The sequence below is a fragment of the Phaseolus vulgaris genome, chromosome 2 (assembly GCF_051622355.1).
Source record: "Phaseolus vulgaris cultivar YP4 chromosome 2, ASM5162235v1, whole genome shotgun sequence".
NCBI classification, from domain to species: Eukaryota; Viridiplantae; Streptophyta; class Magnoliopsida; order Fabales; family Fabaceae; genus Phaseolus; species Phaseolus vulgaris.
In genome coordinates this window covers 18,223,898-18,295,986 of record NC_143499.1, presented here as the reverse complement: position 1 = coordinate 18,295,986, position 72,089 = coordinate 18,223,898, and the positions used below count along the sequence as shown (strand labels likewise).

Here is a 72,089-nt window from a genome sequence, read left to right as displayed (position 1 = left end):
AAGGGTTGTCAAATACAAATGAATGCATACGAAACCTCTTGAATAAATGATTGTGAAATTCATAAACCATATCATCATTTTGTTCTTTTTTAATACTTCTTTTATTTTTGTAAATTCTATGATTCTTTTGATGATAGTATTTTTTTTATATTGCATATAATTGTATATTATATGCATATGTACTCTATTAATCAGGTTACGGGGTCAAACTTTGTGGACTTCTTGCAATAATTTAGGAAAATCTTCTAAAGAATGCCTATTAACATTCTAAAAAGAAAGAAATAAGGATATAAATGATCAATAAGAAATACTATTAAGTTTTCCTATATGAATAATATAACTATTTTGTCAGTTTATAACTTTCATGTTCAATATTTTAAATTCCAAATTAATTTAAAGAGACATTATGTATACAGATTTTTTTTATGCTTGAAAATTATGAATCTCATAAATTATAAATTTTAGATTTAATTACCTTATTCGTCCCTACATTTAGGGCTATTATTCAATTTAGTATCGTGGTTTTAAAAAAAATCAATTTGGTTCCTATGTTTAAAATGGTCCTTTCTATTAAGTCCCACGAAACGACATTAAATGATGCTGATGTGGCAGAGGCGTGTCAAGTGACGTGGATGGTTACATTAGTTTAATAAAAAAAATGAATTGGGGGTTAGGGTTACAGTAATTTGATTGGGATTACGAATTTTTAATTGTAAGTACAATTAGGGTTTCTGGGATACGAGGTGTGATTGTGAACAAGGATCTTGAGGTGCGATCCCGATGTCCGATCGTGAGGTTTAATTGTGTGGTTCGATTGTGTAGTGTGTTCCCGTAGTGCGATCCCGAGTCAATTCTGACGTGCAATCCTGTGGTGTGATCCAGAGCTCGTGAAGGGGCAGCGATTGAAGAACCCGAAGGCATTGTCGAGCGTGGTGTCGTTTTGGTCGTTTATAAGGTTATGAGTTTTTGACTTACTTTCAGAGTGAATTTGTTTGTGATTACTTTTATAGAAAATATAAGAGTAGTTTATGATGTAGGGTCTACCATGTGCAAGATTATTCTATGTGTGGTCCAACATTTGGTCTCTGACATAACTAAGTTAAGGATTGCTTTGTAATTTGTTTGTTATTTGTGGTCATATGTATATTTATATTTCACAGGAATACCTTTTATAAAGTACATATCATGGAATAAGCTTATTTTTAGCTTGTGGTGATGAGAATCAAATAAAGGAGGCTTTTATTAATGGAGGAAGAGGACATCCACCCTCACATTTGAAGTTCTTCCTTCTAGTCTTCTCAAAATTAAAAGAAGACATAAAATAAAGATGAGGCCCAAGCCCAAAGCCCAAGCCCAAGCCCAAGCCCAAGAAGACCAAAGCCCAAAGAGCCCAAGTCCATCCCATGAGGGGCAAGGCCAAGCTTTGAAATACTCTTGTATAGTTTTTGGAGGTGTGGTTATTAAATAAAGGAGTGTGAAAATGTAAAATAAAGTCACATTGTCCATGTGACTTAGGAGAGTGGTGTAGGTGTAGTTTTAGGAGGTGTCATAGTAGAAAAAGGTCACACCTCCCATGTGACTTGTTTTTTGTGGGAATTTCAAATGAGTTTATTTGAATTTTCCCACCTATTTTTCAGCACCTCTAGGCTATAAATAAAGGTGCTTAGCTTGTACAATTCAGATTTGAATTTTGATTAGAGAAACTATACTCAATTTTTGAGAGAGCAATTGGAGAGCTTTGTGCCTTCCTCACTTAGTCTTATCTTGAGAATTCTATGGTTACCTCAAGTGGCGGCTTGCACACTCATCTTGGAGTCACCATCCTCTAAGTGGCGTGATCATCCAACCATTCCTCCATCTTCATGAGCTTTCTCTTCTCCTTCCTTCCTTCTCTTTTAATGTTCATGTCTTAGTTTGCTTCTTTTGATTTTCAGTTCGGCATTTTCCGTTCTTAGGAGTTTTGCTTCGGTTCTTTTGCTTCTTTGCTGTTCTTCATTGTTTCTTCTTCATTCCTAGTCTTTTTGTTCGGTGCAATTCTGTTTTTGTGCTATTTGTTTGGTGCCTTTGCCTTTTCTTCCATTTTGTTCGGTCCAATTTGACAATACATGGAACTTCCATATGAGTTTGGGTTTTGGTACTAGTTTTGGTGAGTTCTTGATTATAGAACCTTGATCCAATTCTATCTTAAAGTGCCTATCTCATATCCAACTCAAGATGATTCCTAAGAATGTCAAGAATCATTCATATTGTGCTATTGGAATCACATCATGTGGTATCAAGAGTTTAGGTGTGTTCTTGTTTAATTTTTGAGTTGTGTTGCACTTTAATTTCAAGAGCTCTTTAATTTCTTGCAATTTACGGTTCTGTTTTAGGTTTATTTGAGTTTTCTTGCTGTTTTCTTTCTTTTGCCTATCATATGTTTGAGTATTTTCCTTTTTGAATCCATACAAGTTTTGTCTTAGTCTTGTTTTTCCATAATTGTCATCACTTCTTGTAGTACTTTTATTGAATTTGTTGTTTCTTGCTTTGGTGTCATATAATTTTTTCTAAGTTTGATATTTGATCCTTTGTGCATTTTCTGTTTTAGATTTAGTTCATGCTTGTATTCTAGACCTATACAAGTTCCTATACATCATTTTCCATTATGTCTTTGCTAGTTCATAATTCTATTTTCATTCCTATTAGGATTCCTATGTTTTCTGAAAACGTGCTTACTGTTTTTCCTTATTGCAATTGATTTACTCACTGGAAAATTCTAAAATTCTGGATTTGTGATCTTTAAAGTGTTAGAAAATAGTAGAAAAAATAATTACTCAAAAATTCAAAGTACACAAAAAATGATAAATAAAATACAAAAAGTGTACAATTCTGCCGAAAAAAATACGGTAATCTGGCAGCGATTTTGAAAAATTTATCTCAATTAATTGGCTTACTGTTTTTGCGTGATTCCAGTGCCATTTTTGAGCTAAGATCTTCAAGTTGATGTGGTTAAAATTTCATAATCCAGTTCGCTTTATATCATTCCAGTTAAATCAGTGAACATCAAGCACAGTTTGCATAAAAAATATTTTCCAGTAGCTAATTTTTGTTTTCTTCATCTACTCTAGTGCTTTTCTTTAAGTATTCTTTTGTGTGCCTACTTTCTCATTGAGTTCCTTATCATGGAAGAAGCTTATTTTTAGCTTGTGGTCCACCATAGTGGGACATTCTGTGATGCGAGATATGTTGGTGGTGATACATCAACATGGTCATGTGACGGTGATAGATGGAGTTACTTTGAAAGTGTTGGCATCCTAAAAGAGATGGGGTTTTTTAACTATACAAGAGGTGTGGTATTCACATGGAGATTGTGAAGAGTTGGAAAATAGATTGGAGGTTCTGGTTGATGATGGTGGTGCAATACATATGATTCAATTATTAGCAAAAATAATATTAATCTATTTGTAGGAATGATATTTAGTTTGTTTTTAAATTATTATTAATATCTTACAAAAATAAATAATTAATATTATAGTCACTTACCCATTTAGTTTTATGATGTGCAAAATTTTGTTCTTTATACATATCATTCAATTATTAACAAAAATAATACTAATGTATTTGTACGAATGATATTTAGTTTGTTTTTAAATTATTATTAATGTCTTTCATAAATAAATAATTAATATTATAGTCACTTACACATTTATATATATATATATATATATGGTATTTTCTGTTACTAATTAGGTGAAATATGAATAACAAACTAAAATTACTTAATTTTAAAGATATAAAAAGATTTATACTTAAAGAAACTACTGGTAGTTTACCCTAGCTCCTCTTTGGTAAATTAAGAAGGTGATTGGTCCCTATTGGTAGAGTGACGAGGTGAGAAAATCTCGAGCTAGTTTTTCAACTTTTCCTCTGTGCTCAAAGTAATGAGATGGTGGTATCCCTGGTTTTATGTGTTACCAGGATAAAGATTTTGAACATTATGTTTTGGTGTGTAGTTTGTTAGATTGTGTGACTACACAATGTTATGTTTAAATTTTCACTGTCTTTTAGACTGTTTAATTTTTGTTGGGTTTAAAAGAAAATTTACTTGGCCAATTTAATTTTTTTTAAAATAACAATTTTTTAAAAGTAAGTGGTTATGATAATGGTTAAATACATGTTTAAGAATGTTACAATTTCTTTGAGGTTTTATAAGATTAATTGATAGGAATGCAAGAGTTGCTTTTCTAATATAACACTAACAAAATTAATCTTAGGTTTCTTAATATGAAGTCATTTATATTAAGTTGACTAATTTCTGAAATCATTTATGCACACCAATTCTTAGATTCTGAAATCATTTTTTTTCATGTACTAGGTTTTGGTCTAGATCAAGGTTCACATTCACTCCAAAATGTGACTCACTTGTGAACAGTAATTTTGAAGGTTTTAATAGTGTGTTTGTACCTGCACGTGCAAAACCTATCATTACCATGCTAGAAGACATCAGGACTTATATAATGCATAGATGGGCAAAGAATAGATTGAAAATTGTCTCATTTCAAGGATCAGTATGTCCAAAGATTTTAAGCGGGTTAGAAAAGGAAGCAAATCAAACTCAATATTGGATACCCAAGTTAGATGACAACATTGATACATATTTTAAAAACTTGTTGTGTTACTTGTTAAATATGTCTAACCAATTCCATCATCACAACTCTTCTATAGATCACCTATTTGAAGTGAGACATACATCTAACATTGGAGAAAAGTTTGTGGTTAACTTGGACATACATGAGTGCAGTTGCCAAAAATGGATGTTAACGAGAATACCATGTTGTCATGCACTTTCTGCAACAAAATTTGTCAATGTCGTTCCATGTCAACTTCATTTCATTTTGGTACAAGAAGGAAGCATATGCAGAGGTGTACAACTCAATTATCTATCCAGTGAATGGTGAACAAGTATGGGAAAAAACTGAAATTCTAGATGTTATGCCATCTCCCACAAAGAAGATGCCTGGAATACCAAAACTGAAGAGAAGGTTGGAGGCATGGGAGCTAATGAAGAACAAGACTCATTTTGGCCAAACTGGATTAAAGAAAAAATGTGGGATCTATCATAAGGTTGGCCACAATAGAAAGTTTTGCATTGAAAAATCATCTGAACAAGGTCCAAGTCCACCACGACCATCTTATTGAAGATGGATGTTGCCCCTTCAAGGCAAAGTGTTTGATGAAGCCAAATGTATTTTTCCTTAGTGTTTGTATTTGCTTTAAGGATGTATTAGGTATAGATTAGATGTTGTTTAAAGTAGGCTTTTTGCTGGGTAACTCACCTCTTAACCCCTGACCATGTGATAAAAGCAAGCACAAGCCTTATGAACATGTTTTCACATGTTTTGCAAAAATATCCTTTACTGCATAAAAAAAATGAATTTGTTCTTCTCTAAATGAATAAATTCTTTTCTTAAACTGATGCCTTGAATAAGTGTTCATTGAAAATCATGTTTTATGCATCAAGTATTTTGACTAAGTCTTCATTCAATTAAAACGACTGTGTTTCATTTGTTAAAGAGTTCTTATTATCGTTTTGGAAAATGAATTTGTTCTTCTGTATATGCATAGATTTTTTTTTTGGTCTGGTGCCATGTTTTCTTAAAAGTTTTTTTCACAGCTTTATCCTTGCACCAGGGTGTTTGACTAAGTCTCCTACATCTAACAAAATCTCTCACTACCTTTGAAAATAAATTTGTTCATTTTATTTTCAATCTGTTTTTTTTTTTGTAACAGCTTTAACTGTTTTTTGAAAGTTTGTTATAAAATGTTTCCTATAAAAAGAGAGTTTGTTCTGGCTTTAAAACGTTGTTGAAAAAGTTGGGAAAACGGGATTTTAGAATTGCGACAAAAGAGATTTCAGAGGATTGGCACGGGTTCTTAAAAGATTTTTCAAATTACAAAGTGTGCTTGTTCTTGGTTGGTTCTAAGACTTGGTTAGAGGTGTTGTCACTGTGTGAGCAAATTGTTCTACATTCTCTATCAGGTGTATTCGTTTCATATCTCAATTACTTGTAAAGTGTGATTGTAAAACTTTTCTTGATAGGGTTTCTTGAAGAGTTGTGTGTGTTGGAATAGTATTTTTCAGCAAAGTGTGCCAAGTTCTTGTAGGATTCAAGAACAGTGGTTGTGTAAGTGTTTTGAATTGTGTTTTAGTGGATTTCACCTTGGATTAGGTGGGACTGGATGTAGCTCAGTTGAGTGAACCAGTATAATCTCGTTGTGTTCAAATCTCTATTAATCTCTGCACTCTTTTACTGCTTTATTTGTTAATTTGTCAGGAATTGAATCTGTTCAATTAGAAATAAATTTGTTCTGTCAGGAATCTCTGCACTCTTTTATGTTCTTGATTTCTGGAAAATCTGTTTGGTTCTTTTAAAAAGTATATGAACTGTTGAATACAACTGGAACCATTTGATTTGTGAAAGTTTACCCATTTAATTGTCAAGCTTGTAATCGAACGTTTATCACTGGATTTAAAAGTTGAAGATCATTGATTCTGTTTTCATTGTTCCTCTCTAAAAACAATGTGAATGTAGCTTGCGAATCAATCTGCTTAAAATCAAAAATCACTTAACTGATATAATCTTTTGAATACATAAACAATATAAAAAATAAATATGTTCATTGTTAAATAAATCGATTTATTTCTCTCTTACCTATGATAAATCTGAATATGTGCGAAATTTTTAAAAGCTCAATTCACCCCCCGCCCCCCTCCCTCTTGAACTTTGACACTATTGAACCCAACAATTGGTATCAAGAGCTAGGACTTGTATTTGACTCAAGTTTGTTTGCAATAATATCTGAGTTTAAAGTGCTTTTTGCTGAGGGATCGTCTATCAATAGACCTCCAATGTTCAATGGGATGAATTATGCTTTTTGGAAAAATAGAATGAAAATTTTCATGGAATCTATTGACTTGTGTATTTGGGAGGTTGTGGTCCATGGACCTTATGTGCCAATGCAAGTTGTCAAGGATGAAGAAGTGGCGAAACCAATATCTGAATGGAGAGAGAGTGAAAAGAAGAAGGCTCAATATGATCTTGTAGCCAAGAACATCATAACTTCGTCATTAACAATGGATGAATTCTTCAGAATATCTCAATGCAGTTCAGTGAAGGAGATGTGGGAAGTCTTGGAAGTTACTCATGAAGGCACTGAGGATGTGAAGAGATCAAGAAAACATTCTCTCATCCAAGAGTATGAACTTTTCATAATGCAACCTAAAGAGAACATTGTTGATGTGCAGAAAAGGTTCATTCACATTGTGAATCATCTTACTGGACTGGGAAAGGTATTTAACAAAGAGGAACTTAACATAAAAGTGTTGAAGTGCCTTGATAGAAGCTGACAACCCAAAGTGACTGCCACATCAGAAAGTCGTGATCTATCAAAGCTGTCCACTGCTGCACTATTTGGGAAATTAATGGAGCATGAGCTGGAGCTCAAAAGGCTCAAAGAGCAAGAAACAGTGGAAAGAAAACCCAAGGGACTTGCACTGAAAGCAAGTGCACAGAGTGACATCAATGAGGAGAAATAAGATGTTGAACATGATGAAACAATCACCCTAATCACAAAAAGGTTCAGTAGATTCCTAAAGAAGAAAAGCAGAGATACGAACCAATAGAAAAGAAGGTATCATAAACCGAATGAATCCAATTCCTTTAACTACACTTACTTTGGTTGTGGTAAAACCGGGCATATCAAGATGGACTGTCCAAACAATCAATCAAAGGACAAATCAGCCAGCAAGAAGGTTAAAAGGAGCAAGGGGAGGAGAGCTTACATCTCTTGGGAAGATAATGAAGTGTCTTCAACAAGTAGCTCTTCAACTGAAAGTGAGGAAACCAATATGTGTTTCATGACGAAAGATGAAGGATCAATCTCTGATTTGGTGAGTGAATTCTCTATGAAATCTGACAATTATGATCAATTGCTTGCTGCTTTCAAAGAAACACATGATGAGGCAAATAGATTGGTTGTAATATGTAGTAAGTTGCAAAATGTAAATACTGTGCTTGCACCTAAAGTAAAATCACTTGAGGAAGAACTGCATAAGGCTAAAACTGATCTTGTAAGTCTTGAATTAACATGCTTGCATGCTTCTATTAAAACCTGTGAAAATTGTAAAAAGTTGGAAAAACAAGTGGAGTATTTGCTGAAAACCCTATCTAATTTCACTAAGGGAAGAGAGAATCTTGAGTCTATTCTAGGTTCACAGAATGTTGTTTTTAACAAAAATGGAATTGTTATAACCCTGAAAATGGTTGTTGTATTAAATCCATTCGTAGTGATCATGGAGGTGAGTTTCAAAATGCTAAATATGAAAGGTTTTGTGAAAAACATGGGATATCACATAGCTTTCCAGCCCCTAGGACTCCCCAACAGAATGGTGTAGTTGAAAGGAAAAACAGATCATTAGAGGAACTTGCTAGAACTATGTTAAACGAATCTAAGCTTCCTAAGTATTTTTGGGCAGATGCAGTCTATACTGCAACTTATGTGTTAAACAGAACCTTAATTAGACCTATCCTTAAGAAAACACCATATAAATTGTATAAGGGTAGAAAACCTAGTGTGAGTCACCTTAGAGTGTTTGGATGTAAATGCTTTGTATTGAATAATGGCAAAGAGAATTTGGGTAAATTTGATGCAAAATTTGATGAAGGTATTCATATTGGCTATGTTTTGAATGGTCATGCAGATAGAGTCTTCAATAAAAGATTGCTCACAGTAGAAGAATCAATGCATGTTGTATTTGATGAAACTGATCATAGCATGCCTAAAACTGTTATAGATGACCTGGAATGTGATGATTTAAAATCCATTTTAAATAAAAATGAATTTATTCATATTGATACTATTGACTCACATGCTATCCAAGAATCTACTGGTTCTGCAGGTTTGCCAAAAGAATGGAAAACTCCAAGAGATCTAACCCTTGATAATGTCATCCGGAATATTGAGAAAGGAGCTTCAACTAGGAAGTCTCTGAGTAATTTCTGTGAGACAATGGCCTTTGTATCTCAAGTGGAGCCTAAAAATCTGAATGAAGCACTCAAGGAGAGTAACTGGATTCTGGCTATGCAAGAGGAACTGAATCAATTTGCTCTGAATGAGGTAAGGACTCTTGTTCCTAGAATACCTGAAATGAACATCATTGGAACAAAGTGGGTATTCAGAAACAAGATGGATGAGCATGGGGTGATTACCAGAAATAAGGCTAGACTAGTGGCTAAAGGGTATAATCAAGAAGAGGGAATAGACTATGATGAAACATATGCACCAGTGGCTCGGCTTGAAGCTGTCAGATTGCTCCTTGCCTTCTCCTGCATCAAAGGATTCAAGCTATTCCAAATGGATGTGAAGAGTGCCTTCTTGAATGGTTATATAAATGAAGAGGTATTTGTTTCACAACCACCAGGATTTGAAGACCATCAACATCCAGGACATGTGTTCAAACTCAAGAAAGCTCTCTATGGACTTAAGCAAGCTCCTAGGCAATGGTATAAGAGGCTAAGTGATTTCCTTACCTCACAAGGATATGACAGAGGCACATCAGATAAGACCTTGTTCATTAAGAAGAAAGAGGATGACACAATTCTAGTGCAAGTTTGTGTGGATGATATCATATTTGGATCAAACAATGGAGAATTGTGTGAAACTTTTATGGGAATCATGAAGAGTGAGTTTGAAATGTCTATGATGGGTGAGTTGAATTATTTTCTAGGTTTGCAGGTCAAACAACTCAAGGATGGCATATTCTTAAATCAAGCTAAGTATTGCAAGGATCTACTGAGAAAATTTGAAATGGACAAGTGCAAATCAATCAGCACACCCTTCTCAACTAGTTGTCACTTGGATCCCTATTGTATCGCACTGCCAGCAGACCTGACATAATGTTTGCAGTGTGCATGTGTGCTCGTTTCCAATCTGCTCCTAAAGAATCACAATTCAATGATGCTAAAAGGATTCTGAAATATTTGCAATGAACAAAAGAAGTTGGTTTGTGGTATCCAGGTAACATTTCATTAAGTTTGATTGGCTACTCTGATTCAGACTTTGCATGTTGCAAAATTGATAGGAAGAGCACCAGTGGTACCTGTCACTTACTTGGATCAAGCTTGATCTCATGGTAATGCAAAAAGCAGGCGTGTGTTGCTCTCTCTACTGCTGAAGCAGAGTACATTGCAACAGAGAGTTGTTGTGCTCAAATCATATGGCTAAGGCAGCAATTGAATGACTTTAGTATCTTTCTTAACAATATACCTTTGTTGTGTCATAACACGAGTGCCATCAATTTAACTAAAAATCCTATTATGCATTCAAGGACGAAACACATTGAAATTAGGCATCACTTTCTAAGAGAACACATATCAAATGGAACATGTGAGATTAAGTTCATTGGTACTGATTTACAGCTTGCAGATTTGTTTACAAAACCTTTGGCCAAAGATAGGTTTAATTTCCTGCTGAATGAATTGGGTATTATAAATGTTAATTGTGCTCTGCAGTGAAAAATTAAATTTTTTTATTCGCAATTAAACGTGTTTATTTTTTTCCTGGTACTGGTATACATTGATGATTAGGAAAGAGAAAATTTAATATCTAATCTTTGACTGATTGACTGACTTAGTGGGTATTAACCACTAAATCTTTGACGGTTTTGGTCATGGTCTTGTAACTGATTTGATGCATTGGCTGCTTAAATTTGTTAGAGTTAAATAGTGTCTAAGTTCAAGAGGGGAGGGGTGAATTGAGCTTATCAAATTTTCGCAAAAGAAACTGATTTACAGTGTAGCAGAGGTGAAAAGAACAGATTGATTTTGAATGTAACAGATTGTTTTTACAGATGACTTTAGCACAAACTAAACTTGATAAACAAGGTTTAGATCAACCAGTAGGAATAGCATAAACAAATTGATTAACTTTTACAGCTTATAAAGTTGCAGATTGTATCACAAGATTAATCAATTTTACTTAACACAAAGCATCTAGAGGAATGAACAAATTTCACAGTTCAGTCAAGGAAAACAATTCACACTTTAGCCATATTACAGATTCACACAGCAGCTTGATTTATGTTTAGAAAATTGATTAACAAGCTAGAATGGCAGATTTAATCAGGTCCAGAGTTAACAGATTTAGATTCAAAAGAACAGATTCCTTTCTTGACAGATTATGTGAGAACTCAGAAATAAGTGCAGGGATGAGAAGAGAAACACAAGAGAATTTTTATATTTTTTCACTCATCAAGTGCTATGTCCAGTTCACCTTACTCCAAGGTGGAATCCACTAAAACAAATACAATCAATTACAGCATACACAACAGTTCTTGAACCCTTCAAGAACTTCAACAAACAAGGCTGAAAAACACTATTTCAGCATGCCTTGCACTCCAAGAAACCCTATCAAAGAGTGACTAACACTTATACCTATTACAAGAATGAATAAGGGAAAGATTACACCTGAAATTTTGTTGCAAGAACATAAACCAGCTGTTCTATTTGCTCCAAGACAGTACCAACACCTTCATCCAGCACAAGGTTCTTTAAGAACAAGCACACATCTATTTTCTATTGAAAAACCTTTGCAAAACCTTTCCAATTCTCTTTCTCACACAAGAAATGTTTTATCTCTGTTAAAACTGTGATTACTCAGCGTATCTTCATGTGAGAAAAGCATTTTATTTTATAGAGAACAATTCTTAACCACTTTTCAAAAAACAGTTTCATAGCAGTTATAAGAACAACAGATTGATTCTAAAAATAACAGATTAAATGTTAACAAAACTGCCAGCTCAACTTAACTGAAATAACAGACTGAGCTTTACCTTTGGTGCCCTAACAGAATTTCGAAAAGCCTTTTAACAAAGCAAAAATAAACCTATTGTTTCTCAAGTAAACAGATTTATTTTTGTACTGAATCAAACCTTTTAAGAAAACTTTAAAAAACTTTTCCAAAACCATTTAACCTCATTATGTGCTTGATCTTACTACCTTGATTTGGCATCTAGGATGGGTCATGCAACAAAAGGCAACCTTGAATACACATAAACCTAAAGTACAAGATCATCTAAGACACATTGCGACCTTCAAAGCAAACTTAGCTAAAAACTACATCAAACACACTAAGGCAAGGTAGAGATGAGCTTCATCCATCTTCAACAATTTCCCCTTGTTTGATGGAGACAAAAACCTCTTTGCTTTGCATACTTTGATGATCAAAACCTGCACTGCACTAGCTTCCAAAAAAATACACAACAACATTTAGAAATAAAACAAGAATATAGCAGTATATGAGTTTTGTACTACCTCCCTGCAACTTGAACCAAATCATCAACTTATGTGAGCAATCTTTCATCTGTCCTTCTCCCCCTTTGGGTTCATCAAACAGAGTAGAACATGGAATAAAAGAAGAACACCATAGACATGCATAACAATTCAAACTAAAACCAGTTTATAGGTTCATTACAAACCAAAACAGAATGAAACCAGTGCAGAAAAGAAAAAAAATAGAAAACCCAATTTTTCAACAAGACATAAAGGATAAAGACTTTGAAAATATCACTTGTTATAGTGGTAGGTGATGTGATTCCAATAGCCACTTAGAACAAGATTCGAAAATAAATGTCCTCTAGCTCCCAAGGCTTTGAACATGCTTCTTGTAATCCTTTGAGGTGGACTTTGACCTCCATGGGCGTCCTCTATTTGTGCCTCCACCTCTTCTTGAGCTTGATGAGTGGCCTCCATGTTCTCTTGGGCTTGATCTCCATCAGTAGGGCTCAGCTAGCTGCTCCTGAACTCCTTCAATTTGGTCATCCAAATGTTGAAACCTGGCTTGAGTAATTTCATAGTATTCCTTTTTGTCATATGTGAGTGTATCCAGCCTGCTTAGAACTTGCCTTTCGAACATGGATAGAGGTTCACCTCTATACACAGGTTCCTAATATGCAACCAATGCATTATGGCTTGTAGCAGCAACATCCTCATTTACGAAAGAGTGAACTGGTGACTCATCCATGTGTTGCACACCATCAACATTTTCTTCTTCTTCATCTCCTGGATTAACTGCTTCATTCTCAACTCTATTTGCAGCATTCCTTCTAAAAATTCAGTTGTCTTCCTTCTTTTGGAACCCCATTTTCATGAGAGTGGAGTTGCATATTTCACTTGCTGCCTTAATGGTGTCATTTCTTTCATTTGCAGTATCCACTTCAAAATAGTCAATTAGTTTGGATACAAAAATTGCATATGGAAAGCGATAATCAGGAAGCCTTGTGGATTTGAGCATATGCTCTACCATTGTACTTACCCAATTTACCTTGAGTTGATTTATTATACAGTATAGCAGAATCAAATCTTCTTCATGAAGAACAGCATGGTTACTTCCTCTAGGAGTAAGTTGCCAAGCAATCATGTAAGCTAGGAGTCTTGGAATTAAAGTCAGATTTCCTGCATGAAATCTAGCTACTGGTTCAGTAGGATTTCTTACACAACTTCTGTAAAACTGCATCTTATTGAATCCTTGAATCCCAACAGTGTTTCATTTGCTCACTTTCAATCCTGAATATTTGATCCCACCTACAATGCTCCATATTTCCCTAGTAATTTTCAGTTTCACTCCTTTCACATGGGAAACAAGATTCTTGCCATCTTGAATAAGGTTGTTGTAGAACACCTTCACTAGGTCTGGATAGACATTTCCAGTCATTTCCAAGAAGCTTTTCAGTTTTTGATGCTTGAGCAGAGTTTTTGCTTCAGTCAGATTTTCTTCTCTTAACCATGAGAATTCCAACACCTTGGGCACATTGACTTGCTTTCTGCTTGTCTCATGTATGAACCTTGTCATAACTTCAGAATCTCCACCAAACCAATTTTCCAGAATTCCTTGGGTACTGTTAGGTTGCTCTTTGGACTTCTTCTTTCTGTGTGATGAGGATGCCATGCTTTATCTGTTGTTACCTGCACCTGTTTATCAAGAGACAATCCCAGCTAGAGAGAGAATCAGTAACAATTCACATGATCAAGGAAAACAGAAATTAATACTGTAAATGTTTTGAACCTGGACAGCTTGTAGTAGGAATGAGAGAGTGTGAAAAAACAATTGATCAATACCAGATTTATATAGGACTTAAATCAGATTTCAAGAATCAGGAGTTTTAAAAAAAAAAATCAATTCAATGAGATATACTACAGATTTTATTCTTGTGTGGTACAGCAAGTGCAGGTGTTGATTGCCGCAATAATATATTGAAACCATATTTCAGTTTAGCAAATCAAATCTATTGCACATCCAAGATATCAAATCAGTTAGAATATCCACATATGACTGTCATAGACTTGCTGGTTAATAACCGTAAAAGCAGTCAAAGATCAAGGAGAGAGAGAAAAGTAAATATTTCTCTTTCCTAGTCACAGTTGTGATTCTGAAACAGAGAGAGAACACGTTAAAATATAAAATAACATATTGAAATTTTTACTGCAGAGGACAATTTAAGCTAATGATGCCCAATTCATTTAGAAGAAAATAAAACCTATCTTTAGCAAGAGGTTTAGTAAAAAGATCAGCCAATTGAAATTCAATGCCAACGAATTTGATATCACAAGTTCCATTAGCTATATGCTCTCTTAGAAAGTGATGTCTAATTTCAATATGTTTAGTTCTTGAATGCATGACAGAATTCTTAGACAGATTTATAGCACTAGTGTTATCACAATTTATAGGTATCTTGTTTAAGAGAATCCCAAAGTCACTTAGTTGCTGCCTTAGCCATAAGGTTTGAGCACAACAACTTCCAGCAACTATGTATTTTGCCTCTGCTATAGAGAGAGCAACACAAGCTTGTTTCTTGCAATGCCAAGAGATTAGACTTGATCCAAGCATGTGACAAGTCCCACTTGTGCTTTTCCTATCAACCTTGCAACCTGCAAAGTCAGAATCTGAAAAACCAGTTAAGTGTAAAGATACATTGTTAGGATACCATAATCCAACATCCTTAGACCCTTGCAAGTATTTCAGAATTCTCTTTGATGCATTGTAGTGTGATTCCTTTGGATCAGATTGGTATCTAGCACATAAGCATACGACAAACATAATGTCAGGCCTGCTAGCAGTTAAGTATAATAAGGAACCAATTAAACCCCTGTATTTTGATTGATCCACTGATTTTCCTGCACAATCTTGATCCAGCTGACAGCTTGTTGAAATAGGACTGTTGATTGCTTTGCATTGATCCATATCAAACTTCTTAAGCAACTCCTTGCAGTACTTTGCTTAATTTATGAAGATTCCATCCTTGAGTTGTTTTACTTGTAGTCCAAGGAAGAAATTCATCTCTTCTAACATTGACATCTCAAATTCACTCTTCATTGCAGCAACAAAAGCTTCACACATTTCTTCATTTGTGGATCCAAAGATGATATCATCCACATAAACTTGCACAAGTATAATGTCTTCTCTTTTCTTCTTTATGAACAGAGTTTTATCAGAATTGCCACGATTGTATCCTTGAGAGAGCAGAAATTCATTTAGCCTCTCATACCATTGTCTAGGTGCCTGTTTTAATCCATATAAAGCCTTCTTGAGCTTGTACACATGTTTTGGACTTTTGTAGTCTTCAAACCCTGGAGGCTGAGATACAAACACCTCTTCATTAATGTAACCATTCAAGAATGCACTCTTAACATCCATTTGAAACAACTTGAATCCTTGTATGCTGGAAAATGCTAAGAGTAATCTGACAGCTTCAAGACGTGCTACTGGTGCATAGGTTTCACCAAAATCTATTCCCTCTTCTTGGTTATAGCCTTTAGCAACCAGCCTTGCTTTATTTCTAGTGATAGCCCTATGTTCATCCATCTTGTTCCTGTACACCCATTTGGTTCCTATGATATTCATCTCATGTCTTCTTGGAACCAAGGTCCACACTTCATTGTATTCAAACTGGTTCAGTTCTTCCTGCACTGTTATCCAATTGCTGTCTTGTAGTGCTTCTTCCAGACTTTTAGGCTCAGTTTGTGAAACAAAGGCCACTGTTCTGCAGAAATTATTAAGTGAATTCCTTGTTGAGACTCCTTTCTCAATTTTACCAATTACATTGTCAAGTGGGAGATCCCTTGGAGTCTTCCATTCTTTAGGCAGTCCTGCATTCACAATAGATTCTTTTACAGTATTTGGATTAGTTGCATCAAACTCACTAGATTTACTCTTTTGCAAAATGGTTCTTAAATCATCCATACCAGGTTCATCCATAACAAGTTTAGGCACAGTACAATTTGTTTCATCAAATACCACATGTATAGATTCTTCTACTGCAAGCAATCTTTTGTTATACACTCTAAAAGCATGTCCATTTATAGCATATCCAATATGTATTCCTTCATCTGATTTAGGATCAAATTTCCCCAGATTATCTTTACCATTATTTAGAACAAAGCATTTGCAGCCAAAAACCCTAAGATGGCTAATGCTAGGCTTCCTACCTTTATACAATTCATAGGGCGTTTTCTTAAGAATGGGTATAATCAAGGTTTTGTTAAGCACATAATAGGCAGTGTATACTGCATCTGCCCAAAAATATTTAGGTAAACCAGATTCATTTAACATGGTCCTAGCTAACTCCTCTAATGACCTATTCTTCCTTTCAACTACCCCATTTTGTTGGGGTGTCCTAGGAGCAGAATAGCTATGTGTGATCCCATGTTTTACACAATACCTATCAAATTTTGCATTTTGAAACTCTCTCCCATGATCACTACGAATCTGTTTTATTCTATTTTCATTTTCATTGTGCAGAACCTTAACCAGTTTCTTAAAGGCCTTATATGCATCATTTTTAGAAGCAAGAAACAAAGTCCATGTATATCTTGAGAAGTCATCAACAATTACCAAAGCATAAAGGTTTCCAGCCAAACTAGCAGTCCTAGAAGGTCCAAACAAATCCATATGCAGAACATCCAAAACCTTATTTGTATAAATCACATCCTTTGTTTTAAAAGAGGTTCTTACTTGTTTGCCCTTTACACATGCATCACACAATCTGTCATTTTGAAATTTTATGTTTGGTAAACCAGAAACAAGTTCCTTAGATTTCAGCTTATTCAAATGATTTGTATGGATATGAGCTAGCCTCCTATGCCATAGCCAAGACTCATCACTTTTAGACAACAAACACTCATTTTCAGAACAGCTATTCATAATATCTAAGAGATAGATGTTGTTTACCCTTTTTCCTGTGAAAAGTACCTTACCAGAAATTTCATTTGAGATTGTACAAGTGTTGGCTTCGAAATTAACCTTGTATCCCTTGTCACATAGCTGGCTAATGCTTAGAAGACTATGCTTTAGCCCTTCAACATACAGTACATTCTCAATAGTGGTTGAGTCTTTAGTACCAACATCTCCTCTTCCAAGAATTCTTCCTCTATTGTTGTCTCCATATGTGACATGTCCTTCAGCTTTGAGTTTTAGGCTTATGAATTGAGTCAAATCACCTGTCATGTCCTTCGAGCACCCACTGTCCAGGTACCATTGATTTTTCCTACTATTCTTCTGCAAAACAGATTTAACATATATGGTACCCCTTTTAGTCTAGGGTCCAGCATGATTAATACCTTTCCTTAGGAAGCCATTTGGCCAATCCTTTAGGAACAAGGTACCTTCTAGCTTTACATGTTCTAGATATATGTCCAGACTTCATACAGTAAAAACAAGTTGCAGAATGCATTGTATTTGAACAGCTAAAAGAGGAAAAACCTGTTTTGGAAGGAACAAAAAAACTGGACAGCTTTTTCACATTGCTTTTCATTCCAGGATTATATCCTAGACCATTTTTATTAAAAACAGCATTCTGTGAACTTAATAAAGTTTCAAGATATTCTCTTCCTTTGGTGAAATTTGATAGTGTTTTTAAAAAATAATCAACCTGTTTTTCAGCCTCTTACAATTATCACAGGTTTTTATTCATGCATGCAAACATGTTAATTCAAGGCTAACCAATTCAGTTTTAGCTTTGTGCAGTTCTTCCTCAAGAGCTTTAACCTTAGGTTCAAGTACCCTATTTACTCTATTCAATGTGTTGCAAATGACAGCTAATTTGTTTGCTTCATCATGTGTTTCCTTAAAGGCAATTAACAGTTGATCATAATTTTCAGAATCAGTGGAAAAATCACTTACTGAATCAGAGTTAGATTCTTCATCATTCACCATGAAGCACAGATTTACTTCTTCACTTTCGGTTGAGGAATCACTTGATGAGGATACATCATTTTCTTCCCAAGAGATGTATGCTCTTTTGCCTTTGCTTCTTTCACTCTTCTTGCTTGCTGATTTTTCTTTATTTTGATTGTTTGGACAATCAACCTTTATATGACCTGGTTTACCACATCCAAAGCAAGTGTAATTAGAAGAATTTGAATCATTGGATTTAGAATACCTCTTTCTTTGTTGAGTTCTGTCACGGTTTTTCTTTCTAAGAAATCTGCTGAATTTTCTGGTGAGCAGACTCAATGTCTCATCATGTTCAGGATTCTCTTCTTCCTCACTTGTATCATGTTCCATGGTAGTTTTCAAGGCAATTCCTTTGGCTCTCTTCTCCATAGTTTCTTGTTCTTTCAATCTTTTTAGCTCTAGTTCATGCTCCATCAGCTTTCCAAAGAGTGCAGCAGTGGACATCTTGGATAAATCTCTGGATTCTGAGATTGTTGTTACCTTAGGCTGCCAGCTTCTATCAAGGCATTTCAGCACCTTTATGTTGAGTTCTTCCTTGTCAAAGACTTTACCAAGGCCAGTGAGGTGATTTACATTATGTGTAAATCATTTCTGCACATCTGCAATACTCTCTTCTGATTGCATTCTAAAAAGTTCGTATTCTTGAATGAGTGAATGCTTCCTTGCTCGTTTCACATCATCTGTCCCTTCATGAGTTACCTCCAGTACCTCCCACATCTCTTTAGCTGAGTTACATTGAGAAACTCTAAAGAATTCATCCATATTCAGTGCAGATGTGATGATGTTCTTGGCTAGAGAGTCATATTGAGCCTTATTCCTTTCACTTTCACTCCATTCAGACCAAGGCTTCTTTACTGTTTCTTCTTTGACAACCTGCATAGGTATAAAAGGTCCACTGACCACTGCATCCCAAATACCCATATCAATAGACTCCATAAAAAATTTCATCCTAATTTTCCAGAAAGAATAGTTAACACCACCAAACATAGGAGGTCTATTAATAGACGCACCTTCAGCAAAAGGCATTTTAAACTCAAACATCATGCATACACTTGAGAAAAATACAAGCCCTAGCTCTTGATACCAATTGTTAGAGTTAAACAGTGTTTATGTTCAAAAGGGGAGGGTGAATTGAGTTTATCAAATTTTCGCAAAAGAAACTGATTTACAGTGTAGCAGAGGTGAAAAGACCAGATTGATTTTGAATGTAACAGATTTTTTTATAGATGACTTTAGCACAAACTGAACTTGATCAACAAGGTTTAGATCAACCAGCAGGAATAGCAGAAACAAATTGATTAACTTTTACAACTTATAAAGTTGCATATTGTATCACAAGATTAATCAATTTTACTTAACACAAAGCATCTAGAGGAATGAACAAATTTCACAGTTCAGTCAAGGAAAACAATTCACACTTTAGCCATATTACAGATTCACACAGCAGCTTGATTTATGTTTAGAAAATTAGAATGGCAGAATTAATCAGGTCCAGAGTTAACAGATTTAGATTCAAAAGAACAGATTCCTTTCTTGACAGATTATGTGAGAACTCAGAAATAAGTGCAGGGATGATAAGAGAAACACAAGAGAATTTTTATACTGGTTCACTCATCAAGAGCTACGTCCAGTTCACCTTACTCCAAGGTGGAATCCAGTAAAACAAATACAATCAATTACAGCATACACAGCAGTTCTTGAACCCTTCAAGAACTTCAACAAACAAGGCTGAAAAACACTATTTCAGCATGCCTTGCACTCCAAGAAACCCTATCAAAGAGTGACTAACACTTATACCTATTACAAGAATGAATAAGGGAAAGATTACACCTGAAATTGTGTTGCAAGAACATAAACCAGCTGTTCTATTTGCTCCAAGACAGTACCAACACCTTCATCCAGCACAAGGTTCTTTAAGAACAAGCACACATCTATTTTCTATTGAAAAACCTTTGCAAAACCTTTCCAATTCTCTTTCTCACACAAGAAATGTTTTATCTCTGTTAAAACTGTGATTACTCAGCGTATCTTCATGAGAGAAAAGCATTTTATTTTATAGAGAACAGTTCTTAACCACTTTTCAAAAAACAGTTTCAGAGCAGTTATAAGAACAACAGATTGATTCTAAAAACAACAGGTTAAATGTTAACAAAACTGCCAGCTCAACTTAACTGAAATAACAGACTGAGCTTTACCTTTGGTGCCCTAACAGAATTTCGAAAAGCCTTTTAACAAAGCAAAAATAAACCTATTGTTTCTCAAGTAAACAAATTTATTTTTGTACTGAATCAAACCTTTTAAAAAAACTTTAAAAATCTTTTCGAAAACCATTTAACCTCATTATGTGCTTGATCTTACTACCTTGATTTGGTATCTAGGATGGGTCATGCAACAAAAGGCAACCTTGAATACACATAAACCTAAAGTACAAGATCATCTAAGACACATTGCGACCTTCAAAGCAAACTTAGCTAAAAACTACATCAAACACACTAAGGCAAGGTAGAGATGAGTTTCATCCATCTTCAACAAAATTGTGGTGTGATATGCATGCATCGTGATTCAAAATATTTGTTGCCACTTTTCAAAGATTCTCTTCACATATACAGAGAATAAAATCTTCGTGCATATCTGGTCTTAACGACTTCATCAACCCATTTCAATTTTCCAATATAAATTTGTGTAAATGTGTTGCTCATACTCACTGCTCACCATCTAAATCAAAAGGTAATGTTCTCTCTTTGGTGATTCTTACCGTATGCTTATTACTATACACTAATTCGGTTTTAAGTTGTGTTTCCAGACCCAATTCTGGTTCAACCATGTCTTCTTCATCACGTAAAAAAAAAAAAACAGAACAAGCAGAACAACTTTCAAGGAGTGCTGGAAAATTGGTTTGTTGGAGATGATGAAGGGATAAGCGCCTACATCCATGAGATGAGTAGAAAGCAAATAAGCATCCCTAAAGTCCTAGAGTTCTCTTGGCTGAAAACTAAAAATCTGGCTGAAACCAGATCTGCTCTGAAGCATCAAAGGCTGAAGCAGCTTCTTGAAATGACTGGTAATGTATACCATGATCTAGTGAAGGTGTTTTACATCAATCTGACTCTAGATGGGAAAAATCTGGTGTCACAGAGAGCAGGACTCACAAAGAGGAACGTGAAGCCTCAAATCTCAACAATGAAGATGGAGATGATGTTCTTCCTATGGAAGATGATACTGTTCAAGCTACAGAACAGTCATGCTATGTAATTCATCACTCATACAGACAAGAGTCACCTGTTGATCATGCTGGGAGTCAAAGGATGAGTTCTCCATCTACAGAAATCAGAGGAGATTCACCTGCACCACAATCAATGAATGAAGATGCTGCTGAAACTCCCCAAAATGCTCTTGTTGCCTATCAAGCTCCAGAATACAGGGGTGAACCCATGTCCATGTTTGAGAGGCAGGTTCTGTATCGCCTTGATGTTATGTCAGTGGAACAAAGGGCCTATTTCGAGACAACTCATGCCAGGTTCCAGCATCTTGATGATCAGATTGAGGGTGTTCAGTTGCAGTTGGCAGAACTGTACTACAAGGATTAAAAGTGCCTTGATTCTATGCTTATCTTTCTTCTAGTTTATGCTTTTACATTCTGTTTCTGTTGAACAATTTGTAATTTTTTCTAGACTGTTATGTATGATTATCATCTGGTTTTATATTTCTCCATGTTGTTTGATGAATCCAAAGGGGGAGAAAAATAGCTCACCATACAGGGAGTTACACTCTGCACCTTAAAACTGTTTCATGTTATGAATTGTTTCAACTTTTGTAGTTTGATATTTGGTGCAGTATAGGTGGTGTCCTCCTCTCAAAGCAACTTAGCCATGGGGATTTGTCTCCATCAAACAGGGGAGATTGTTGAAGATGGATGCTACCCCTTCAAGACAAAGTGTTTGATGAAGCCAAATGTATTTTTCCTTAGTGTTTGTACTTGCTTTAAGGATGTCTTAGGTATATATTAGAGGTTTTTAAAGTAGGCCTTTTGTTGGGTAACTCACCTCTTAAACCCTGATCATGTGATAAGAGCAAGCACAAGTCTTATGAAAATGTTTTTCACATGTTTTGCAAAAATATCCTTTACTGCATAAAAAAAATGAATTTGTTCTTCTCTAAATGAATAGATTATTTTCTTAAACTGATGTCTTGATTAAGTGTTCTTTGAAAATCATGTTTTATGCATCAAGTATTTTGACTAAGTCTTCATTCCATTAAAACGACTGTGTTTCGCTTGTTAAAGAGTTCTTATTATCATTTTGGAAAATGAATTTGTTCTTCTGTAAATGAATAGATTTACTTTTGGTCTGGTGCCATGTTTTCTTAAAAGTTTTTTTCACAGCTTTATCCTTACTCCAGGGTGTTTGACTAAGTCTCCTACATCTAACAAAATCTCTCACTACCTTTGAAAATAAATCTGTTCATTTTATTTTCAATTTGTTCCTTTTGTAACAAATTTAACTGTTTTTTGAAAGTTTGTTATAAAATGTTTCCTATAAAAAGAGAGTTTGTTCTGGCTTTAAAACGTTGTTGAAAAGTTGAGAAAATGGGATTTTACAACTGAGACAAAAGAGATTTCAGAGGATTGGCACGGGTTCTTGAAAGATTTTTCAAATTACAAAGTGTGTTTGTTCTTGGTTGGTTCTAAGACTTGGTTAGAGGTGTTGTCACTGTGTGAGCAATCTGTTCTACTTAGGTAGATTTCTGCATTCTCTATCTGGTGTATTCGTTTCATATCTCAATTACTTGTAAAGTATGATTTTTAAAACTCTTCTTGATAGGGTTTCTTGAAGAGTTGTGTGTGCTGGAATAGTGTTTTTCTGCAAAGTGTGCCAAGTTCTTGTAGGGTTCAAGAACAGTGGTTGTGTAAGTGTTTTGAATTGTGTTTTAGTGGATTTCACCTTGGATTAGGTGAGACTGGATGTAGCTCAGTTGAGTGAACCAGTATAATCTCGCTGTGTTCAAATCTCTATTAATCTCTGCACTCTTTTACTGCTTTATTTGTTAATCTGTCAGGAATTGAATTTGTTCAATTAGAAATAAATTTGTTCTTTCTGGGCTTGTTCGTTCATGTTCTTGATTTCTGGAAAATCTGTTTGGTTCTTTTAAAAAGTATATGAACTATTGAATACAACTGGAACCGTTTGATTTGTGAAAGTTTACCCATTTAATTATCAAGCTTGTAATTGAACGTTTATCACTGGATTTAAAAGTTGAAGATGACTGCTTCTGTTTTTATTGTTCCTCTCTAAAAACAATGTGATTGTAGCTTGTGAATCAATCTGCTTAAAATAAAAAATTACTTAACTGATATAATCTTCTTAATACATAAACAGTATAAAAAATAAATCTATTCATTGTTAAATAAATCGATTTATTTCTCTCTGACATGTGATAAATCTGAATCTGTGCAAAAAATTTAAAAGTTCAATTCACCCCCCTCTTGAACTTTGACACTATTGAACCCAGCACATCTCATCCAGGCCCATCTAAGCAAGGTCCAAGTCAGGCAGCTCCAAGTGCACCAAGGCCATCTCAGGAAGCTCCAAGTCAGGCAGCTCCAACCGCACCCTCTCCACCATCTCCCCCTACTCAACCAAAAGTTTCAAAACCATCTCAGGCAGCTCGAAGGACAACAAGATCAAGTGCAAAATTTTCAAGACTCAACACGAGGCTTAAGTTACAGTCCATCAGAGACCATTTTTGGAAGCCATGAATGCTTTTGGAACTCACTCATTTTTATACATGTGTATTTTGAAAAACAATTATGGTAGGCTCCTACTAATGTATTTTGGAATGATAATTTGGTAATTTGTTAAGGTATCATGTACTCAATGTATTTGGTAATTTTTTGAGTACATTAATGTTACCAGGTTCTATGATAATTAAATTTGCTTCATTCCAAATCTATGATAATTAAGTTTTTGTGTGTGCTTGTTACACTTTATATTCCTATTGCTATAGATTAGCCTTTGAATAGTGGACTCTTGGTTTACTCTAAGATGGACAAATTTGTATTGAACATTTATTATTCTCCTTCCTGCTCAACTAATGTAAAACTTAGTAATCACTTTTGCTAGCTGTCAAAACTGCTTTGTTGTGCATCTATAAATTGTGTAAATAGTTCCTAAAAACATTTCAACTTAATCAAATTGATAATAAACTTATTTCATTTGGATAAAAAATATTTAATTGTTTAAACTAAAATCTGCACTCAATTATTTTATTAAATTAGTGTTTAGATATTGATGTCTACCACTTGCTAAATGATGTCTACTATTCAAGATGCATCCAGTGTCTGTCAGAACATCAAATATTTCGTTCATTAAAATTCATTTTGCATTGATACAGATTTTGGGATACATATTACACAATGGACATAATAAACTCAACACACTAGTACATATTACATTAACTCATTCAATCATAATCCCAACCAAAATATACATTGACGTCACTCATGGGAATTTTAAGAAAATAGTCAACATTAAAATGTTTATTACAACACACAACCCTACTAATAACATCTTAATCCACTTTCTTGACATCTTCAGACGTTTTTCCAAGCTACAAATCTTGTTTATTTGTCTAGCAATAGTTCTGTCTTTGTCATCCCCAGTATCTTCAATGCACCATCTGAAGAAATTGCATCTCATACTTACGCCACTCCTACTCTGTATTGGACAAAACGATAACCAAAAAATCAATACCAATGCATTTTTTTTCATAAACCACAGTTTAATACATCTCACCTTGTACTTTGGACACCCCCAAAATTGTCTCCCACCATTTTTGACAGTTGTTGTTGTTCTCAAAACCGCAAATTCCCCACAATTGCAAATGGGAGCAACAAAAGTCGTCTTACTCCTTCCATCATGGCTAGAATTAGATTGTTGTTGTTGCACTTCCATTTGATTATAGTTGCATGATGATACAGATGCAGACCTATAGGCACACATTTCCACCACAAACAGACCTACACCCACGAACGAATCACAAACGCTAATTACTCCTCCCCAACCAACGAATCCTCAATCACCGGACTCCACCACAAACGGTGAGCCTCCTATATGTCAACTCACTTGTTTCTGTGAACAAGGCAGCAACCAAAAACGTTTACGCACATAAACCCTAAAGGCCACAATTTATGAATCTCCACCTATCCAATCTAATGCTTGAAACCCTAATCACCCAAAACGATGTGACACCTACTTGACAATCCACATAATCCCTTATCTCTGTCACATAAGCACCACTTAATGTCGTTTCGTGCGACTTAACAAAAAGAATAATTTTGGATACATTTTAAAAAACATATGGACGAAATTGATTTTTTTAAAAACCACGATACTAAATTGAATATTGGCCCTAAATGTAGGAATGAAAGGTAATTAAATCTTATCTTTACATTAAATAATTTTTCACAGTAGGTTTTTTTTTCTCTTATTCTTGAATTTTTCTTTATTATGTGTTCGATTTGCATTCATAGTCTTATCATACTCTTGTAAGTGGTGGGAAATTTATTTAACATTTTTAGTATTTTATTATTGATTTGTTATTAGTTGATTTTTTCTTAAGTGTTATCAAAGTTTTTTCACGAGGTTAACATACAATTTAAAAGGGATTCACACTTGAGAGAAACATTGTTAGAGTTCAAATGAGTTGGAATCTCACATTATATAGAAAAACACAAATTAAGCAATAAATTTAACAAATGTGATTGGATATGAAATTTAACAAATTTTAAAGAAACTAAAATACATTTATTTTTATTACAATTTACTATTTCATTCTTCAAATGCTTTGTTTTGTTAAGGAAATTAAAATGAGTAAATGTCCAATTTGATCCTTAAAAAGACTTATGCATTGTTGATTAGTCCTTGAAAAAGAAATTTGCACTTAAGTCTTTGAAATAAATATTTGTGTAACATATCACTCTTTCTCTTAGTGAAAATGTTAATAAAAATCCACATCATTAATTAATTATCATGGTGATAAGTATAAACTTTCATTTGGGTTCTTAAAAAGTTCAACAACTTGTTACGATGTTAGGTATAAACTTTCATTTTGGTCCCTAAAGAATTTATCTCAATGATGAATGCATTGAGGTAATTCTTAATGACCATTCCAAAGATTATGATTCTTTCATCACCTCTATATGTCTCTTAGAGACTCTACACTATGGATGAAATCAAGACTCTTTTTCATACATAAAAAGAACGTTTTGACAACACCATATGTTGATCTCTTATTATTCAGACCAATGTTGTTGCTACTACCTGGAGTCCTTCATACCTTAATACTGATAAACACAAAGTTCAACTCTCCTATCAATCATGGTGGTCATGACTTCACTAGACCACCAAACTTCTTCGTTTTTCTCGTTCTTCGTCTTTTAGACCTAGCTCACGTAGTTCTTGGAGTTCTTCTTTAAGAAATTCTTGGAATACTCCAAGACTAACATGCTAAATTTGTGGGAAAACTCGACACCCTGCAGTTCAGTGCTAACACAGATATGACCAAAATCTTTAACAATCGCTTCATGCTAATATCTCCCACGTATAGTGAAAACTCCAATCTTAGAAACTATGTTGATAATCGACTATTCTAAGTCTAATAATGTCTTTTTAGTAATTCACAAAAACACATTCAAAGATAAATCACCTAACATTTTAAAATACTTATTTCGATAACAAATGAAAAAGAAGTTATTGTTTGAAGACTACAAATGATGGTTATATGCTGGAAGAGAGAGTTACTTAAATTGAATTTAAAATTATAATGTAGGTTCTAACTGTTAAATCAACTTATTTTCTTCAAATAATAATAATGAGTGAACTTTCCACAAATATAGTATAGGTGCTACGTGGAAATATAATTATTGAAAATTATTTTATGTATATAAAGATTTGATGTACCACTAAAAGTATTCATACTTATGTACCACTAAAAGTGAAAATGGCAATTGGAGCCACAGTACTCTAATTCTGTAGCAATCTACATATTCAATGTTATTGTTTTAATTTCTTGAATATTGACTCTGATAATTTTGCTTCTATTCTTCTTAACTTTAAATTTCAAACATATTCTTGCAAGCCTTTGAGTAAAAAAATTTCAAAAAACTTAGTTGGTTCTAAATTTTAATTTTAAGCACAATTTCTAGCAATTCCAATTCATTTTTCAAATGTTTCTCGATGAGTTGTTTTAAGATATTGTTTGTATTTATGCAAAGTTTCTTTAATTTAAAATCACAAAACCTAGAAAATATGTATAAATTATGTGCTTATGCAACTTTGAAAATCAATTAATTTTAAAAAGTGAATATTAAAATATTTCCTTTGTTTAAATTCATTTTTTTTACTTTATAAAAATTATTTTGCCACATAAAAATTAAAAATCATTAAATTGTTAATCTAAATAAAAAGAATTTATGGATTGTTGGTGTACTATCTGTCATAAAGTTGGAAATGTCTACCATTCAAAAAAAAGTGACTATGCATATTCTAAAACTGACCTCTAATTACATATGTATTGTCGGTTGTCAAATGGTTGACAACCTCTCGACCAACTTAAGTCTAAACAGAATCCTTAAACCGTCATTTAATCAATATTAAGTCAGTTAATGATTATCATAATATCATATACGCAAATCTTACCAGCACATGTTACCATTAGGTGCTATTACTTACTTAAGCATTGAATTTTTTTTTAAGATCTCATCAAAACATCCTCTAACACATTTATGAAAAGAACAATTTTAGTGTTTATTTGAAAAAGAAATTCAAGTTAATTGTTTTATCAAAAATAACAATGGACATAATTAATCCTACAGTGACCATAATAGATTATATTATTTATTATTAACATTCACATTACTTCAATATAATCGAAATAGGGTTTTAAATAAAATTATTAAATGACAAATTTTAAAGAATAAATATCAGAATATAAAAAGAAAACTATCAATGATTAAAATTGTTGGAAGTTATGAGTAGTTAAACGTTGTACTCTGTAAATATTATTCTTGTATGTTGTAATAAGGTTTTATACTTATAAGCACCTACTTAAATTCCTAAGTCATGATTAAGTTAATCATTGTTTTTAGTAATTTCATTTCACTAATTTATGTTCAGATGCTTTATCCATTTCTTATATTTTTGTTACAATTATTGTTTCAATAATTTCATTTTCAATAAAATACTTTAAGCATTTCGTTCTTGTGCTTTCTGTCTTCAGTATTTTTTTATTTATAATTTTGGACGCATACGTATCATGAAAATGAAAAGGTTATAAAGGAAATATATATTCCATTTTTCAAATACATGTAGAATTATGTTTAATGCATAATGTTTTACTTTTATTTTCAAAGATAGGCTTAATGTTTGAGTTGAGTATAAAAGCGCGTTTGAAAGATTGAAATAAGTGTTACCGTGTCTATGGTGATAGCAAATAACCCTTTGAGAAAACAAGTAACGTGACGCAGCTGAATCAAATTCACGCCAAAACAAAAAAGTTGAGAGAGAGAATGGGGAAAAGACAAATCCCAGACCCTCCTAACTTGAAGAAGTACGGCGTTCCTTTCTACTCCGTTGCTTGGATTCCCCAAAATCTTATCAAATCGCGCCAAATTGAAACTGCCGATGATTCCAACGACTCCGATCATAACTCTGCGTCCTCAACCGAACCGGAGTCAGAGCCGCCGACTAAGGCGGAGTTGGAGCCTTCGTCGATCGCCGGTAACTACGTGCTGTTCGCCGGTGGCGGTGGAGCAGGTCGCAGCGGTATTCCTAATGCTTTGGTGATTGCGCACTTCGATATTGAGTCTAATTCTCTCTCTAGCGAACCGGTACGAATATTCCTTTTGCTTCTCACTCGATTACGCAATTCTTATGAATTTTAATTTTGTGGCGAAATTTTCGAAGCTAGAGGAATTGGATCTGGTTTGGATTGGGATCTTCTTCGTGTGATGCAATGTAGATTACTGCTTTGTTTTTTCGTTAGAATGTGAGGAATCTGCTCTAGTTGCTTGATTTTGATATTCTGTGACGTTTTGTAGAAGTAGATTCGTTAGAAGTAGATTCATTAATTTTTTGTTGTTCGTCTAAGATTGTACGGAGATGCGGTTCATGTGTTTATCATGCTAAACCTTCTTGTTTGAGAAACCTTATCAATATTTCAGGTGTGTAAGTTAGGAACTGATTCCGAGTTGCCTTATAGGATGGCACTTCAATCTCAGGGTGATGGCCTTATTTGTGCAATGGAAACGCCAAAGGTTTGCAGGTCTTTGCTTTTCATCACCTCTTTTCTTAATATCTGTATAGAATTCATTTCTAGGTTTAAATCCATGTGTCAATTGGAAAATGAAAGCATCTTTCATCTATACTTTACCATGTGCAAAGAAATTTTCATTTTCGTGCTCCCAACCTAGCGGTGTGAAATACAAGGTAGGAAATACAATTACAGTTTCGAAACTGTCAGCTTTGCATGCTTTATGATTCAACAAAGAGATACAATTCCAGAAGTATTAAGACCTGTCTAGAATGTTGAGGACTGTGTGAACCCTATATAGTTTAGTTATGTATATCATATAACCCTTTTTACCTTGACCAACTATGTAAAGACGTTAGCTTCGAATAGATTGAAGTAATTCAACCGTTTAATTCGACAACTCTATCTCTGGAAATTTTTAATTAAATACATTATGTATTATCGTCTATTACAGAATATTGAACTGGAAGATGAGAAACCCAATAGACAGTGTGGTATTTTAGTAGTTCTATCTAAGACCATAGAAATGACGAAAGAGAATCTTTGATAACTTGAATTTTGCTACTGTTAGTATCAGTACGAAGTTAGATTGACAAAATCAGCATATGAAAATGCCATATTTTCTGGACAACAGTTTTAATGAAAGAACTGCTAACTATTGGGATTTTTGGGAGTTTCTATTGTTTAGTTCTTATTTTTGGGGAAATTTGTTTACCTCAGAAAAAAATAAAGGCAAAATAAAAAAAGCACATTGTTGCATCAATGTACAAAAATATCTTGAAAATTATCATTTTCTTTTCCTTTTTATCAATTTTTTTGGCGATTGGCAGCTCGATTTTGTGTATGCCATTGTAAATTCTCCAAACATTTCCCTAGTGTTTCCCCTAACTAAAGGAAAGTAGTGATTCATTTAATGAAGTGTAAACAAGAATAATGTAAAAAGAGGGAAGTAACAATATTTTTGTCTGTCCATAATCTGCATGCTGAACTGATATTTTAGACCAACAACAAACTTTGATTTGATTTTGTTCTATAATTACATTACATCTAGCTATAGAATACCATGATCAGTATTATTCCTTGCTCATGCAGATGGTTTGATTGGGATCATCAAAACAAGAGCTCTGAAATTCATAAGTTGAGTCTGAAGTTGTCAGATAAAGTGCTCACACAATTGGAGGATGTTGGACAACAATTAGCATTAGCATTCAACAATGATGGTACTGCACTAGCTGCTGGTGGGGAGGTATGGATTTCCTTTATATTTACTTAAGTCAAAAGAAACAATTTATAAGATTGATGTTAACTTTTAGCAACATAAAATATTTCCACCAATTAACTATTTCTGCACTTCATTTTCAACTTAGGAATATATATAAATTGATTAATATCCAAATTCCAAACTTGTTTTACTGTGCTTCATACAAGTGGATACCAATGTGAAATCCTCATAAAGAAGAATTTGATGTAAGTAAATGGTATTACAAAGTCAAATGAAAATATGCATTCAATCAAAGAGTTGTTTATGTTTACTGAAAACCCAATTTGAAGGGATGGCAAATATCAAAATTTATTTGTCAGACGTTGGTTCAAAAGCTGTCAAAAATGTAACCTTTGCTTTCCCTATTTTGCTTCAATTTTATTTTATGGTGTGATACGTTGTCTGTTTGTTTTTTCACTTTTTCCTAACTAATATTAAATGATGAGGAACTTGTTTTGTTGGAATGGTTGCACGTCATACATATGCTTTAAATTTTCTGCATTACAGAATTACAATGCTTTCATTCTTCTGAAAAATAAGCATTAAATAGTAGAGAATTTATTTGTTGATCAAGGAATGGAATGCTGTATGATATTGTAATTTGGTGCAGTACAGGATGGTAATCTAAGGGTTTTCAAGTGGCCTAGCATGGAAGTTATTCTCGACGAGTCTAATGCTCATTCTTCTGTGAAGGACTTGCATTTCAGGTTTGATGTGCATAGGAGCATAAGCATTTCAAAGATATGTTACTCTTTTAAATTCATGAAAGAAAAACGACAAACATAACAAAGACCTCTTTAAACCCTATTATTTGCAAAGGATTGTGCTTACAGTTTGGTTTTACTTGTATTGCAGTTCTGATGGTAAATTTCTTGCCTCTTTGGGAAGTGGTGGCCCCTGCAGGGTTTGGGACGTTTCTTCATCAATGGTCTTATCTTCTCTACCAAATGAAAATGTGAGCAATTGATAAATCTTACCGGAACAGAAAGTTAATATGACTTAAACTTTGCACGGGCTTGATAGCTTTATGTGCATTTTTTAATTTTTCTCTTCCTTCTTGATAATTGACGAAATTTGGTTATGTCATGGATTGTGCTTCATACTGACATAATATTTAGTGATATAAAAAATGTATAAATCACAATTAACCAGTAAAATTTATATTTAATATTTATTTTTCTAGACTCTAGATGATACATAATGTTTGTTTCATACAGTCGTGTTAAAACCTTTTTACTTATTATATATTGTATAATATTCATTTGCTTACAATTTTCCTATATCAATTATTATCCCGGACCTACATGTTTATTCATCTATTACTTAAAGTAAGGGGAGAAAAAGACTAAAAACATTTGTTTCTGAGAATAGCATAAGATCACATGTGCTATACATTTGTTTCCCTCTCAGTAATATATGTCTTAGCCCAGTTTAAGATATTTTTTTATAAATAAAATGTTCCTTTTAGAAGATTCAGGTTGGTTCAACATGTTAAATGGGGGAAAATTCTCTATTGCCTAATGTCACCTTAATGGTAGCTATCCCTAGCCCGCCTTAGTTGTGGGCCCTCAAGGGTGGTGTTTATCCCACATTAATGAGAGATATGACTTAAATTAAAGCTTGGACAATCCTCACTTTAAAAGTTAGTTTTCTAGGATTATTAGACTAAAGACTACCCTTGATACCACAATTAAGACAACCTCTAAATAGGTTACTACTAAGGCAGGGTAGAAAGGACTGTAATTAGAGCAGCTCATGTCCAGGGCTACTCAGCATGGAGCATGCATGGAAGTGAAGGTTGCCCAACAATGAATTTAAGATAGATTTTGATATCATTTTAGGATTCGGATTTAGGACTTAACTCAATCCCACAAAATCAACTTGTTACATGAGGAGTCTTCAAACTTTATAAACTCTATTTAAGTTACATCTCTAGTAGATGTGACTAAACACTTCCCTTAAGTCTACAATGAAGGCAACCTCCACAGAGACCGCAACTGAGGCAGTTTTAGGGGCGATGATCATTATTAAGACTGCTTTCTAACACCAAGGCTAAACATGGAATATTCGGTGCTACAATATTATTCACATGTTTGACTTTTGACTTGTGATTGCTTTGTCAATAATTATGTATTCTAATGATATATTGTTGAATTATGCAGCGTGAAACTTTTAGCTCTTGCAGATTTTCTCAAACAAATGACAAGACTCAGGTCCTGTATATTGCTGCCATGACAGGTAAATAATTTTGCAGAGAAAAATTATCTCCTTTTTGTATCTCTTAACTGACACAAGTTTTCATTGTTGTATATAGATAAAGGTGGAAGCATCCTTACCTGGAATACACAAACATGGGAAAGGATGGGCTCAAAGTATGTTATTCGTGATGCAATCTCTGCATTTAATGTCTCAGCTGATGGAAAGATTCTTGCATGGTACATATTGTAATCTGTATTTTTCTAGTACTTATGATGGCAACCCCATCGTTTCTTAAGCTACCTCGAAGAAAATGGTGCCTTAATTTTTGTGCTTACCTTCAGCCCTCAGGGTGCACTTTGACTAACTTATCTCATCTGTTTTGATGGATTTCCATGCAGTGGAACACCTTCAGGAGACATTGTAATTGTAAATTCAACAAATATGCGGATTCAGACAATGATAAAAAAGGCTCACCTTGGCATAGTAACTGCTTTAGCATTCTCCCCTGATTCAAGGTTTGAACTATGTATATATAATTTCCCTTCGAATTTTTTCTGTTCTATAAATGACCATTTTGATTCCTAAATATGTAAACCGGTGACAATTTAGTTCCTCAAAGAGCGAATGTTCTTATTTAGTCTCAAAATGTATAAAAGTTGTGACAGTTCTATTAACAAATTGATTCTTGAAGTTTACAACTTAATGCCAAATTGACGTTCAAAAGATACCACTCTGTCAAATTTGTCCTTAAACATTACAGCTTAATGACAAAATGGTTCCACAAAACTTAACGACAAAACACAATTGTTGTACAGTTTACAATTCAGGGCTAAATTATAATTGTTGTTTTTCAGTGACCAAGTTACACATTGAAATATCAAAATGGATTTACCTTTGCTGTCTTATGCCATGTTTAAGGGTAGTCATAGTTGTGCTTTTGTACTTAGGGCTTTGGCTTCAGTATCAATGGATTCAAGTGCAAGGGTAACAATAATTGAAGAGAAGACAACTGGTATGTGTATATTTCATAGTTTGTTCACAGATTAACTCTACATGTTCTTGCTGTACAGATACATAATTGTTTTTGCAGAATTCTTTGTACTTAGTGTATAGTCCTTTCAGCCTATCCATCTTTAACTTAATTAACCTGGAACATTAGGGGGCCAAGATTTTGTTGAAATGACAACGTTTCAGAAAAGTTAGAAAGTTTAGCACGCTGCTTGTGAAGGATGTGTTCTTCCTGCAAGTGAAGATTTATATAACTATGTTTTGTGCATTGGGTACAATGCTGTACTATCAATAACACTCGGAATTAGACTGTTAGGTATCGAAAACATGTCTGTTTAAACATCTGACCAGTCTAAATTTTCAATTCCTGCTATAATTGAAAATGGGCCATATTAGCTTAAAGTGGAAAAATAAGTAATATAAAATAGTATTGTAGCGTGGTTGGTGGAATATTCACCATTCACGCCGTAGATCCCCCTCCCCCCTTTTTCATGTTTCAGTCGTGTGTCTTGAGAGTTCTGTTCAAATAGATAATTCACAAAGATTTAGCTTATCCAAAAACTTGCTGGATTTGGGCAAAGAAGGTAACAACTTCCAAATTTGACTAACCGTACCACCGGAAAAAAAGTAATTTACAAAAGAAATTAGAGACTCGCCGTTCAAGAAAATATATAATTTACTTTACTAAATGGATGTTGTATTTGATCATGTTATCAAGTAGAAAGCCAATTTTGCATTCGACTAACTTTTTTCTCTCCTTGTTTCAAGGAGGGCTGAGCTTGTGGATTGCAGTATTTATCATCCTACTTGCTATTGCTGCGTACTTTCTCCAGCAAGGAATTGAAAAATGAAGGTTCCAAGATTTTGCTTATTTCAATATGAAATATTTAGCATCTTTTTAGTTTTGATGCATTTTCATTTTTTGAGGGGTTTACTGATACTTTTTTTCTATATTGGCATATTCATGAAGAGTTCTTGGACACAAACCTCTCCCTAAAACACGCCTTGTAACATGGGTTGTATCGTTACATTACCTGTTTTGTACAATTTTTCCTGGTAGAATTGAGCTGTTGTTCATTACTTGCTGGCTATTTTGATGTTATTTATGTAGCTTTTCACTGATTAATACCCCAAGGGCACGGGTGTAGTCAATAGTCCATAAACTAAAAATATTTGCTATAAGGAGTGTGATTACCGATTACCAATTCTGCCAAATGGTTCAACCAATAAAGAAGACTTCATGGCTGAGTTTTTACTGCAACTTCTAATTGTAATGAAAGCATATATTTTCTTATTTGTTGGTAAATTATTTACTTTCACTTTTATCGAGCTAAACATTAACGAATGATGACGGTGGTACAATTTTCCTTACCAGATAGTACGTTAAATAAAGTTCGCTTATCCGATATTCACAATTACGTATAGCGAATGTAGCATGAAAAACGCAAAGAAAGAATAAAGAGTAGTTGCCTTTTTTATATTCTCAATTTATTGTAAATAAATGTTTTTTTATTGATCTATTAATAATGTAAACTATTTCTCAGAAAATGGATAAATATAAATATTTAACTACTTTTCATTATTTAATATAAATATTTAACAATTTATAGACATTTTTTAAATATGTAAACTTGACTTTTGCTGAAAATTTAAATATATAAACTTAGGATTATTAATTGAATTGCTTAAAATTAATTTGATGAATGTATTATTTGTTTTCTTGTATAAAAAAGAGTAACTTATTTAATAAAGATAAATTTAAGATCCATCACCTCCCGTAAGTTGCCTACTCATTGATAAATTTTACTATTAAAAGGGATTGTAAAATTAATGTATTTTATTATTAAAAGGGATTCTAAAGTGGAAGAAAAAAAATTTAGTGTAAAATAAATTTGTTCCTATAAAAAAATGAGGAATCTAAAGATAGTGGTAAAACATGTGAACGGCAGATTGAGGTCCTCTCCAGTTAAATTTTCATAACTCAAATTATTAAATTCATTTGGTTAAATACTTTAACTAATATTTAAAAAGAATAAACGGATAAAGTGCTATTTCATATTATATTTCAAAGGGAAATTCTTACTTGCATGTGCAAAATATTAAGGAAAAAATTTCATTATTGTAAAAAAAATTGCATTTAAATAATCGGAGTATGAGATAAAAGGTAGTGACTTTTTGAGTATCTCTTAAACAATTTAGATTTATATTTTCTTTTCTTATAAGAAAGCATTCTTTATATATATATATATATAATAAGGATCAATTTATTCTCAAAATAACACTACATTTTTCTCTTAATCTAACGATTATAACATATAGCACTTTAACAATTAGATTTAAGAGAAAATAGAAGACGGAAATTAGGTGTAGCTCTTCTAAAAGTTTTTTTTATAATAGGCCTTCTCAATGCGAAAACTTTAAAATTATAATCTTTGATCTTATGAGCATTCACAGTTCTACAGCCCAGATACCTCATTAATTTCCAATAAACATCGAACAGTCTAAAGCCATTTGCTGAATGGCAGACAATTCTCTTGCTTGTGGTTATTAACGTCTTTAGGCGTGTTGAATCATAATACTTCCATTGTTTACAATTTGAATATCTCCCTCATTTTGGTCACTAAATTATGTAAGCATGGATTAATCAACAATTAACCTTTGATAAATGTAACCTAAAATCGATGGATTGGATTAGTGGCAATAGTTAGTTTATAGATTAGCCACTTTAAAAAATGGGGCCCGTATAGACACGTGAGTGCATGAAGCAGAAAATTTCCACAAGACCATTATTGACGCCTCCTTTGATACAGTGAATAACCAACAAGGGCAGACATCAGAAATGTCCATAGGACCTGCCCACAGTATCAAAGTAAACAAAATAATTAAAACAAGATAAGTAAAGGGAATTCAAAGACTTTGAAGTAGGGCTTTGGGAGTACCGTATTTATCGCTAGCCACTTTTCAAGTCTTTTAATCCTTGATTGCATCTCCTCAATAATCCCTTCAATTGGAGAGACTACCCTACCTGATGAGGATTCCGAAGCAGAGCTACTCCCCTGTTTGTGTCAACATAATACCGCTATATGATAATGCCTAGAAATGATATTTCAAGCTTAAAAAATGCAGAAAAGATTCAGTACATTCAATATGCAGTAGTTTGAAATCAATGGTTCATTAACGACTATCTGATGCTGTGAACGCGATAAACATGACTTGGATGTGTCCAACAGAAAGTACTAGGTACGGATTTTCATTCTATTATATATGGTAAACATTTCACGCATCAAAATATCAAGCATCCACTTTTTTTAAATAGGCTGCACTAACATTTTGATGTCACATTTAAAAGTTTTAAGAAAAATATTTGTATCACACTTAAATTGAAATGTCAACACTATACATCAATATTTATTAATAATAACTTTACTGTAGAATAGTAAATAACTAATACTTTTGGTTGATTTTTATATTTTTAAGGAAAAAAAAATTAAAATTAAAATTTATTAACTCTTTGTTGAGCTGATATTTTACCAGTTTAATAACGGTTTTGTGCACCACAACTAACCCGGAACAAGGGATGGGTTCCCGAGTCCTATCTGGTTTTACAAACCTGGCTTGTAGAGAAGATTATCCAAACAAAATAACTATCTATTGCGTCATATCAAAAAACTACATGAGAATATTATTCACAATTTCTATCCCTACACCATCTTTACCTATATCCCTAAAACTTCAACAAGTTCAATACTTAAATTAAATGGCTAGTAGTTGATGAAGCCATAAATAAATAGACTGAAATCTGTTGAGTAAAGGCCTACCTGAGATTGAATAAATTCAACAATCTCTAGCAGCCTTGCTGATTGTTGAGAATTAATCCCACCAGAAGTTCTTTCAATCACCGGTAGTCTTTCCAAAATTATTTCAAGATAACTCTACCAAAGTAACAAATTAGAACAATAGTAAGTAACTGCCTTATAGACATCCATGACATAATTGATCCAGGACATGCAATCTGCACCAGACACAAAAGATTAACTACAATAAAGCAAGAAATTTAATACCTTAGTCGTATATGAAGTATCCAATTTAAGCATTGAACCAGCCGCTGCTACTGCATCTTTATTAACACCCTTTATCTGAATGTATGGGCCAGGTACATCTTGAAGGTGATCAACCTCAATTAAAATCTACCTCAATAAAAGAAAAAATAATGTAAGATAGAAGAACCATAACTTATTCCAATATGCATATGCAGCAAATTTTAGCACGGCAAACAGAAGTAAAAGAACCCATACAGTGACATAGCTAACTAGAAAGTTACTTTTGTAGTTGCATCATGCTCATCTATTACATTGGATTTATGCACGCATATATTACGCAGGTCCAGTATAGTATAATAGGCTACTATTATAGCTGTAATTATTTTACACCTGTCACTAACTGACAGCTGTGTAGTTTGTTAGAATTTCAGTTAGTCTGTTACATTAGTATTCAGCTTTAGATAGAGAGCCTTCCTGTTATAAAAAATTTAGTAAATGATAGAGCCTTTCTGTTCATAAATTTAGTAAATGATATACTTTTAAGTTTATGATCTCTTCTTTCTCTACATTTCTAACAAGGTATCTGAGTGAGAGATGGTGATGTATTGTAAAGCACCAAATAGAGATCTGTATAGAGAGAGATTATTAGGACTTAAGTACAAGAGAAGAGTCCAACTCAACAGACTAGTCTATTAGGTGGGAGAACCTCTAGAGTGAGAACTACGCTAATGGTAACTGGTTTTACCACTGGTGAGAAGGTCTCAAAGAAATCACTTCCACAAATTTGATGGAATCCCTTAGCAACAAGTCTGGTCAAATAATTTTTTATGGTTCAATTAGTATTTTGTTTAATCCTGAAAATCCACTTACACCCATTAGCTTTCCTACCAGATGGAAGTGGAACCAAAGACCAAGCGTCGTTGACAATTGGAGGGTGTTTGCACCTAGATGGACAAAATTGGAGGATGAACAAAATTTGAAGGTGACTATAAATTTGGGAGATAGAGGTGACTATAAATTTGATGGAATAGACTGACTGGAAATTGGTTTTTTGTTGGGAGACGGTGAAAGAGTAGAAAGCGAGGAGTTGGGTGATGTTCGTGGGAGCAAGTGAGACAATAGAGATAAGAGAAGCATGAGGAATAATTCTCAACAGGAAGCAAATTACTCGAAACATGGGTAAGAAATTCCCAGCGAAAGCTTGGAGAATCCCACACTCCATATGGATCTGTGCTTTGTGCATTACAATACATTGTCATCACTTGCCCTGAAATCAGTTACAGTGTCAATAAAGTATGTCAATTTATGAATCAACCTCTGACTTCTCATTGGCAAGTTTTGTAGTGTATTTTAAGATATCTCAAGGGCATTTCTCAGTATGGCTTACTCCTTCAACCTAGTCTTTAGAAAAACCCTTACCCCCTATATGTTTATTAACTGGGCTCATATGTTGATGACCGCAAGTCAACATCTCGTGCCTAACTATTCTTTGGACCCAATCTGATTTCTTGGTGGTCCAAGAAACAAACAATGATGGCTAATTCAAGTGATAGGGCCGAACACTAAAGCCTTGCAGCTGCTGCCTCAAATTCTCTAGGTTCAATTCACTCTTTCAAGAGTTACAAGTTCAATGTTCTACTCCACACATACATTGCGACAACTAAAGCATTGTTCCTTTTAGTCACAATCCAATACTACACTCTAGGACAAAACATTCGCAATTGGATATGTTTTATGCAAGGGATAAGGTTTAAGCATACTCCCTCCTCATTGTTCTTCGTGTTCCATCTCAAGATCAAGTTACTAATATACTCACAATACCTCGTATAAATAGTTTGTGGTTCACTACTCTTATAGAAAAACATAAGTTATTAGACATTTGTAGGGGGGATGCTAGAATATAGTATAGTATGCTATTGTTATAACTATTAGATTCGACTATATAGATACAATGTGATTTGATAATGAAATATTTTCCATTGTCAGGTCTTGATTTTGTTCCTTGTTGTATCTCTTTATTATAAATAAGAGTAGTCATGTTTGTACATATCAAATAATTGGAAGCAATCCTCTTTATGGTATCATATTTATACTTTTTTTACCCCACCCAATGCCTAGTCATCATCCAATCTGCCGCCAACACATCACACAACTAGAATCGCCATCCTCAACAACCAATTATGCCCCTGCCTTGCCATAGTCATCCGTTCCACATGCCACCACCCTCCGGCACATGTAATTCACATTCCATATGTTTTGGCACCCTATTTCACTTTTGACGTGAGCCTTCCTCCAACAATCCTTCTCCTCCTGAGATCCACCTCTAGTGACTTAATTTTTGGCTATTTTATTGTTGTTTGGTTTAGCATGATTTTCTATCCCTATTCATGAATGTTTTGGTGTGTTTAATGGGCTACTCAAGTTTTGTTAACTCTGTTGTAATCTTCACTAGTGATCCCCTTATGTAATGTGAAAAACTCAATGGAATAACCAATTGACAACTAAAATCATGAACATTCCAACTGTCAATCCAGAATGTTTGAAGAGGATTGACACCTCTCCATGTAGTGTTCTTTAGTTTTCCCGTGCTCTCAACCTCTAAGCACAATTCAGGATTTTAATACTTGTTTTGATATGTGGACTAATCCAAGAAACTACATTCTAATAATGTTCATCGTTTATACAATGTCCTCATAGCTTAATGAACATTAAGTTGCAAAACATGGACATGCAGACATACCTAGACACACTTGATGGTCTTCATCATTGTTGCTCTTCTTAACCTTACTATAGATTGAAATTAGGTTTTATAGAGACCCACTAGTGCTACTTATGACAGTTGTTGCATCTCTCCACTCCACATACTTTTGGATCCTCTTCCACATCTACTCGATGACGTAGTGGCCATGGACATGGTCTTTGTTATGACTATTGTAAGAATTGAGACATGTTAAACCAAAGTGTCGAACCATAGATAGGAGCAGTCCCCGTCCATTGCGGATGACATGGATGACTTGATTATAGTGACATTTTTCCTCGGTAACCAAAAGCACCTATGTTCATGTTTTTCTCACAATGATTGTCCTTCGTCATTGGCCTCTTCATCAATTAGACATAAAAAAATGTCTTCTTTCATGGCAAACTCCAATAAGACGTAAAAAGCCTCGTTTGAAGTCTTTGTTGCTATCTCTATGGTTTGAAGTAATCGCCTCAAGCATGGTTTGGTCATTCCAACTTCACTTTGCTTTTGTTTGGTTTGATTCAATGTGAAATTGATCACTCCATCTTTCACCTCAAGCATCTATTTTGACCAAGTATGTTAATGATATCCTCAACACTTAGGATGATTACGACGAGATCCTTAGTCTCAAGTATCATTTCCACACTCAATTTCAAAGTAAAGACTTTGGTCCACTCAAGTATTTTCTCGGCATTGAAGTTTCCCAATCATTCACTAACATTGTCTTTTCTTGGTGAAAATATTCCTTACACATTCTCACTAAATATGGCATACTTGATTGTTACCCAAGCAACACTTTTATGACTATCACCTATAGCTTTTTTTGACCTAATGGTAAACACTTGATCTAACATTGGTATCTGAGCCAAGATTACAAGTTTGATTACCAGGGAGGCAATTGCTTAAGGGTAGATTGTCACAAATACCATCAATTGTCTTGTGGAGAGACCAAGTGCATCTAGTCACATTTGAATTGTAGAACTTGAATGGCTATACTCTTAAATAGAAAAGGTTGCACCCTGACTATCTGCTAGAACTTTTAGCCTTATGAGAAGTGTTCAATCCAACACTAATGTGAAACTTCTTTTAGGTGAGGGGAAACCATTAAAAGACCCTAGATGATATCGTCTACTAAGAAGACTTTGTTAACTCCACTAAACAATTTGTAAAAAATATTTACTAAATCCTTAAAGGGCTACATCTCAATAATTGAATTTGTCTTACTCAACCTCAAAAAACTAGTTTGTAAGATAAAGTTTGCATCCACCTATATATTATAATTTGATCATATCTCTAATTAATGTGGGATCAACAACACACTTCATCCCGTCGAGGACATCAAGCGTGGGAATAGAGGGGGATTCAATAGCAAGTGACACGATAGGCCCAACTAATCTCAACTAGGATAAGTTCTTAATGGCTCTAATACCATCTCAATAATTAAGTTTATACCTAGCTCGACCTTACAAATTGACTTGTAAGGTGTGGTTTGCACCCACCTATATATTCTAATTTGGTCATATTTGTAGTTGATGTGGGATCTTCAACATTACAAGAAGACATACAATTTGATAGGGAAATATTTCTCACTATTAGGTATTATTTTGTTCCTTATTATTGTACCTCTTCTTCATTATAAATAGGAGTACTCATATAAATCACACAATTACAAAAGTCCTCTCTAACTATAATTAATTAGTTGCACGTGTCACTATTTGGGTGTTGTGTAGTTTGTTAGAATTTCATTTAGTTTGTTACCTTCTTGTACTCAACTATATGTAAAGGGAAAATTTATGTAATAAACAATTTAGTAAATAATACACCTTTTTAGTAAATATTTGTCATTTTTTAAATTAAAATCCATAACTTCTCACCATCAAGTAGTGAAAGCTTGGTGAATCCTTTTATAATTATGCTAAGAAATATAATATGGTATTATTACTAACTTGCTCAGCAATTAGGAAAACCGCAAAGTACAATTATTTGTACGCAAACACCAAAATTGAAGGGAGAATAAGGGCCATTGCTTAGTCATAGCCTTTTTGTAAATAGAGGTCTAACTAGTATAACCATTTTGAAGTAATTAGGGTCATCCCCCTAAATCTTGCATCTCTCTTGTTTTTCAACGATAAATTTTACATTAAAATCTCGTTCTATAATAAGAGAATGATGTTCATATATACTTGGATAAATTGACACAAAATCTTCAGTTGCCAGGTTGACATTCACAATGCTTACATCAAACAAAGTTGTTAAATACCAATAAAATACAAATCTAATCTAAAGTTCTAGTGAACATGAACAATAATAAAATTCAGCCAAGTTTGGGAAAAAAGAAAATAAGGAACAAGTTCATCTCAGCCTCGTAAATTCTATCGTATAATTAATGGAAATACTATATTTTCAATCAAATGTAAGTCACAAGATAAATCAACTAACCTTTCCATCTTGATAGATGAATGCAGATGCTTCAATATAAGCAACTGCTTGATACCTGACAGAAAATGCCACTGATCAATAAATCATCGATAATAAACAATTATACCAACTATGAAACAAATAAACAAAAAAGACAAGTGATGGAGTGAAAAATAATAATACAGGACGGTAGTAATCATAACTATTTATATGCACTATTTCCTATTTGTTATAGATTATAATATCAAGTAGTTTAAAGTTTTATGAAGTGGATTTTAAGTCTAACTCTACCCTACAAAACCAACTTGTAAGGTAAGGTTTGCACCCCACTTGTATATTATAATTTGGCCTTATTCCTATCTGATGTGAGATCTCCAACACACCCTTTAATATCACGGAATGAACATCTCAAGCATGAGATTAGAAATTTGTGGGTGGTCTAATAGGAGTCCAATAGTAGTAGCACAACAACCATAATGAACTCGACAATGATAGACTCTGAATGGCTTTAACACCATGTTAAGAAATGCATTTAAACCTAATTTAACCTCATAAAATCGACTTGTAAGATTTGCATCCACTTATTCTATAATTTGGCCTTATCACTGGTCGATGTGGACTCTAAAACACAACCCCTCATGCTGAGGAGTGAACATCTCAAACGTGAGACTACGATGCCAAACAAACTTGACTATGATAGGTTCTAAATAGCTTGATATCACCTTAAGAAGTGAATTTTAAACCTAACTAAACCCTACAAAACCAGTTTGTAAAGTGAAGTTTTCACTCCATTTCTATATTGTTAGATATTATGAGATAGTATAGATATTGTTAGATATTTCTATTTATGTAATGGGCTTAGCCCATATATTTCTTATTCTATACAATGTTATCGATATCGGATAACAGATCATATCGGAGACCCCATAAATCCTTTGTAGAGGTATAACGAAAACCATAACGTGTTATGGCGGAAGCATTGCAGTCCAAAGAAATATAATACATACATATAAATAACTTAAAAAAATACAAAAATAATGAAAGCGACAATCATAACTAAAGATTATATTATGTCTAAAAATTCAAATAACAATAATCAAATCATCTTATGTAACACCACAAATTTAAAGTTCAAAACATAAAGTAACAATTAAACACAAGAAATTGTCTTATGTTTCTAACTATCCGACTCTTCTTCAATCACAACATAATTGTCTTCAATATTATCTAATGAGGATATTCTTCCTCCTTTTCCCCTTCAGAGAAACTTTTGTCGAAGTTAAGTAATTTTTCAAACTCAGAATCAGAGTTATCATGCAATTCATTCCCAACCCCAATTTGAATCTTGTCTTTGCCCTTCCTTGTTGAGGATAAGGTTGTAGCTAGACCTTTCTTAGAAGCATGGGAAGATCCAATGACAATACCATCACCACTTGATGGTAACTTTCTTTTATTGGTTGCTTGTCTCCTAGTGTAAATTATTGGTTCTCCAACACCTGAAACTTCATAAACAGTTGCCCAATTAAGAGTGGGATCATCATCAAAAAACCAACTCATTTCCCCCCTCTTCATTATCATCATCTACTTGTCCCACTAACCACTCATTGCACTCATCAATGTCATTGAGTACAATAGGGTTTATTTCATCCCTAATATTGCATCTTTGAGCAAGTTGTTGGTTATACTTTACGTAAACCAAATCATGCAACCTTTTGTGCTCCAACCTATTCCTTTTTTTGAAATGAATCTGCAAGTATAATGTGAATTAATTTCTTTCTACATCCTACAAGATAATAATGGAATGAGTCTTGTCATGAAAAATAATTATTACTTGCTCAAATACAGTACAATTGTGCTGACATCCTAGTGCACTACATGTCAAACTTAAAATCTTGATTGCTAGCTTTTGTAAGTTGGGAGCTGCGTGCCCATAATTCTTCCACTAGCGAGCTATAAAAGTAAAAAAAAAAAAGTAATTTAAAATGTATGATAAAATTTATATGTTAACACAATTTAGAAAGTGTTTAACTGTTTCACCTGGGGTTGTGGTCTTCCTTGGTTCTTTGGCAAAATCATCACCAAACAGTCCACCTCCACTCTTATAAATAGGCAACTCAGCTAAAATTTTTTGTTGCACATCTTTACTTGGCACCAACCTCTTGATACAAGCATACAATCCATTATAACTTCCAAATCATATTCCATTTCTGAATTAGAATAATAGAACTCTAGATTGAAAAAGTGACCAGCTGCATGCAAGGGGGGATGAAGTTGACATGTCCATTTATTATCAATGACTGTAAATACATCCTTGTATTTACTTTCATGGTTATTGAATGACTTTGTTATTGTTCTTTGGCTTTCTCCATTGCTTTATTTATATATATACACACGTATACATAACTCAGTTGTTTTTCTCTTCTATCAACCAAACGAAGTACATGAACAAGAGGAGTCATGACTTTGAGTGTAAATACAACATGATTCCAAAATGAAGGCATAAGAACAATTTTTGTAGCTTCTTTCCCCTTAGCTTCCATATACAACTTCATCTTGCTCCATTCATCTAAAGTGAACATTTTTCTCAAATTTTCCTTCTCTTGATACAATCTTTGTAATGATAAATAAGAGGTAGCAAACCTTGTAATTGCATGTCTTACTAATTCTCTCTTATTTGTAAATTGTCTTATAGATAAAGCTAACAAGACTAACTCCTCTTTGAATTGTCTTCTTTATTAAAGGAATATTTCTGATGTCTTCAAGCATCAAATCTATACAATGAGCAGCACAAGGTTTCCAATAAGGATTATGTCTTTTTTATTCCAATAATTTACCAGCCAAGACATAATTACAATCATCTCAAAGAGAATTTCTCTTATCTTCAAAAATTTAGAACCATCAATCGACTTGACAAACATTGTCCTTGCATGAGAGTTCACGAAAAAGTTAATCAAACACTGTTGCTTCTGATCAGTCCAAGAATCTGACATGATAGAACAACCATGTCTGCTTCATTGCAATTTATAATCTTTCAACAACTTTTCGATCTACTCAACTTCCTTGTTAAAGAGTGGAACTCTAATCTCATGATAGGTAGGAGCTGACAAATTAGGTCTATAAGCACCTACAACATCAATCATATCTTGAAAACTCTTCAATCATACAAGATTGAATGACAAGCCTGCTTCATACCAAAATCAAGCAATATATTGATGAACTGATGCCTTTAAGTTCTTGTCACATGCTTCTTTATTAATACTAGTTTGCTTGAATTGTTCTCTCTTTTCTCCATTGCAGCATTTGGATTTCTAAAACACACATCCATTGGTCATTTTTTTCACCACTATTTCTCCCCTTATCATTACTGGCAGTGGAAATTTCAACTTCATCTTCACTTTCAATATTATCATGTGTCACACCATATACAGGATTGACGAAAGAAGTGACTGCTTTTTCTTTAAATAATTTTCAAAGCTCTTCTCTCACATTTTTTGGAGTTTTGGTGCAAGTAGCTACATTGTCTTTCTTTACCATCAAATGTTTTTTAGCCCTAGTAACTCCCCCTTTCATAATTTTCCCACAGTAGTTACAAACAATTGTATTTAAATTTGTTTCATCCATTGCATGACAATGTTTCCAGTTCTTGAAGTATCCTGTTCATTGGCCATTATGCTAGAAAATAGGAATAGTTTTATAAAAATAATTATAGTGGAACAAAAGTGGAAGTGAAAAAAGAAAAAGAAAAAAAAAATTAACAAGTGAGAAAAAAAAATCACTTGAAAGGCGACAGCAACTGGTGGCAACGGGCAGTGGTGGTAGGGAGAAATAATTAGAGAAAGTGTTGTGGTAGAGATAAAAAAAATGTATTGTGGATTGTAATAATTATAACGTTTTAAATGGGCCAAAAATAGGCCCAAAAAACCTAATTTTAAGTTTTGATCTTTTAATTAGGGTTTAACAGCACATACAGCCACACACACAGCACATTCAACATTCAAATTTTAATTAGGGTTTTATTAGGTAAAAGTTGAAATGGGCCAAAGGCCTATGTTTTTTAAAAATGAGGTTTAGGTCTTCTATCTTCTTCATTTTGTTGTTGTCACAACGTGTGGCATCACCGCCATCGCACTTGCACACCTTGTGTCACTACCATCGTCTTTTTCTTTGCCTTTTTGGGAATTTCCGTTTTCCGTTAGCACCCCGAGATGCCAAAAGCGGCCACCATGGGCCACCATGGAAAAACTGCATCGCCACTGCCTTGTTGTAGTAGTGGTCAAAAAATACGCCACCGTCTTCCACCATGGTGCCGCCATAATCGAAAAGTGATAATATTGATTCTATATAAACATAACCCTGTGTGTTCAATATACACAAGGGATTTATCTTATTCTTCTTTTCTTTTATTTAATATGGTATCTATAGCATAGGGTTAAGATTCAAATTATTTTTTGTCAATTTCTTAATTCTCCATGCGAATACCATTGGAATGTTGTAATTCGTATACTGAAGTACATTAAAGGCTCTCTTGGAAAAGATTTGTTATATGGTCACAATAATCATACTAAAGTCGTTTGTTATTCATATGTTGATTGAGCAAGATCTCCATCTAATAGAAGATCAACTTCCAGTTATTGTGTCTCCTTTGGTGATAACTTAATCTCTTGGAAGAGCAAGAAACAAAGTGTTGTGACGAGATCTAGTGCAGAAGCATAATATAGAGCTATGGGCTCGGCTACTTGTGACCTTATTTGGCTTAAACAGTTACTTAAAGAATTGGAATTTGAAGATGTCACTCAAATGAAACTTATATGTGATAATCAGACTACTCTTCACACTAGCTCAAATCCAATTTTTCATGAAAGGACCAAACATATTGAGATTGATTGTCATTTCATTCGAGAAAATATTATATCGGGAGATATCAAGACTAAGTTTGTTAATTCAAATGATCAATTAGCAGATATTTTTACTAAACCATTACCAGGGCCTAGGATTGATTACATTTGTGACAAGCTAGGTAGGTGCATACAACTTAAGGGGGAGTGTTAAATATTATAAGATATTATGAGATATTATAGATATTGTTAGATATTTCTATTTATGTAATGGGCTATGTGTTCAATATACACAAGGAATTTATCCTATTCTTCTTTTCTTTTATTTAATATATATTATAATTTGACCTTATTTCTAGTCAATGTGAGATCTCCAACATGAAAAAATAATACAAAGTGCATATGATGCATGTGTTTAATCCTAAAATTCTCCTTCCAGTTGATGCGTATACAAATATATCATGTACAAAGCTTGTTACAAATAGAGTTTACTTGAGGTCCTCTAAAGGATTTAGTAAACATTTTTTAATAGTAAGTGAAGACAAAGCGAATCAAATTGCTAAAAGGAACATTTTCTTAATTAAAAATGATAGTCAATCGCTATATGATTGGTCCTTCCATGAAAAATTGTAGTGAGCAACATGAAAAGAAGAAAAGTTAGAAAAAGAATGTACAAGACCAAGAGGAAGAGACAAAGAGGGAGAAAAAGTAGGAACATATGGCAAGGAAAAAGAAGATGGAGATGATTGGATTTGGTGGGAAACACAATGGTACGGAATCTAATCCTTTTGAAATTGACATCTTTTGAGATGTAGAATAGCCAAAGAAACACATTCTTGTGATTGGAACTCCATGTTGTATTTCTTATATGGCCAATCAAGGTGAAGAAGAAAGAGGTTCATGTAGGGAATTGCAATTTAAGGGGGGAGGTAGGTAATACGCTAATAAGGTACATGGCGGTGAGAAAGGATTGGTCCCAAAATTTTAGGATAAGAGGCATGTGATAGGAGGGTGAGGCCAAGTTCTACTATGGGCAAGTTTATTCTTAGTTCAATATTGTAACATGTTATCAAAGTCTCTTCTAGTATATCTCACTTAGAATATGTTATTTGATCATAATTAAGACTGTTTCAGGTCACTTATAAATGCCTACTTCTACAAATTTCACACTCTATATGTCCTATATTAGGCATAAAAGGAGTGTACTATCAATCTCACATTCATTAAGAATATGGAGATAGTACTGCATATGATGACTTCAGTAACCCTTCCCTCTTTGAGCTAGCTTTTGTGGTTATCTAAGGCCTAGTTTGTTCACAATTCTCATAGCATAGAGATATCATTTACTATTGGTGTTTTATCCTCCTTTACTACTTCTTTATTTATTTTTTTCCTTCTGCCTACCAAGTTTGATGGCAGCATAGCGTATTTTATCTTTACCCAATGCTTAAAACATAAAAATGACTAACAGCAATGATAATTGGATACCCTTTCCTTTAATATAGAAATATAGAATCAGGACAACATCAATAAAAATCCAGGTTCTACGAACACGCATTTCTCGCACTATTAATGAACATAAAAACTTAATCCATCAAACATAGTAGTCATACATTTATTGGGGATTTATAAATAAGAATATCTTTTTGCATTGAATTGTGGCTTACCCAAGATTAAGAAGGCCAGCAACCGTACTAATGCTAATATCAAAATCCACTTTGGGCTGAATGATAAAGTTCCCTTCTTTGATGGGCTGACGCATGTACAAGATAACAATTTTTTTAATAAAATAAATCAAGAAAATGCCACAGTATCAGCAATGTGTATAATTATGTTAAGCTATCAACAAGCAAATAATGTTCCCAACCTCTCGTATCAGCAAAGCAAATCTGCCTTCACATATTCTGACTCGAATACAATCACTGTCTCTCAACTGTCCATTAGAAGGGATCCCAGGAAGCCTAATATAAATGTCAATGAATTTCTGCACCGAACTGCAAAATTTTGCTGAATCAAGAATTGCAACAATATCTTGATATGCTACCTGTAATTTATTACTATATTTTCAGCAAACATGTGAACAAAACCTTCTCACAATATATGTATGTATGAGTGTGTGTGGAGTTGAAACTTACTTTTTTGTTACTCTTTAATACAAATAATGAACTCTCAGGAGAAAGCACAGGATCAAAATCATTTCGAATTTTAAGCTGCAAGACAACATTAAATGATGATGTGTCATATAGTCATCGATTATCCAAAAGCAACAATTTGTTAACCATAATAAAAGAAAACTGAGACACTACTACAACAAAAGGGTGACCGGTGTGAGCAGCAAATAGAAAGAGTTGACTACAAATATCAACTGAAATAACCAACCTATTCATTGTTATTCACACATAGGGGGACAGGTCAGTCATCCCGCATGAAGCCAAAGTTTTTCTCAAAATTAACAGAAATACATATTATAAAGTAGGCATAGTTAGAGAGCATTGTAAAAGGCAAGGAAGTTTACTTCTTTTCATGGAATCATTGGTGGTTAAACTGAAAAATCTAAAATCATCAAGGCAGGCTTTTAAAATATAAAACCTTGTCAGTTTGCATGGAATCGTTAATGGTTTAACCATTAATTCCAAAGCAGTTTTAAAATATAGGGGGGAAGGCATACTATCCACTAACATGTGCATGAACAAGATGAGGTTCAATAAGCTGCTGGAACATAGGAAACACTGTCATCATGATCTCATTTTGAGAAATAAAGCATCCCACTCTACTTTTATCCCTTTGAACTCGTGAAATCAAATGTGAATGAACACCTCCAACCTGTTTCAAATAAGAAAATCAAAGTAAGAGGCTTTCTTAGCCCCACAATAACAAAAAGAAATAAATGAAACAGAAGAGGGCGTTCATAGATGGAGACTCATTCTTACAACAGCAATCCACAAGTCAAGTGATATTCGGATATCAGGATGCAAAGCAAAGACGCCTTCAAATATAATCTGGTCAAATTAACAAATGGACTCTCAAGAACCACAATGAAACAATCACATAAAGAACTAGCATAACAGGACAAGCAAACTATATCGGGATTTTAGCATACAGATAAACTATATATAATGTCAAGCTATCATGCAAACAATTTTCAGGTGTCCTTGATTTCTGAAAAAACTAAGAAACAAGCAAAAGTGGGTAGTGGGTACAGAACTTTTATATGAAGTGTAAATGGTGGACAAATAAATTGCTATATCCCCTACCCCAGTGTGACATGGGATGTAAAGGAAGCAGAAAGCACACTGTATCGCAGTCAGTATTACAGTAAATCAATGACTTCCTTTACCAGATTAATAGTGATTTCATTCTACGGAGTCACTTTTAGCATAGCACGAAAGCCTGCAAGCTATGAAGGGTTAAACCATATGGAAACTCCTTAGTAGCTATTGGCATGGTAACTTCAGAGAAATAGGCAGGTCAAACATGGCATACTACCAAACACACGTTAGAGATAAGACCATTCCAAGGCCTACACCAAATATTGCTTTCCAATGTTCTAGTTAAAATATATATCAGCAAAGGGTTTAAGCAAGCTTTCATTTTGTTCGAACTTTAAGCTCAAGGAGCATTAATCCAGTACCATGTTAATATTTAGATTGGCACTGAATTCAAAATCTACTAGCTTATCTTTTCATGAAAACTAAAGTGCAATGAAGAAATTACTTTTCAATTTCAGGCTATTTTATTAAATCTCACAAGAAAAGTCAGTACAGAGAAAAAATCCTAGGCCTTTGGGGCGCTAGTTAATAACTGACCACTCCACAATCTTCAGAAACTTCAAGTTCCTTGAAACCATTTCGAGCACCACTTTCCAAGTCAAATATAGGTACTTTTGTTCTTTGACCATTTCTTATGTCATCAATGTTCTGCAAGGAACCCAAGAACGAGAATGTTAAAGAATCCATCAGTAATTTGTCTGAAAATATCCACAAGCATAGACTAACCAAGCACTTAAGGCAAAGAGATATTACCATCAACTTTTTTCCAGGTGAATATAGATATATTACCATCATCTTATTTGAGCAACAAATGGAGAAAGCAAAGAAATCAAGAATTTTACAATAATGTAAAAAAAAATGCTATTTTAACTGTTTCAAGACACAATTAGGAAACAAGTAACTAATACCAACAAACTTTGCAGCAGGAATCAGAAAAGGGTTGTCCATAAAGTTTTTGGACCATGACAAATAGAGCCTCTGCACGAGAATGACAATTTTAATCACTAAATGAATTTATTATAGTTTTGGTTTTCGATAGTGCCCCATGTTACTTTTTGATCCAAGAACTAGCTTCACTCAGGCTCCATATGAATAAATTTCTCTATAAACACTTGTAAAAGAAAATAAGAAAGTAAATTGAATTGAGCATTTCTTTAAGATAAAACAAAAGTTAAGGTATACAAGTTGATTTCATCCTAGGGAAGAAGTTCGATTTATTTTTCCTTTTAACTTCAACTATTCTTCTTTTCAAGTTCTATAAAGAAATTTATTGAAATGTAATAGGATAAAGATTCTTTGTAGTTACTTTAGAAGAAAGATTAATTAGTGTATGGCGAACAGGAAAGCAGCCTGAAAAAAATGTAAAATAATAATCATACCCATTGTCAGACACATTCATATTAGAAACTCCTAGCTTCACATTCATGTAGACACTCCTAGCTTAATTATTTAAATTTAACTTATAATTATTGAACTCTATACCGACAAATATTGGAATATCACAATAATTAGATAACATATTGCATATTATTGTGTCTACATTGAATCGTGCTCATTTCTAAAACATCAATTCTCTCTTTTAATTTAAGATTTGTTTTCATGTTAAATTAATACATTAAACAATAACTGTGTTCATACTCCACCTTTATCATACATATCCTTGTGTCCATGATGCATAAACTGTCAAGCTCGAACTTCGCCCAAAAGATGTGGCTCTATGTGTGAGAACCCAGTAGGATATACACATGGCATGGAGGCGGTGCTGAACACAGCCCACCAAACCTCTGCATTGCCCAGTCACCGGACAAACCAATGATGGCCCGGTCCAAAAAATAAATTATGTTACAAAAAGAAAGAAAAGAGAGAAATGTTCTCTCTTCCCTCTTCACGTTCACATCATTCCATGCTGGCAAGTAGTGAACAATTCCACACAGCCAAACAGTGTTTTGGGGTGACAATTGCAACTTTTGTTGACGCCTTTTCTCTCCACTCCTGTAATCAACTTTCATTTTCTTTCTTTTCTTTCTCTCTATTCGCTCTCCCTATGCTCCAATTGAATTATTTTATTTTATTTCCCTTCCACTGCTTCTCCATAGTTTTTACAAAAAACAATTACTAATTTAAAGGAGTTTATTTTGATTTTAATACCACTAAAAGATAACAAATGATGGAATGCAATACCTCTTAGTAATTTGTTTAAAACTTTTAGTTATCAAAATATAATATTGTTGTCATATACATACACACACACACATCGTTCCCATGTCTTATGTTTTTTTATTTTGTCGTGTCCTCATGTGGATCCAGAGATATTATAAAGTCTATGTGCCATTCTTGTGCTTTATAGATGGAAAATAGAGCCTTTTTATAACACTTGTCATTCTTGGACCACAATGACATTTTCACAATAATGAATTTATTAGAATTTTGATTTTTAAAAGAACAATGTAAATTTTATCAATATATCGCTCACTTCAAAGAGCTGTATTTTCAGTTTTAAGTCAGTTAGCTGTTCATCTATCTATCTGACAGCTGTCAGTGTTAGTTGTTTGATGTCTGCTGGGAGTTAATTTCCTTTCTTAGCTATATATCGCAACAATCAATGTTGTTGTAATAATTTTTTTCCCTCCAGCAATAAAATCAAGTTTCAATTCTCTGAAACTCTATGAACCTTAATAACTCCAAATTAGCACCAAGTATCAATCAAATATTTATATTAAATTAAAAAATTTAAAATATAAAATAAACTGTGAGAAAATTATTCAAAACCAAAAACAGCTTTTTTTAAAGAAGTATTTCCTTTGCTTCAAATCCTTAACTTCTACTGATTTTTAGATTTAATTAATGGAATTGTGTTACTGAGTTGGATTGTCACATCATTCAGATCAAGGGATAAGAGTTTTGGAGCAATTGACAGGACGTGTAGACTCCCTGTCAAATTATAAAGCTCTTAACTAGATCAAGTCTAACCAGAGCTTGTCCCAACTATGCAATGGTTTATATCTTCTAAAGCAAATGACTCATATTAAGTTGTTCATTACTTCAAACCAAGAAGTAGGGTATGTAATGGGCACTAAAAGTAGTGACACTGGATTGACAAATCATGGTAAAAATAAGTACAAAAAAAGATTCATTTTTCAGAAGAAATAAATCGATTTTTATACAGAAAAAGTAATGTATGTGAAGGTGCAGCATCAATCAATATCATGCAGAGTGACCCAATCAACTGCATCTAAACTGTTTAATTACTTTACCTTCGATAGCAGAGATAAATCAAGTGCGCTGAAGTCATCATATTTAAAATCCTTTACTTGTTTATAATAGCTTTCCAGGGAAACTACTTCACAACCAATTATATTTGCCATTTTATGAGCCAAACTAGTCTTCCCAGACCCACTTGGACCTCCTGAAAAGCACAACTTCTCCAGGATAAGTTATTCTACCAGAATTACAGCTGTAAAAATGCATGTTGAGACTGAGATGAAGCAAAATTGATTCAGCATTATTCAATACATCAGTAACCAAAAGAAAAGTCTGATATGATTTTTACATACATAGCAAGCTGAAATCATTGGACTAAAATATTTAACTAATAAAAGGCTCAATATTGGCTTATCAAACTTGAGTGGGTCATGTGCTAAAGGTGAGCTGCATTTGAGTCAAGTTAATGGACTCCCTTTCCTGTTAAGTTTGAGATAGGAATATTTTGATTCAGCTTAATTAGTTTCCAGCTTTACCAGCAAACACGTGAAGAACCAACCTGGTATTTCTAAAACGATAATAGCTAAAGTGACCTTACATTTATTTTTACATCCTCCTTATATAAATTATATCAGTTTGGAGTCTTTTTCCTCTTAGATATTTGTATGCTAACAGGGATACGCAACAAACACACACAAAGGAAGGAGGACGCTGTATCAAGAAATGTCCATATTACCAATTCCAACTATGACTGGGACACCTTTATTCTCCAACAATGCCTGGAACAAAGATAAATAAGCAAATATGATTCCATCAAACACATAAATATGAATGTCCTGTGTAATTGTAATCTTCAAAAGATAAGACACGGAACAAATTTCCAAGCCTTTGCTCCTTACTTGTATTGCTTGAACAGCCAAAAGCAATCCCCTGTCCAAGTCAAATGAATCAGGCATTGGAGCAAGCCTAATACTATCCCTGAAAGATGAAGGATCTGTGGTTGCTTCATGAGAGAAGTCTTGAAATAAAGGAAATTTTACGCAAACATGTAATAAATTATCTACAAAATTATTTCCATCCTCCAATTCAAGGAAAAATACCTAGGACTGAATTGTCAGGCTGGGAGGAATCGGAAGATAAGAAATGCCATGCAGCAACAACAGGTTCCATTTTAGATTTTGTCGGGGATCGAGTCCATGGCTGAGGTAAATCCTCAAGCCCAGTAACAACATTAGGAGTAACACGGATTGGCTTTGGCGCAGTGATTGCTGTTTCTTGACTGCCAGCCACAATTGTATTAGACACAAGTGGTGGAGTACTAAGACGAGGTACACCTGCAAGTGAAAGTGAGAAGTTGAATACAAGTCAATGCAACATAAAATCTTTTTTTTTAATTTGTAATCTATAACTATAATATATATATATAATTACAATAAAGGGAATATCCCTTTCCTGTCCCCATATTTTGTTGGACCCCTTTATGCTTTGAAAACTCTCTAAACCACCCACTACACGATAGTTGTTTCTTTCATACTCTCTTGTCAAATTAATTATATTGAACTGCTTTTAAAAAAATTAAATGTGTACAGACTGACACTTTGTGACTGTATTTGCACTAGTCTAGATAATTAAGATAATCTACTGAAAATAGACACTTCAAATAGTCGTGAAGGTAAGTAATTGGGCAAATGTTGTCCTCACACTCTTCAAAACCACAATATTTTTCATGTTGTAGCAGTTATCATCACTGGTAAGTAAAACAACTGAATTAATTAAATGTACATAAGCTATATTACAGGGAGAGAATCCCAATCCCTACCTTTTCTCTCCAGAATCATTTCCAGATATGATTTAGTAATCCAAGGTCCATCAATACGCATCCTTGATGCTTCTGTTCCAACTGTCTGAGATTTTTTTTCCATTTTTCAGATAAGTAACTCACCATATTATCAACCAAAAAAGGCTTAATCAGACTGAGCAGAAAGTAAAAACAAAAATGCTATTTAGTATAAAATGGAAGAAACCATGGAAAGCTATTCATATAAGAATGTTAAAAAAAAGTTCACAGTGCAAGGATAAAAGATCCTCAAAAAATGAGAAAACAAGGTATTTTAAATGTGATACAGAGGATTGACCTTTATTTATACTACTAACTATTACTAGATCCTTGATCAAACAAATAAACAACAGTAAGTATAATGAAATCTATAATAAGATGATTTACATAAAACAAACATGGAGACAGGTGAGTCATTAAAAGAAAAAGAGTAAATGCAATCAAAACGATAACATTTTAAATAGAGCATGTCTAATGGGATGAGAAAAAAAACTATACCTTTCTATTAGTTCCTCTCATCACCATGAATGTCTCACCAAGAACATCAATGGTCTCAAAAGACATGGTAACCTTGCCACTATTGATAGTTGTGGATGCACGCTTATAACTAACCACAACAGTATACCCAAGAGCCAACAATCCACCCAATGTCATTCGACCAACCTGTTCCAACATTAAAACCATGTACAGCAAACAAAAATCAGCCAAAGAGGAGTAGGTTTATTTTTTTCATGATGGATACCATGTTTAATGGAATAAAATGCCAAAAGAAGTGTCAGCAGTTCTTTTTGGTAATCCGGATCAATTAGAATAATGTGTTTATCAATCAGGATCAATCATAATCATGCATTTTTCTTGGGTAATCAAGATCAATCAGAATCATGCATTTCAAATTTGTACAGCTAGGATCATGATCTATAATATTTTCTTTCATTTGTTAGTTACAGTTGAAAGCAAAAGGTTGAATGTACTTTCAGAATGTATTTGCAAATGTGATTAGAATCTGAATTTATAGACTATTTACAACCTAATTAAGGAAAAAAATAATAGGTAATTAAAGCTATACAAATCAAAACTCCAAAAGATACCAAATTTGTCCTAATAAATAGAAAACGAAATCTGCACTAATTATATTACACAACACTCCCCCTCAAGCTAGTGAATGTATATCTATCATTCTCAACTTGCAAGTAAGATCTTTGAACTGTTTCGTGGGAAGTCCCTTAGTGAACACATTTGTCAATTGGAGTCTTGAAGGGATGTACTCAGTGCCTATAAGACCATTATTCAACTTCTCCTTAATGAAATGTCGGTCTATCTCTACATGCTTTATTCAGTCATGTTGAACTGGATTGTGCACAATACTGATGGCGGACTTATTATCACACGCCAGTCCCATAGGAGCTTCATATTTTACTTTAAGGTCATCAAGTATGATCTTCATCCATAATAGTTCACAAACCCCTTGAGCCATGGCTCTAAATTCTATCTCTGCACTTGATCTTGCAACTACATTTTGTTTCTTTCTCCTCCATGTCACCAGATTTCCACCCAAGAAAATGCAATACCTGTGGTGGATCTCCTCTCAACAAGTGATTCTACATAGTCAACATCAGTATATACTTTTATGGATAAGTTTCCCCCTTTTTTAAATAGCAATCCTTTCCCCGGAAAGGCTCGTAAGTACTGAATAATTCTATTTACAGCATGCAAGTGTCTTTCTCTTGGATCATGCAAGAATTGGCTAACCACACTAATTGCATAGGCTATGTCATAGATGAGTTTTCCCACAAGTCTTTGATATTGTGTCTTATCCACCTAAATAAAAAAATCAACCGCAACTTAAAATAACCTTAATAATCATGAAGGAAACCCAATCTGCCATTTTCTGTTTTAGGTTCACCCAACCCTAAATCAAAAAGTTTATTTCACATTCAACCCAACCAACCCTAGTCACAAAACCCACAACTCCAATTGCAAAACTAAACTCACAAACCAGAGGAGAGCCTACCTGAAAATGAAGGCAGAACGTGACGTCGAGGCTTGGCAAGGTGAGGCAACAGCGAGGTGTCGCCATACAATGCAGTGTGAACCAAGGTGAGGCAACGGCGAGGTGTGGTGACACAATGCAGCGCGAACCGAGGTGATGCGAGACAGCGAGGCAACGACGGCGAGACAACGGCAAGGTGACGAACCCAAGTGAACTGCGAATCCAACAGGTCCAGTCCAAGTATGAAACAAACCCTAAATCCTGACACTAAGCGAAACAACACATGTATGGGTCGTTTTGGGCTTTTCTTCGAAACTCGTTCACTCAACCTCCAACTACAAGTTTGCACCGAGTTCACCAAATTTGTTCGAGCCTAGTCTGAGTCTGCTCAAAAACAAGTCTATTTACAAGTTCACTCGAGATCCATCAGTGGACTCCTAAACTCGAACGTGTTTACATGTTAACCATAGAGTATGATAACCATGGTTCCAATGTCCACACAAATGGAAAAGATTAGTTGTACGGGGTGGGCCTACCACTAGCACAAGATGTATGAATGCCTCAATTCCTATGTCACCAGTAACATCCTCTAAAGGTCCTACTCAATCTACACCATTTGAAGCTTAATACCAACAATGCCAAAGGTTCCTACAGGCAGAGTCATTTGAATCATGCCAAGGACTCAAGAAAACCAACAAGTCTCCTTCAAAGGTTTGGATTCATTATAGTTGGGTAGATGACAAAGCAATTTGCAAGTACTGTGACATGCCATATAAGCCCAATAGTAAAAAATATGGATCCACTAACTTGATTAAACATTCCAATGGTTGTTATATGAATGCTAATAGGGATTTTGATAAGAAACAAAGGACATTAGGCATTGGAAAAGAATATGAAGGTGCACTAATGCCATGAATTTGAAACTTGTTGAATTCAATCAAGAGAAAACTCTTATTGCACTAGGATGATATTAATTGATGAACTTCCTTTTAGATCTGTTGAACATGAAGGGTTTAGGAAGTTTATGCAAGAAGCTCAACCTTATTTTAAAATTCCTTCTCCTGTGACCAGGGCTAGATATTTCATGTTTGTATTTAATAATGAAAAGATGAAGTTAAAATCTTTGTTATCCATAAATAAACATAAGGTTTCAATTGCAACTAATACATGGACATCAATTCAAAATGTGAATTGTGTTATAGCTCATTATATTGATATTGCATTTAGGTTACAAAAGAAAATATTAGATTTCTCTTTGATTGCTAACCACAAAGGTGAAATCGAGAACACTAGAGAATTGCTTAAAACAATGGGGGATTGAAAAAATTGGTTATACAACAGGTGATAATGCAAGTGCAAACAATTTTAATAAAAATTAATATATTTTTTTCCAAATGTTTAAATTGTTAGAGTTGTATGGTTTGACATTAAATACTATCACTCTTGAGACTACTCCTTGTGGGGACTGAAAATATTAAAATTTAGGATCACTCCTACTGCAGGTACAGTTTATTTTGTCAATAAATTTTGCACATTTTATTCATAAACTTGGTCTTACTAATAAATTAATAATTGATTATGTTTTTGTTTTTGTTTTGTAGTGTATGATATTTTGGTAAGACTTCATGTATCACAATATTGTGACGTTTATTGTAAAAGGTTTAAATATACAGTAATTAGGTAATATATCCTTTACCTAATGTGATGGAGGTCCATCCAAGCCACCACAACTTGGGTTGAGAAGATCAGAGAAGATGGAACTTTATTGAAGGAAATTATCCAACATTTGAGTCTTCCTTCTTTTGAGCCTTGTAAATAATTGTACAAAGTAGTTTAGGAATTTATTTTGGGCCTTGTATTTTGGGCAAAGAGTAAAATATTATTTAGGCCTTGTATTTGGGCCATGAATAGTTTAGGCTAAATAATCTAACCCTGGGAGAGATAGAGTTGGCACCAAGCTAGGGTAGAAAAGCTAACTTGGGCATCAAGTTAGTGCTAGCTTATGGCTAGGTGGCACCATATCCCATGTGCCACTTGTCACTCTCTCAATGGAGAGGATTTGAAGCTTGGGTTGCAAGCTACCTTTGCCACATGTCAACTTCTGAGTGGAGAGGATTTTGAGAAGCTTGCTCCACAAGTTTGGGTTAGGGTTAGGGCTTGAGACTTGCTTTGCAAGCTTCCTCTCCTATAAATAAGAGTCCCTTTTCAGAAAATTCAGACTTTGATTGTGCAATGAACCTCTGCCAAATTGGTGTCAAAATATCTTTCTAAGTCTCTTTTATCTCTTGCTCTCATTCTCCTAGTTGAAAAAGCTTAGAGAACTTGCTAGAAGGTTGGTCTAACCTCCTACCATAGCACCATTCTCCTATCATAGGAGCCAAGGAGACTACATCAAGTGGTATTCAGAGACAAGGTTCATCCAAAAGTTAAGTGTTCTTCGTTCTAAAACTCTAAAACTGTGTTTAAACTGTTTTCTTGTTGTTTCACCGATTAATTTCCATGTCTTGATGTTTTCCACTGTTTAATTGTGTTTGTTTGCAATTTAATCAATTCAAATAGCCTTAATCTCCTTGGATTGTCCAGCATTGGTGTTTCTAGGTCTTTGAACATTTTTAATTGGTAGAATTTGTTCAGAACAGTTTGTTTTTGCATTTATAATCCAATTCAGTCATGTGTTTCCTTAATTTGACATAAAATTCCAGCTGAAACTAGTTTACTAAGTGTTTGTTAAAATGTCTAGCTGAAATGCACACAAACTATTTGATAAAATGTGAGTCAATTTTTGTGTGTTAAACCTTTGTTGCCTTTTCTTTTTTATGTTTTGAGTTCTTGACTTGCTAATGGATGAGTAGTGAGTCTCATTACATCAATTCCATTGTGTCTTGAAGTTATGTTCTAATTCATTGGATTCATCAGGTTTCTTCTTGCTGCCAGGATTCTGAGATAGTACTGGATTGAAAAAATTATTGCGAGCTAAATAAGCGTTTTTAGATCTAAGAACTTTAATGTGTTAGTGATCTTGTGTAAAAAAGGCACATCCAAAAACGAAGTAGAAAAAAATGATAAATTGGAAAAGCTTGGATGTTGAGGACTGAAAAAGTTTGAGCAAGACCTTGTAATTGCTCTCGGATTTTGAATTACTGCAACTAACTCAATGCATATTTTGAGCTAAAATTTTGTGATTGGATTACCTATTGTGTTAGCAAGCTGTGGTTAAAATTTGGGACCAAAAATCGATCTAGAAAAATTGACACAATTTCTTAAAGTATAACTGCCAGAGCTGTGTCAAGTGCAGAAAAAAATCTGAAAACAGTTTGATTTGCTCTCGGTGTTTGGCTTGTTTCAACTAATTAAAAATGTAATTTGATCTGAAATTCTTGCGACTGGATTACATATCATGTTAGCAAGTTGCGATAAAAATTTGGGAACATAATTTGCTCTAGATAAATTTGCATAAATTTTGGAATCAGCACTTCTAGAGTAATGTGCAAATGAGATACATCCACTCATCTTGCTTATCGTTTTGTTTTCAGTAAAAAGGAAATGGAAAATATCCATACCTCAAATTCAGCTTTAGGCCTGATAATGAAATTCTTGTCAACAATCCTCTGGTCACCAAGTGATAGATAATATCTAATTCCAGACTGCCGCACTTTGATCCAATCATTTATCCTTGCTTCTTCGCTAGATGAAGGTGGTCTAAGGTACATTTCAATAAAACTGAAAACAAGGCAAATTTCCAGTAAAAATATTTTAAATTCTTCATATTAGAACAGTAGTTAGAAATATCTAAATAAAATTAACTAGTTACCACCAAACTCATTCTTTCCACAATCAAAATACTAACTTGTCTGTTTGGGCTTCATTTCCTTGAAAAGCGGAACCTGGATCTGTAGACTGTCACAAAAAAATTTAAGTTAAAAACATAGAGTCTGTATGCCAAACACACACAATACTAGAAAAATAAGACCAACAAGATATTTGCAAAAGTTATTCTAAATTGATATAGAAGATTATAATATAAGAGGACTAATCTAATAACATCAGGCTCAAAGGGAATTTTTTTGTACTACCAAATGACCAGTTATACTCATTGTGAATGTTAGGCTTTAAATGGACGAGAGAATAGTACAAGTAGCCTAAATGAGAATATTAAGAAAGATGAATGGTCACACTAGAAAGGACAAGACACAGAATTATTGTAGTTGGGGAAATACTAATGTAGTATCCATCCACAAAAGATGACAAGAAATCAATTCAGATGTTTTGGACATGTGCAAGGAGATCACCAGATGCACAAGCGAAAAGCGTAGACCGCATGGTTTCTAATGTTGTGAAAAGCATAGGAAACAAGAGAGTGTGGACATTGGAGAAAATAATTAAAAGGGATTTCATTTAGCTGACCTCGCTAAGATAAAGTTATTATTGTTATTCTATTAAACTTTCAAAAAGATATATCCTCTCCACTCATCTTTATTAAACTTTAAAACTAATTCAAAAATAAATTTAATAAAGGGAAAAAAATCTTCAAGCCATGAAAGAGTAAAGCTTCAAGTTTCATATTATTTAAACAGGTCATGCTCAAACTTTTAATTTAGCTCATTTAAATAAATTGAGCATGAGCTACCTCTTTTTCACAAACCAAACTTCAGCTTCAAGTGCTCAACTTAGCTAGAAGGACTTGTTTGCACCCTTAGTAATGGACAACTAATTGGAAAATAAAATTCACTTATAGGAATACAATCATTACTACTAATGTATAGATCATATACACACCTCCCTTCTGCATTTAACCTTGTAGATTGCCTCTCTGAATGATGAGACAAAGCTGTTATTAATTCTGATCTGCCAAAAAAAGGGCAGAGGAAATAAAAATATTATCTGTGAAATTTAGAGTTGAGAATAAGAACAGGACCAACCTGTGCATGATGAAGATCTGGCTCAATGTGTTTTCTAAACAGTGGAAAAATGCTATCTATAAGGTAATCCAGCGAACAAGAATCTCCAATGTCGTAGCGAACTTTAGAAAGCAAGCTAAAATGAACACCACCAACCTGATTAATCAAAAATATATGCTCTGTATTATTTTGAAACTTCTAAGCAATTGATAACACAATGATGGGGATAAAGTCATTGCAATATTAAGAAAAGAAAAAAACAATTTACCACAGCAACTCGAATGTCCAGTAAAGACCGCAGTTTTGCATGCAATGCATATGTGCCATCAACTATTACCTGAAACCAATTGTATAAAAAGGAATAAAAAAATGAAACACAGAACTCCTCCAAAACAACAATTAACATATCTTACCACCCCAGATGAAGCGCTCTTTATTGCTTTATAGCCAACACGCTTCTTTTGCTGATAGTCAAACTTGGGGATTAATGTATCCTTGCCTTTAGTCAAATCCTAATTAAAAACAGAGAAGCTCATTAACAAACCAGAAATAAAATAAAAAGTAGCCCAAAGCAACACACGAAACTCATTTGCATTGCTTACTAACCATAAGCTAGTCCTGGAAAGTACATGTTAAATTGACACATGATCTAATCTGTTTCATTCCAAAAACAAAAACAGGCAAATAATTACTTCACCAACAATCCTTTTTTTTCATCTTTTGGTGTTGTTTGTTTCAGTCAGAATCAGATCTTAGGAATGCTGAATTTCACCAATATATAACATAAAGCTAGAAAAGGCCAAAAAGTAAAGCATTTAAAGGCATCATAAGATTAGCCTTGCAAAAACATCAGGACCTGTTAGAATAGGCTTAATTAAAAAGATTTTTTAAGTTGTACCTATCTGTACCTAGGGTCCTAGATGGGTCTTTTCTTGTTTTCTACAGTTTTCTCTCTCTCTCGTTGTATATCTACAAATTATACATATAAATATGAGAACCTAAGAGAGTCTTGAACAAGCTCTCTACAATATAACTTCTCTCTTTTCTTATTTTTCTCAACTATATAAGGGATAGCCAGATCAGCATTTTAGGCATGGTAAAGTAATAGAGAAGCAAATGCAAACCTCAAGATTCTTGATCAGCGTATCAAAATCTATAGAATCCACATCATTCCCTTCATCAACCCCATGACGGTAATTCCCCATTGATATAACAGTACACCCAATAACAGATGCCACCTTTTCTGCTAAGCTTCAGGAACCATGAAATTGTGAAAACAAATGAGAAAAACTAAGGCAGCAGCATACACATTACTCTAGCAAAACATATTCAAAATAATGCATTGACAACACTATCAACACCTTACCTTGTTTTACCAGATCCACTTGGACCACCAATGCCAACAGTAACAAGGCCATCCTTTTTCTCTCGGAGTTCTTGAATAGATTTTACCAACAAATAATATCCATGATCGAAAGACTGCACCATTTCATCCACGTATTAGCAACACTTACCACAAATTTCACGAATCATGAAAGCACGCAAAAAGCTCAACATACATGAATTGCAATACCATTCAAACTTCAAAATTATACTAACAAATAAATAAATGCGTGATAATAGTCAACTGATTACCATCATGAAAATCAATTGTACCACTCAACTTTAGGCGTCCTCGCCAATATGTAAAAGTTCAACATAATACTACATTTACAGCACACCATTCAAAATATATATTTTGTCAAAATAACAATCAAAACTCTCTCTTTCTCTCTCGCCTAAAATAAGATGACAGTGAAGTGAAGTGATTATGTAAGATGATACCAGTTCTACTTTTCAGCTATTAGGTGTGCTTACAGATACTAAAACTATCACGTGATTAAAAAAACACACAGCCTAAAAAATCAAGTTTCGAACCCTAAAAATGTGTAAGGAGGGAAAACATAAATTCCAAGGGACAAATACATACACACCAAACTCCGTTAATCCAAATTGCAAGCAATTGCGCGCAAAAGCTATAATATGAGAGAGAAAATGGAGAAAGCAAGAATAAGAAAAAGGCGAAGATGAGATTGCTGCATGCTATATATATACCACATGGAGAGGGAGAGATTGGAGGATGGAAGACGAAGACGAAGAAGTTGAAGGCTGTTGTTGGAAGTAATCGCGTCCTCCTTCATGGAACACTCGCTGAACAACTTCATCATCCATTTTCGTTCTGTTCTCGATCAATCAATCACACTATCTCTTTCTTTCAAAGCACCTTGTTACTTATGTGTGTGTGTGAGAGAGAGAGAGAGGAATCAATCTTTGGTTTGGTGGAGTGTGTATTGCGATGGAATCTCTCCGAAAAGGAGAATACGATTTCTTATTTTGATTGTTATTGTTTTTCGGTTGGTGCCGGAAAATAAAAATATATAATTAATTTGGAATTTCAGTTTTCGTGTGAGAGTGGCTGTATGTGCCTTGCACTACCCGGTTCTCACCTTCTACTGCACGTCTTTCCCTTCGTGCACGCTTTTTATTTTTTTTCTTTTCTTTTTTCACTGCATTTGCTGAACATGCTTCCTTGCTTTTTTCTTTCTCAGTCTTTTCGTAGTCCTCTCCTCTCTTTTTTTTCTCTCACGGTTCCTTTGGTAAAGAAAGGGATGCAAAGAACTATAAATAAAAGAGAATTTTATCTATTTTATTTTCAATTTTGTAAGTTTTATAATGTTACTCAATTTTAGGTGCTTTGTAAAAAAATCACAAACTTGTGAATACTTAATTTAATTAATGCTACAAGTTTTAAGATTAACGTCTTGGATAAATACTTAAAATACTCTTTTTATTTATTTTTCTTATTCAAAGCAAGATTTTCTTAAGTAATGGTATTTATACGAACAATGTCTTTGTTTTAGTAATAAAATTTGTTAAACAATGTTGCTTAAGATGAGATATTCTATAGATAATTAGTAAAGAATTATATTAGAGATGGCTTTTGTTGTCATAAGTTATTGAAAAATGTGAATATGCGTCGTCTTAAAACGTAGTTGTCTCTAATATTTTGTTTATCACAGTAAGAATAGTGGAAAAAGTTGAAAGGGGTGAGAAAAAATTGAAAAAAAAAATCTATGAAATTTCACTCGTTTGAAAAAGAAGAACCATGTAAAGAAATTTAAAAGTTAGTGGTCCTCATAGAAAAAGTTTACACATTGGAAAGAATAAAGACGATATCAAAACCGAATTAATGATATATTTTTAAGTGAGTTTTTCAAATTCAATATTAACTATGAAGACTAAAGTTTGTTTCCATATTATATTTTTTTTTATAGACAATGTTGATATGTACTACGTTCTCTCATTCTCTTATGATGTTGCATAATGAATGTTGGCAATAAAATTGTAATTATGTATTCATAACAAATAAAGTAATGTAATTATTATATAATTATTTTTATACGGTAAAGTTATTAGCATATAGTAATGGTGTATTATGTTATAGTATTCGGATTGACTTGTTGGAATGGGGAAAAAATGTTGATTTTAATCTTGAATTTGTTATTGTAATATTAAGGTTAGATAGAGAAAATAGATAATAAGGAAGACATACACACGGTTAGATTGTCAAAGAGGTGGTAAATACAAACGATACAAAAAGGACTTAAAAGTAACTGCTAGTGGAAGTATGAAATGTGGGCTATGAGAGAAACCTGTGAAAGATGGTGAATGATAGATTGTGAAATTTGTTTTTGTCTCTCATAATCACAACTTGGCAAATACATTATTAAGTCATCTATATGTTGATAGATTAACACATAATAAGAAGTTGATGTTTGTTGATAAGACAAAAAGTTCAGTCAAGCTTATACTGATAAAGTATGTTGTGGTTGTACACTTAGGTCTACTCATGGTTTTCCTTAGGCTTATGAATTGCTTCATATGGTGTTGGTAGCATACCACTAGATTCAATGCATGCCATATGGATGTGATTAAACTTTCCTGATATTTCATGTGAGGAGTCATTTATAATTTTTTTCTATTCAACATAATATGATGTATCTTGAATTGGTTTAAAAAGGTTGACATTACTAGCAAGGCTAATAAAAAGAGTAAGCTCCGTTAAATTTGAATGTCATATATGACATCATTTTGTGCACTCGTGAAGAAGGTCAAAACAAAGGGTGAAGAAAAAGGGGTGCGGTAATAAATGTGCAAGATCAACAAAGCGTAACTCATTTTATTTTGAGCATGTGGAAGTCATGCATTATCAACATGATAGTTCGTCTACTTGGAAATTTAGCAAAAGACAATTGAAAGACATTTGAGTAAGGAAATCAATCCCCTTTTTAGATCAATTACATTTAGGGTCCATCCATATATACTTGATGTGGTGCATGTAAAACATTGTTGGGTATGGGAAAGGGGTCATGGGTTGTTGTTCACATGAACTTTCTTAAAGAACTTAGTGAGTTGTGTTATGAATATGCTAATCTATTTATAGTACTTTTCTTATGTTTGTCTATAACATAATATATCATGTTTCATTTTATTTTTGTTATTTGCATGCAACAACATATAAGTGGATTAATATACCAAATATAGGATATGTTATTGTCAATCAATATAACATTATGTTGTTTCTTTATTCCTTAAGCAATCAATCATTATTTTTCCACTAAGAGCCCAAACTCCATCTGATATAAGACATCATTGTAGTATTTCCATGAAGAACGTATGTGAAAATCATTTTGTTCAGGTATAGTAATGATAATTTTTCAATTAATTAGGTTATCTTATGATATTAATAACTTATATTAACTATTAATTATTGCAAGTAATATTGCAAGATGATTGTCCCATCCAAATACATTTCTTGTTGTCTACACATTGTTATCCAAGTACTTAATCTTTGTCATTATTTTATACTATTTGTATGCAACTATTTTTGTAAATAATAACCATTAAATGACATATATAACTCACAAATTTTATTTACATGTTAAGTAATTGTTAACATGTTTATTATTGTTGTGAGATTTTAGTAATCTTTAATAATTGTAATTGTTGATAATTGATTATCAACTATGTAATGAAAAGGAACAAACATAATACGTAAAATTAAACTACATAAATATATTAACAAAAAATAAATGTTAAATAGAATATATATCAACCAAATCATTATATATCAAAATTCATTAAAGTGTTAACTAATAACAAACAACATAACTAAAAAAAAGGTCATCTTCAATAATAGGTTGTGACCTCCTAACATATACAATCCTTTCTTTTGTAGCTCCCCGTGCTAACATGAGTGTTATGTGTGTCACATCCCAAGCAGGGGTATCCTCAACAATATGACATTCATTAATCATCAACTGCAAAGTGTAGGCGATCTTACGATATATATCCTACAAGAGAGAAATAAATTAAAATTATACCAAATATATTAATATTAAATTATATTTGATATCTTGGTTAACACCGTATGTTCGATATCTTGATGATGGACTACTCCCTTTCGAACCCACGAAGGCGAAGATTATCAAGAAGAATGCAAGCCAATACACGTTGGTGGATGGTCACCTTGTCCGATATGGTTATACTCATCCGCTCCTCACTTGTATAAGTGGAGACCAGTGCATACGTATAATGTCCAAACTACACAAAGTTATATGTGGCAGTAATATCGACAGACAAGCTCTCTCTCAAAGTCATCCAAGCAGGGTATTATTGGCCGAATATGAAGGATGATTGCGTGAAATATGTTAAAAGATGTGAACAATGTAAAAAACATGCCGAATGGAGCCACGCGCCCCCAAAAGAACTACGGTCCATCTCCAGTCCATGGACTTTCCATACTTGGGGAATTATTATTTTGGGTCCATTCCCTTTAGCCTTACGCTAAATGAAGTATCTCATCATCACCATAGATCATTTCACCAAGTGGATCGAAGCTGGGCCGATTGCCCAGATAATTGCCCACAAAATCCAACATTTTGTATGGAAGAATGTTGTATGTCGATTTGGAGTTCCCAAGCACTTGGTATCAGACAATGGAACCAAATTTGCAAGTCGGCAACTCGAAAACCTATGCACGGAATTGGGAATCAAGCAGATCTTCGCCTCCATTGAACATCCCCAAACTAACGGCCAGGACGAGTTAGCCAACAAAATCCTATTAAGGGGCCTAAAGAGAAGGATGGAAAAAGCAAAAGGGGGTTGATCGAAAGAAATCCCTAGAATATTGTGCTCATATCACACCATTCCTCAGTCTACAACAAGAGAAACACCCTTCAATTTAGTGTATGGGTCAGACGTTATGATACCAGTAGAAGTGTTAGAGAACTCCCCGAGACTCCTAAACTTCATTCCCGAAGAATCTGACAAGGGGAAAAGGATGATTTTAGATTTGCTTGAGGAAGTTCGCGGTCGCGCACGCATAAACTCTGAAGCATTGAAAAGAAGGGTGAAGTTGAGGTAGAAAAACAAAACAAAACCTCGACAATTCAGGGTTGCCAACCTAGTACTACGAAAAGCCCATCCCTATCAAATTGAGAATAGACTGTCCCCAAAGTGGACATGCCCATATTGAGTAATTGAATTACTTAGCAATGGAGCTTATTGGCTGGAAACTCTAAACGGTGAAAGCATCCCACGAACGTTGAATGCAGCAAACCTCAAGTTCTATTTCAATTAAGAACCGTAAGGTGGGGTGTGTCTGGTAAGTATCTACTATACACACCATTTAGTCGAACCCTAAGGTCGGACTAACTCGGCGACATCATCATCAACATATCATTTCAGTGGAACCGTAAGGTAGGGCTAATCCGTAATGTAGTTGGCCTCACCTCTTTCTAGTTACTAGAACCTAAGTACATAAGGTGTTGTCTAATGTTCATACTCCTTGCATGTCAAATGTCACGTCCAAATTTTGCTTAATTTTGTTCAAATATTTTAAGTGTTTTTGCTACATGATAAATGTTTGATCATTTGTTCTAATACACACCTAGTGTTTGATAAAAAGTTTCTTATGTATTTATGAGTATATGCTTTGGTACCTTTTCATTTTTCCTATTCTTGAGTCTTTCTACTTGCTATTTGTTGATTAGTAAAATTCTACATGCATTTCCAATAATTGTCTTAAAGTTTTGTTCAATTGTGTTTTGACTTCTTTAGGTTTCTTCTCAGCTTCCAGAATTTTATGATTTTCATCTAGTCTTGAGAAATTATTGTGATCTCATCAAGCATCCAAATCTTGTGTAAATTTTTTTGTATGTACAACATCGAGTAAAAAATGCACATCCTAATCTCAACTACAAAAAAAAGTTAAAATCACAAAAGCTAGGATATTTTTACTGTTGACACATAGTTTCAGTGCAATTTTAGCTCTTGGTTTTCAATTTTCTGCACCTAATTCTTGTGGTGTTTTATCTTGAAACTTTTACCATATTATGCTTCATATGTTACCTATCACTGATTACAATTTCAGCTTCAAACTCGTTGTATAAAAATTACCATAATTCTTACAATACAATTTGCCAGTGCTGAAACTAGATTGCATATATGCTGCCAATCTGTTTGCGGTTATATAAACTTGTTTCATTTATTTCTCAATGAATACATATCCAATAAACCTCAATTTTTGTGCATATTATCACTGCTGAGTTGAGAATATACCATAAAAGTTTCAGCCTCAAACTTTGTGAAAAAATTTATACAAATTCTAGAACAGTTTGTGTTAGTCAACTCTAAATTTTTTGTTTTGTAATCTTTTCTAAAGCATTTCATAGGTTCCTTTTGCTTGTGCTTGCTTTTATTAATAACTTTAATTTTTGCTTGTCATTCTTGATCTTTCCTTGTTGTTTGTCACAAATTATTCCTCTTGAGTTTAACTTAATTTTTTTAGCTTTTATTGCTTTCTTTCTTGGCTTCTATTGGTACACGTTTTGGTGAATTGGTGGTGCTACAAGTGGTACACAAAGGAGTGTTTTGGCTCAACCATTTTTGGGTCACACATTGGTCTTCAAGACTCTTTGTCAAAAGGAGAAAGAAGGATCAAAGAGAAGAAATATTCAGATTACTTCACTTCAAAGACCGAGCCATACAAACCAAGATCTTTCACCAAACACCTTATGTTCAATTTTTGTAATATTTTTTTTTAATATCACAAAACTTTGTGTAGTTTTCTAATTGTCTTTACTTTTCTGTGTTTGGTAAAATGCTCCAAAGGAAATCCCAATAAACTTTGTAATAATTTTCATGCATTAGTGTGATAATGTGTTATTGAGCTCTAAGTGTTCATTGCACTGTCACTAAAGGACTTGTCTAGATTTACACTTGCATTTATTTCTTTGCTTTTATTTTTTTGTATTATTCCTTTCTTTTATTTTCTTTGCTTTTTAAGTCTCTGTGATACTAATGGTTTTCCTATTCTTGTGCTTAATAGACCTTTCTTTGGTCTGTTCATTTGCGCATCCACACACACACTTTATTGCTATCAAATTGTTTTGAAGTTTCTTCAGGAAACTTTTGTGAGACATATTTGAGGTAAGCTTTGGCTAAGAAAACCTTGGTGCTTAATTAGTCCATTGTAACTCACCTCGCTTTGTTGAGAGTGAACTTGAAAACTTCTCACTCTATATTCCTTTACTTAACATCACCAAAAATTATACAAATCTTTTTTTAAAAAAATAATTTTGGGATTCACTCTAGTTGACTTTTCAAACACTTGTGAAAATATTTTATATTCAACCATGAGTGGTTTGGTTCATCTCATCATTCTAGTGTTCATGGAAATCTTAATGATCAAAATCAAATAGATATCCATTTAAGAC

The 72,089-nt window shown here is 33.7% G+C and overlaps 2 protein-coding genes and 3 pseudogenes across 16 annotated transcripts; 1 reads left to right on the top strand and 4 right to left on the bottom strand.

The window, feature by feature from the left end:
- Positions 1-12,810: 12,810 nt before the first annotated feature.
- On the bottom strand, positions 12,811-19,293 carry LOC150029035 (uncharacterized; annotated as a pseudogene).
- Positions 19,294-28,733: 9,440 nt separating this feature from the next.
- On the top strand, positions 28,734-35,122 carry STL2P (SEC12P-like 2 protein). Of its 3 annotated transcripts, none has more exons than XM_068612297.2 (11): positions 28,734-29,152; positions 29,486-29,586; positions 30,667-30,820; positions 31,451-31,542; positions 31,691-31,790; positions 32,998-33,073; positions 33,150-33,270; positions 33,433-33,549; positions 33,982-34,046; positions 34,814-34,895; positions 35,013-35,122. In XM_068612297.2, the coding sequence occupies exons 1-10, from the start codon at positions 28,832-28,834 to the stop codon at positions 34,891-34,893; spliced, it is 1,227 nt and encodes a 408-aa protein (XP_068468398.1). In that variant the 5' UTR covers positions 28,734-28,831; the 3' UTR covers positions 34,894-34,895; positions 35,013-35,122. The 3 variants fall into 3 exon arrangements, with proteins under 3 accessions (XP_068468398.1, XP_068468396.1, XP_090154460.1); XM_068612295.2 differs by having other exon boundaries at positions 28,735-29,152; positions 34,811-34,895; XM_090298334.1 differs by lacking the exons at positions 28,734-29,152; positions 29,486-29,586 and having other exon boundaries at positions 30,679-30,820; positions 31,446-31,542; positions 34,811-35,122.
- A 1,439-nt stretch (positions 35,123-36,561) lies between these two features.
- On the bottom strand, positions 36,562-65,905 carry LOC137810831 (P-loop containing nucleoside triphosphate hydrolases superfamily protein). Of its 13 annotated transcripts, none has more exons than XR_016518488.1 (26): positions 65,365-65,797; positions 64,637-64,749; positions 64,395-64,521; positions 63,684-63,782; positions 63,539-63,607; positions 63,292-63,426; positions 63,149-63,217; positions 62,220-62,269; positions 61,933-62,092; positions 56,881-57,045; positions 56,365-56,449; positions 55,646-55,879; positions 55,445-55,523; positions 55,282-55,324; positions 54,599-54,750; positions 51,882-51,992; positions 51,006-51,074; positions 50,755-50,898; positions 50,211-50,285; positions 49,943-50,119; positions 49,743-49,828; positions 43,262-43,316; positions 38,104-38,229; positions 37,861-37,974; positions 36,982-37,098; positions 36,562-36,894 (listed from the first exon to the last, which is right to left on the bottom strand). XR_016518488.1 is itself a non-coding variant. In XM_068612293.1 (26 exons), exons 1-26 carry the CDS (start codon positions 65,479-65,481, stop codon positions 36,829-36,831), a joined length of 2,853 nt encoding a protein of 950 aa, XP_068468394.1. In that variant the 5' UTR covers positions 65,482-65,905; the 3' UTR covers positions 36,562-36,828. The 13 variants fall into 13 exon arrangements, 8 of the variants coding, with proteins under 8 accessions (XP_068468394.1, XP_068468395.1, XP_090154455.1 ...); XR_016518486.1 differs by having other exon boundaries at positions 50,744-50,898; positions 55,445-55,539; positions 65,365-65,761; XR_016518485.1 differs by having other exon boundaries at positions 49,943-50,069; positions 55,445-55,539; positions 65,365-65,761.
- On the bottom strand, positions 44,350-45,173 carry LOC150029034 (uncharacterized; annotated as a pseudogene).
- On the bottom strand, positions 45,113-45,946 carry LOC150029033 (uncharacterized; annotated as a pseudogene).
- Positions 65,906-72,089: the final 6,184 nt, after the last annotated feature.

Bases quoted from the DNA above. Each gene is read 5' to 3' on its own strand.
- STL2P (XM_068612295.2), top strand. From the start codon at position 28,832: ATGGGGAAAAGACAAATCCCAGACCCTCCTAACTTGAAGAAGTACGGC. The intron at 31,543-31,690 runs GTTTGATGTGCA...CTTGTATTGCAG, and splicing joins GTGAAGGACTTGCATTTCAG to TTCTGATGGTAAATTTCTTG. The intron at 33,074-33,149 runs GTAAATAATTTT...TGTTGTATATAG, and splicing joins GTATATTGCTGCCATGACAG to ATAAAGGTGGAAGCATCCTT.
- LOC137810831 (XM_068612293.1), bottom strand. From the start codon at position 65,481: ATGGATGATGAAGTTGTTCAGCGAGTGTTCCATGAAGGAGGACGCGAT. The intron at 62,093-62,219 runs GTTAGTATTTTG...CCTTGTTTTCAG, and splicing joins AATGAAGCCCAAACAGACAA to TTTTATTGAAATGTACCTTA. The intron at 56,450-56,880 runs GTATAGTTTTTT...AAAAAATCTCAG, and splicing joins TGAGAGGAACTAATAGAAAG to ACAGTTGGAACAGAAGCATC.